The 71116-nt window shown below is 50.0% G+C and overlaps 2 protein-coding genes across 2 annotated transcripts; both read right to left on the bottom strand.

Moving 5' to 3' along the window:
• Positions 1-3125: 3125 nt before the first annotated feature.
• Positions 3126-13931, bottom strand: Rasd2 (RASD family member 2). The gene is made up of 3 exons (XM_050123212.1): positions 13477-13931; positions 8690-8969; positions 3126-5455 (listed from the first exon to the last, which is right to left on the bottom strand). Exons 2-3 carry the CDS (start codon positions 8958-8960, stop codon positions 4926-4928), a joined length of 801 nt encoding a protein of 266 aa, XP_049979169.1. The 5' UTR covers positions 8961-8969; positions 13477-13931; the 3' UTR covers positions 3126-4925.
• On the bottom strand, positions 12347-14636 carry LOC126489133 (basic salivary proline-rich protein 1-like). Its single transcript, XM_050123187.1, has 3 exons — positions 14209-14636; positions 13477-14068; positions 12347-12400 (listed from the first exon to the last, which is right to left on the bottom strand). Exons 1-3 carry the CDS (start codon positions 14634-14636, stop codon positions 12347-12349), a joined length of 1074 nt encoding a protein of 357 aa, XP_049979144.1.
• Between the last annotated feature and the right edge of the window lie 56480 nt (positions 14637-71116).

Raw genomic sequence — 71116 nt, forward strand, 5'->3', positions numbered from 1 at the left:
TAAAAACAAGGAGGATGTGCCAGGCAGTGGCTAACATGGATTAGGCTGGCTGGACAGTGAACCCAGTACTTGGGAGGCAGAGGCAGGCGGATCTCTGTGAGTTCAAGGCCAGCCTGGTCCACAAGAGCTAGTTCCAGGACAGGCACCAAAGCTACAGAGAAACCTTATCAAAAAATAAAATAAAATAAGGAGGATGATGCCCGTGGTAATTCAAATACATTTGGCCCACGTAAGTTCAATGAAAGCAGCACCGTTAGGAGGCATGGCCTTGTTGGAGGAAGCGTGGTCTTGGAGGAGGCTGGATGACCCATGCCTTTAATCCAGGCCAAAATGTGGGGCAGCCTTTGAGGTCTTTTTCTCAAGGTTCTCCCACTGTGATAGTCCACTTCCTGTTGCCTCTGTCTAGATGTAAGTACTCTCTCAGCCCCAGCACCACATCTGCCTGCATGCCAGCATGCTCCCCACCATGAGGGACTAAATTTCTGTGAGCCACCCCAATTAAATGTTTTCCTCATAAGAGTTGCTGTGGTCATAGTGTCTCTTCGCAGCAATAAAAACCCTAACTAAGACAATGCCCGACAGCCTATGTTGCCTTCTGGCCTACACACATACATCACATATACACACACAGGTGGTTCAGCAGGTAGAGGTGCTTACCGCACATGCCTTATGGTTTGCATTCAATCTCCAGAACCCACACGAAGGCAGCAGGAAAGAACCAGTTCCACCAGGTTGCTGTGTCCTCCGATCCCCCACACACTGGCTGTGGCACGCATTCACACATACATGCTAGTAGTAAAGCTCTTTTAGGTCACAGAGGACGGGGTCTACTGTGTGACTGTGGAGCTGAGATCTTGTTGGAATTCGGACTATGTACAGTATCCTGTGTCTGGGTCTATGACATTGAGCAACGGCAGACAGGCCACCCAGGGTGCTTTCCTCCTCCACAGTGAATGTCACCAGAGTTTGGAGCTTTTGACAAAGACCTTCCCAACCAGGGGCTTGTGATGATGTATGAGTCCACATGTGATATGCAGGCATGTGACTCCTGTGTTCATCTTCCCTGACACGCCAGTGGAACCTGAATGTGGCTTCTGCCTCACAAGGTCCTGGACATGGAAGAAGCCTGGGCATTGCCTGGCCAGATGGATCGCCTCGACAGCAGTCACCCAGTTACAAAAGTCCTGAAACACAAAATGCTTTGAAATCAGTTGCTATGGACCCAGTTTTCCTGGGTATTTGCTGGGTAACATCAAGCAAACAACCCTACCTCTCTGCATCTGTTCAACCATCAGGAAGGGATCCAGTCCTAAGTTGCTTTACCGGGAAGATCCAATGAGAGAACAGGTCAAAGGTCAGCATGCGCTTAGTGAAGATCCCTTCCCCCTCTACTCCCAGCAGCCTTTGCTGCTGAGCTGCTGTCAGGCACCCATCAGTCCTCCAGGCAGTGACGCAGGCTGATGATTGTTTCCTGAGTGACAGATTCAAGGAGGCGGAACAAGTACTTGCTGTTCAGGGTGCAGGCTTCTCTGAAACCTGATTCTCAGGGCTCATGTTAGAAGTCAGGGGACTTAACTGGCATGAGGTTCTCAGGCTAGCCTCAGTCTCTCCAGGAGGGGCAGCCTCCTAACAGCTCGTTCTACCCTGCCCGAGGTTGCAGGTGTCTTCTTTGCTGTCAACCTCATTCTAGTGCCAGAACTGTGGGAGCAGGGAGGAGTGGAGAGAATGGGGAGGAGGGAGCATGGGGCGGGCAGGGGGGAGGAGGGAAGCAGGGCATGGAGCTAGCAGGTTCTGGGTTATGCAAGGGGAGCTGTCAAGGCTTAGAGGGTTGTTCTGTGCACATCTGGCCAGCTGGTCCCTGCCCACCCTGTTTATAGACGGTGTTTGTTGAGATGGGATTTACCCAGAGTCCCACATGGAGGATAAGCAATGGTGGTGATGGGCTAGGATATAACGGGGATACACTGGGCAGGACACCCAAGGTGCAACACAGCTAGACAGTTTTTCTTATCTCGCTCTCCCTGTGGGACAGCCAAGGCAGTGACTATAACAACAGGGAGTGGTTACTTCCACGTCTCATTCTACAAGACCCAGAACGTGCTCAAGCCACACCCAGAACCATATAAAGGGTAGCCAAGGCTTAGAGGAGCTAGATCTAGACAAGTAGGCAAGGTTCTCTCCACACCCCAACGGGGCCTAACCTACTTGTAAGTGTCCATCTAGGGATTGTGGCTCCCCACTGGGTTCCCAGCCCTGTGGGCAGGGTCCTTCTCCTATTCTTCCATCTCCACCTGCAGGCCCTGGCACCCTGCAGTGCTCACAGCCACTTGCCAAGCTGAAAACTGTTCGCCCAGACTCAAAATCCTGTCCTCACCCATGCAGGGGTCAGGCACCCATGATCCAGAACCTTCATTTACGTGCCTATTGGGCAAGCAGTTGAGCTCTGTGCCCAATAGTTACAGAAGAAAACGGGCCCCTGGAAGTGGGAACGGCCCAGAATGTTCTTAGGGTGGGCTAGCAACCATCACCTCCCTGCCCTTCCCTCTGCCCAGGAGGGGAACTCAGCCACATAAACACCACTCATGAGGTCATTCAGGGTTGGACATTTGTGCCTCCAGGTGCTGTCCCCAACCACATCCCATTCCTTCACACTTCACAATGACTTACTGTTGCCATTCAGAAAGGCATACATCCCCCACTGCCCTTCTGCGGGCTCTGCCCACCACCCCTATGGACTGCGTCCTGTGTCTCAGAAGGCTGAACAGCATCTCTGCCCCCGCTCCCAGCAGAGACCTGGAGCAATCCCATCTTTTTCGTTATTTAGAGACAGGAGCCTCCCATTGCCAGGCTGATCACTCTGGCAATGCTCCAGCCACAGCCTCTCAAGTAGCCAGGACAGTAGGCATATGCTCATCAGCCAGCCTCGATCATCAACAATTCTTGCAGACACTGGTGACATCACTGCGAATGACCACTCAGAGCACACACCGTAGCAGGTCCAGGCCCAGTTCCCTTCACTGGGTTTCATTCTCCCAAATTAGAACTTGAAGACTGTGATCTACAGGCAGACCTTGGCCCAGGGAGAAGCCCCTTCCACGGAAACACAGAAAACAAGCATCAAGGGCACAGCTGCTAACAAACCAACTTTAATTGATAGTGTACACAAAGGTCCAGGCAGTGGAGCTTGGCCGGATGGGACCAGGCCGTACACCTGCCTGGAAAAGTGCCTGCTACACTCTCAGGTTTGGGGCTAGCGAGGAGTGGGGGCGTTTGCTGCAGGACAGAAGCAGGTGCTGAGGCAGCTGTGCTGAGCAGCAGGTGTTGCGGCGAGGACACAGGACCAGGTCTGGGGTTTACTGTGCAGAGCTGGAGCCGAGGTGCATTAAGGACAACGTACACAGCATCTATGGGTAACCTCAGTGATCACTGGGAGTCCAAACCCCTGCCACCGGGAGCTCTGGGAGGAGAGGGTACCACGCGGTGTGTGTGGACTCACACTTTCCGGGCCTGGATCCCTAGGGTTTGGGATAACTGTCGGCCTCATTACTTTGTGTGTATGCAGGTACCATGGTGCTTGTGTGGAAGTCAAAGGATGACTTACAGAAGTTAGGTCTCTCCCCACACCACCATGTGATGTCAAACTCAGGTTGAACAGCTTGGCAGCAGCGCCTTTACCCACTGAGCCATCTCAATGGGCCGGCCACGGTGGTATTAAAGGGACCAAAGACCACACATATTAAGAACTGAACAGGGCCTTTGGTTTTCAGGGTCACGGTCATCCCTCGCCTTACTCCTGCGTGGGGGAGAGCAGTGCCCAGCACAGCCTGAGCACCAGGAAAAGACCCACCTTGAGTCTTCCTGCCAACCTATCCTGGGCTCAGGCTCTCGGCTGCTTCCTCTCCTCCAGGAACGGTGTTGCGGAAGGCACCGCAGTGGGCAGAGGCCAGAGCTGGGAACACACAGGACCTCTCGCTCTGTTGCCTAGCGCACAGGAAGCCCCGTATCCAGTGGGTGCTCGGCAGAGGCTTGAGGAGCTATGGCAGAAGAAAGTTGGGTCCAGAGCTCGGTCCTGATCTAGCTAGGCATGCGGAGGGGTCTAGAGAGCCCGGTCATCCTCTCCTGAGGGCAGAAGAGACACCCTGGCCTTCTGTGACTCTGCTGTTGTGGGTTCACTTGTAAGCTGCTGAACACAGCATAGGATCCAGCTGCACAGCCTGCCTGGGAGCAGGGAGGAAGGGGACCCCAGCTAAAGTAATGGATTTGAACTGGCCAAAGACAGGTCACTGGGCTCTTACCATACAAGGACTTCATGACTACTGCAAACAGAACAGGAAACAACTTCAAAACAAGAACAATGCCATATGGCAAAACCTGGGAGGAGCCAGGAGGCAGTGGACTGAGGGACATGGACCCATCGCTCCCCCCCACACACACACACACACACTCTGTTGGCTCAATGTCGGGGTGGCCAGCGGCTAAGTTGGAGGGGTGGGTGTACACAGCTGGGCCAGAGGGCTGGGGCTGAAGACCCAGGAGGTTGATTTCTCCAGAAGCATAGAGACCAGACTGATCCACGCAGAGGGAGCAGAGGCCACCAGGGAATCGGGCTGTGACATCTGGCTATGATGTTTTCATCCTGTGACTTGTACTGCACATCTTGCTTTGACGCAGGACTCCTGGTCTCTCTGCGTTCCTCCTACTCTAAGGACACTGAAAGCTTGTCTCAGCTTGAGTTCTGACATGTCCCCAAACGTGTCTCTGTCCTACCACAAAGGAGCCACAGACATAAGAACTCACAGGTGGCTAGGAATCAGGAGAACGGGCACAGTGTACATGCCTAGGGCCCTCATGGGATGTGAGCAGTGGGAATCCTCGGCCACCTCCCTTAAGGCACTGCCCAAGCCCCCTCCCGATGTCCCTGCCTCTCACTGGATGCTGCATTTGTCCCTCTCGCGGGCCTGACCCTCCCGTAGGACCTTGGCTTTGATGTACTTGAGGTCACTGTTGACACTGGGACGGCGGGCAAAGGGTGAGACCATGCCATAGGCACCTGCGACCTTGGTGCGGCGCATGCAGAAGGGTCGGGGACGGAAGGCCTCACCGTACTGCACAGAGATCTTATGGTGTAGTGCGGGGCTCATTTCGTGGGGCAGCTTGGCCATGCTGAACAGCACATAGAACATCTCGTTCACGTTCGTGTTCTTCTTAGCTGACACCTCAAAGTAGGCGCAGTTCTCATCCCCAGACACCAGCAGCTCAGCCTCCATGGCGGTGACCTGGCGGCAGAGCTCGCTGTGGTCATTCTTGTTCCCGCAGATCACCATGGGCAGCTCTGCTGCCTCCTTGGTCTTATTCTTCAGGCAGGACTTGACCTCTAGAATCTGCTTCTGGAGGCGCTTGACCTCATCGAAGGACTCGCGGCTATCTAGGCTGAACACCAGGATGAAGACATCTCCTGTGGAGGAAACAAGGCAACACTTGTGACACTCAGCACAAGTCCCATCAGCTGCCTTTAGGAAGCTGGCAAAACCCTGACCTGGAGGCATCTGCTATCACTGTCTCCGCTTGCCAGAGAAGGAAGTCAAGGCTCAGAGGGGCTTCTAGGGAGAGTGCAGCACACCTAGCTGGGCTCAGATGTGGCCAGTCCTCCCTGCTTCATCAGAGGACTGTGGAGGACCCGTCATCTCTATGGGGTTATACAGTGACTCTTAGAAAACTCCTGACCCATGAAGGTATGACTGGCCTTAGCCACACCCAGAGCAGGCATCAGCATTTTGGTAGGAATTCAGCAAGCACTGGTGTCTCTGTGTGGCAGAGGACGGTGGTAAAAGGGGGCCCGGGTTTGCATCTTACCTCAGCTTAGCAACTGTGTGACCTTGAAGGGTCCGTATAACCTCCGAGTGCCTCAATTTCCCTCCCACATCATGAAAAGAAGCTGCCTGCGGGAGGGCATCTGAGCTAATGCATACAGAGCAGCACACACTCCGCCATGCCAGGCATCAATAATGCTCACGGGAATGGGCACCTGCTAGGAGCAGAGCACTGTGTGTGCCTGCTGTTCCTCGGCACCTCACAAAAACTCCATGGGGAAGCTTTTATTACTTTTCTGTTATGGGCGAGCCAGCTAGGGCTCGGAAAAGGCAAACAACCTTCCTAAAGTTACACAACTAAATGTGATCCTCACCTGGCCTATGGCTGACAAACAGAATGTGCTCTCTGATTCTAGAAGAGCCAGGCGATAAGTAAGAGATCATGGCCCGTACTGCGGTCACCACAACACACTAACGGGGCCCTGAGTCTGACACAGTGACGAGGGCACACCCTGGGAGGGTCCAGGTGTGTGAACCTGCCCCCAGCTGAGTCTGAGGTCACCTCAGAGTAACAATTTCATCCTCCAAGACCCTTCCCATCTTTACTTTCCCCTCTGCTCTGCAGCCCTGAGTGTGGGTCTGAGGCCCCTGACTTGCAGACAGTGGCCCAGCCACTGGGTCCATCAGAGCATCACACATCCTCATCTTCCTCCTCCTCCTCCTCCCTGGCCTCTACAAACCTGTTTTGATCCCTAGAGTGACACATACCCAGCGTGAGCTAGTGGGTGAGGCTCAGAAGCACAGCAGCCCATTCTAGCCCAGCCACCTGCCCCTGGGCCTGCGCACACTGGCCTCCAGTGAGCTCAGAAAAGGGCTGGATGATGAACTGTCAACTGCTCTGGCTCCTGCTGCCAAGCCTCACTCTGTCCCGTTAGACTAATCCTTGCCCCTGAGGACTCGTAGCCTCCAAGTGTCCAAATCTGAGACTGCGAATGCCAGACATCTGAGCCTGGCCCGGCCAACCAGCAGCTGCAGGAAAAGCTGGTGGGAATGAGCAGCCCCGGGCAGCTTTGAGGCCTGGCCTGGGCTGGTGAGCAAGCAAAGCAATAGACAGATGTGCTCAGAATGCAGTATGCAGGAAGCAGACCAAAGTGCATGCCTTCAGAGGGCGCAGAATGAATGCCAATACACTGGTGCTGGCAAGGGATTAGGCGGCCACCTATACGGCAGGCCTGCGGTGGAGGATGTATGCCTAATAAGCACTGTCTGATGGAAAGCTTGTCTCTCCATCTCTTGCATAACTGAATATTAACACTAAAGTATGCATATTTCTACCAGTGGGCATCCAGTCCCCTCACAGATAGGAAGAGCTCACCCACCACCTTTTGCAGGGAGCTGTCCTACACCCTCCTGTCCTCATAGCCACGTGAGGAGCAAGGTCACGAACACACTGACAATGACACCACTAAGCTATAGAGACAGGCTCAGGATCTGAACCCAGGCCCACCTGGGGTTCCTTAAGCAAGATGCTCCCTCTCGGAATCTGGGGTGAAAGGGGTCCCAAGAGCAGTCTGGGACAGAAAAAGCTGTAGAAGGAGGGCCTGCTTGTTTGCCCTGACCACCCAGAACCGAAATAACCACACAGAAATTGTATTAATTAAACCACTGCTTGGCCCTTATTAGCTCTAACTTCTTATTGGTTAACTCTTACATCTTAATTTAATCCATTTCTATTAATCTGTGTATCACCACAAGGTTGTGGCCTACCAGCAAAGTTCCAGCACGTCTATCTCTGGCGGAGGATCCATGGCATCTCCCTCCGACTCCGCCCTTATGTCTCCCAGCATTCAGTTCCGTCTTTCCCGCCTACCTAAGTTCTACCCTATCAACAGGCCAAGGCAGTTTCTTTATTCGTTATCCAAGAAAAGCAACACACAGACAGAAGGATTTCCTACACCAAAAAGTGACCAGGAAGAGGGAGCTCCATGGCCAGAAGGGAGTCTGCCACGGGGCTCTAAATTAACCTGAGAGGAAAGAAGAAGGGGAATGTCTTGACGTGGGACTGCTTTATAAACTGTCATTTTGTATTTGCGTCTGTGTGTGTGCTGTGTTGACCACCACTGCATGTGTTCCTGTGCACCAGCCACCTTGTTTTTTAAGAGTCTTCCACTGATCTAGAAATTCCTGATTAGGCTAGGATGGCTGGCCAATAAGCCCCAGGGATCCCGCCGTTTCTGCCTCCCCAGTGCTGGGATAGCAGGCGCTCACCACATACTCCGCTTTGGGGTGAGCACTAGGGACCAAATGCTGGTCCTTGTTCTCAAACAGTAACTTTCCTGAGCTATCACCCCGGTCCCTGAGGGGTGCTTTCATGATGCTCCCTCCTCCCATCTCTGTCCAGGGATGTGGTTCAAGGCACCACTTAGCCCACAGTGGTCACACTAGAGACGTGGATCAATTCAAGACTGACGTCAAGGAATGACCAGGACAGCCAATGCCACATCACCAGGGGCCCCTGGTGGCCCACAATCCTGTCCTTCTTCAGATGCTGCTCCCGGCAGAGAAGTCAGGCCACAGGGTAGGTCCCTCAACAGCCATCATAAGCTGTGCTTCCACCTGGATACAGGCACTTAACCCCTCTGCCTTGGCTTCCCCCTTGTAAATTTACAGCAAGCACTTGTCTCATAGGCTAGCTGTAAAGGTTAAACACACACCAAGCTCTAAGTTAAAAGAGTGTCGATCACCAAGGGCCCCGATCTAGCAGCAGTGGGCAGCTGCAGGGCAGATGCTGCTGTGGACCCCACCACCACTTGCCTGGCATGAAGCAGCTTCCCTATACAGAAGTGCAGAGCAGCTGTCCTGTCCCTTCATCGCCTCACCTGTGAGGATGGACAGCCTACGCATGGCAGGGAACGGGTGGTTGCCAGAGGTGTCCAGGATGTCCAGCTGGTACATGTCCCCGTGGATGTTGTACACCTTTCGATGAAAGTCCTCGATGGTGGGCGTGTACTGGTCCTCAAAGCGGCCGTTGAGGAAGCGGGAAACAATAGAGCTCTTGCCCACACGGGAGGCACCCAGCACCACCATCCGGTAGGAGTTCTTGGCAGGCACGCTGAGAGTGCAGTTCCCGCTGGACAAGGTCTTCATCATGGCTCGGGGCTGCAGCAGAAGTGAGGAGGAAGGTGTCAGGGAGCCTCCTGGTCTCCCCCAGGTGGCCCTGTCTAGTTCTCTGTTTTCTAGTGTAAAACAGAAGCCATTGACCAGGGTTCTCGAGGGACCTCAGAATTCGAGCCACTCCCTCGTTCGTTCAGTCATACATGACCTCCGATCTTTTTGCTCCTCTTCCCAACTTGCTCACTTATCCATCCCCACACGCTTGAGCACAGGACAAACCATAGGGTCCCAGCCTTGCTGCTCACTGGGAGGAAGCTCTCCCTACACAACTCAACTGTGGCAGCTGAAATTCCCAAAGCAGCAACTTCCACTAGGGGGCAGCCTTCTCTTACAGCGTCCACTTCCTTAGTCCACAACTGCCGGGATCCAGAGTCTGGTATACGGCTCAGTAGTCAGTCTACATTTCTTAACCAAAGGGGTCCTATGGCTCTGCAGTTCTAACGGGAAGAAGGGAAATGCGGCAGTCCAGGCCTCTACCCTGCCAAACCCGGTCACCTCCCTGGATACACCCTGGACTCAAGGTTTGCAACAAGGTGGGCTCCTTCTCTCATACAGCCTACCACTGGCTCAGTAACTTATGTCTCTGGACTACCTGAACCTGAGTGAGGGGGAAAGGGACTCAAGCCTCATGACTCCAAGGACTGGGGTTCTGGAGGGAAACCCAGACTTCTTTGGGGGGGGGGGGAAAGCCTCAAGGGAAAAAAAAAGGCTCATGAGCTCTTGATCCAGGTGGACCTATGCAGATTTCTACTGCTTCAACAGGTTACCACGGGGCCATGCGCTGTTGTCTCAGCACCCTAGGGTCCTCCAGACTGAGATGCGCCTCCACACCTTCGCTACCATCAACTTCTCCCCAGAAGACCCTTCTCCTCTAGTCACGGAGTCCACCCTAAATGCCACCTCTCTAAAGGCTGTCGGCCTTCTCCTCCCAGAAGAACCACCTCCACGCATAAAAAGGACAGCTTGCTAACTCCAGAACTGTGTGTGTGTTCACAGGCCTGCAGAAACACGGGTGCTCCTGGCTGGCCAGCACAGGTTGTGCAGGCTGAGAACCGCACAGAACACACCTTGAGAAGGCAAGGAGGGGGCGTCTTCTTGAGATGTATCTGTTCAGAGCAAGCTCTGCTGCACAAGCGTACTGTGCACACCGAGACTTCTTCATCGTCATGATCAGACTATCATGGGGCCGGAGTCTGAGATGGCCACCAGGGCTGAGTGACAGCCTCCTGAGTGCAAGTCTCCAGGCATGCACCCACTCTGATCATGTCTGCTAGCCTGCCCGCCTGAAGGCCCTTCACCTTCCCTAAAAGCCCTGCTTGGAGGTGGATCTCTGTGAGCTCCAACTAGTCTGGTCTGGTCTACAGAGGTAGTTCCAAGACACCTAGGGCTACACGAAGAAACCCAGTCTCCTAAAACAAAAACAGAAAAGCTTACTTGGTATCATTTGTCAATTTCTACGGTGTAAATGATCCCAGCTCCCAGCCGGCAACACGACCTCCAAGAATGAACGGCAGAGACAAACACAATGGGCCAGCACACGGTGGCGGACCCAGGCCTCCCATCGGAACCATCACTCCTGGGCCAAGCCCAGGTGTGTGCCAAGTCTAGGCTAAGTATAGAATAATAACACCGCTGACATTTATTTTGCAGTTAATATATGTCACAGTGTTGTGAGCACCAGGCATACACCTGCTCCACTCCTCAGTGACCCAGAAGGGAGATGATGAGGACACTGAGACACGGAGACGCCAAGGTGCTGGCAAGGAGGGTCTGCTCTGCGGTGTCTGTCCTGCACTTCAGGGACCACTTCCCATCATAACACGAGCTTTTCTGCCCAGGCCACTAAGGGCCATGGCAGCTGCCCACTGGTAAAGTGCTGATCCTAAGGTCCTTATGTCCCCCGCTGAATGCGTACCAAAAGCAGGCTGAGCCTATACTTTGGGGATGCAGCACTATGTACACAGAAGGTGCTCAATAAATGATCCCTGAGAGAAATTGCAGATGACTGTACCATCGGGCTCACCCAACCCTCTCACTCCCATCTCCCGCCCCATTCTGGCTATGAGACCTCCTCCCTTCATCCACTCCACCTGCCTGGCCCCTGGCTGCAATGAGAAGAATCCCACCCCACCCCCAGTACTGCTGCAGGTCCCCAAGCATGGCTTTGCCCCCCAGAGGTACCCACCCAGTCCCGCAGAGAGAAAGGAGCCAGCAGGCACCAGGGACACTGCCAGCCTCCATTGTAGTCCAGACCTCCCAATACACAGTGACTGAAAGGGGGGAGGCAGAGAGCAAGGCAGGCAGCAACCAGACTGGACGGAGTGAGAGGGAGCAGACATGAAGGTGGCGAAAGGCAGTTCGAAGGAGGAAGCACCAAGGGATAGGGCAGGGCAGAGAGTCAGAAATTAGAGACAGTGGATCAGAGAGGGGTGGAGACAGAGGAACCCAAAGCTATCTGTGACAGCTGTGCCTCGGCCACGTGGGGCTGTGCGAGGCTCGCAGATACCTGGAAGCCAGGTGACAGGGCCTCTGACTCCACCCCACAGGAGGCTCTGAAAAGGCCCTGTGGGCAGAGTCTCCCCTGCTGCCTGCCCCCTTGGCTCTGTCTCTAGCATGGCTGATCCAGTCGGAATGGACAGATCCCAAACCCCCAGCATGGGGCTGCGGGATGGGAGTGAGAGGGTTGGGGGAGCCCGATGGTTCAGTCATCTGCAATTTCTCTCTCCCGGGGATCATTTACTGAGCACCTTCTGTGTACACAGTACAAAATAGAGGCTCACAGCCTGCTTTAGGTACGCATTCAGCGGGGACATAAGGACCTTAGGATCAGCACTTCACTAGTGGGCAGACGCCATGGTCCATAGAGACCTGGGCAGAAAAGCTCGTGTATGATGAGGTGGTCCCTAAAGTGCAGGACAGACACCGCAGAGCAGGCCCTCCTTGCCAGCATCCAAACCTGGTGGCCTAGAGAGGTGGGAAACTGTGTCAGCAGAGGGTGGCAGGCGTGGAGCTGTCCCCACAGACAGTACCCACCATCAGCAGGCATCCGTCATGCGGGGGCTGCCTTGCTCCTATGAGGAGCCTTCCAGGGGACAGGTGGGAACTCTGGTTCTCAGAAAGGTTGAGTCCACACAGCAGATGCCTGGCTGGGATGACAAGCAGGCTCCTCAGCTGTAGAGCCTGACCTCTCACCTCTACAAAAAGCCACCCCTACCTAAGTGGCCTAAACTGGAGTCTTCTCCAAACAGCTCTGACTCAGTGCAGCCCCAGGTGGGACTCCTGCTACGGTCCCTTTTCCTCTCTCCCCCTAGGCAGTGGGGATGGGCTCCTTGCCCAGGACTCTGCATACCCTGTCGGGCAGTTCACGAGCGGTCATTCACTTTCTTCCCCTGTATTCTCCATCTCCTTGATGGAAGCTAGACAGGTCAGACGAGTAAGGAAAAGCGGGTGAGAGTCTGAGTGAGTTCCCTGGGTGCAATCCAGAGCCGGGGTCAGCACACCAGCCCACCGCACACTCCCCAAGAGCCAGGGTGGCAATACCACCCCACTGTCTCTTAGGACACACACTCTGGGGAGTCCCAGAGCTTCACGAAGCCACCCTTTCCATCTTGGGGAGCTCAGGAGGGCAGAGAGCAGGGACGATCTGCTTCTGGCTAACAAGTTCTGCTTTGTGCCAGCCCAGCAAATTGGAGTGAACTGGTCTGCTCACTCAGCTCGCCCCTCTGTTAAAATCAGGTAGAACCAAACCCATTACGGTCAGGTACCCAGAAGCTTTCCCTTCAGTACAGGGCTTTTTCCTTTGAGGCAGTCTCTCTGAGCAGCTGTGGGCCACCTGGTTGCTCCCAGTAGTGAAGGACCTATAAGGACCCCATCCTGTCTCTCTGAGGCTTAGGGGGAACCTGAATTAGAGGCTTCAGGCCCTGTCCTAGCTCCCAGGAGTTCCCTTCCTCATTCTCCTCCATCCAGTGGCCCGGGGTGGGCAGGAGACTAAGGCCTGTCAGAGGCCCATACACACTGGCCAGCTGAATACAGGAAACCCTTTTGGTAAGGGAATCTTACAGGAAATGCTCCGAAGCTCAAGGGACTCCAGGCAGGCAAAGGACCCCTGATCTTTCTTCCTCTGGAGAAGCCCTGCAGAGGAGGTTAAGTCTAGGGAGGGTAGGTGCCTCTTCCTCTTTGAGCCTCAGTTGCCTTTTTTTAAAAATGGACTAGCTCTTGACCTAAACGAAAGTACCCAGAGACAAACGAAGCCCACAGGGGCTCAATAAAGCCTCTTACCTGGGCTACGCAAGAGGCTAGAAACCACCTAAAGCAGGCGAGGTGCCTCGTGAGCTTAATTCTCTACGTGGGCAAAGCATCTGGACACGTAGTGGGTTCCGTAAGTTTCCCTCGTCATGAAAAGCCAGCGTCACTCAGCTTGCGTTCCTCCGGCCAGTCGGCAGCCCCACTCCACCTAGCTAGCTCCCCCCGTTCCACTGGGTGTCTCCCTTACCTGGGAACAGCGGGCCGGGCCCCGAGCACGGCTTGAAGGGCTGCCTGAAATCTCCTGGAGATGAGAGGAACCGCCTGCCGCTCCGGCCCCCGAGTCTCCCGGTGTCTGCGGGGGCTCCAGGGTCACTGAGTACGGATCCTCCTGCGCGCGGCGCTCCGAACTGGACTGAGCGTCGGGCGAGGAGATGCGCGGAGCCGGAGCCCCATGGATGGGCTCCGAGAGCTCAGCGGGGCCAGGGCGCTGGGCTGGCTCCGGCTCGCCGCCGGCGGCCCTGCCCTGCCCCGACACCGGTGACTCCGGTTGAGCCAGGTGCACGGAGGTTTGGGGACGACCAATGAGGGGTGCCCCCGTCTGGGGCTCCGCGCTGGGGGGAAAGGGGGAGGGTTGAGGGGAGGACGACTCCGGGAATGAAGGAACGGACCCCGGAGACTCAGGGGGTCCTTTGGAGGTGACGACCGGTGCGTGTCTCCAGCCTGGGAACCCGCCTGGCCGCCTACGTTGCCTTCTCCTCAAGCGGTGGCCGTGGGCAGGATAGAGGGGCTGCGCTCCGGGCCGCGGCCTTCCCGGCTGCTTGCCGTCCTGCAGTTCGACCCTCGTGGAAAGGATCGCAGCTTGCTCCTCACCAGGCGCTGCTAGCTCAGCTCAGCGTGCGTGTAGGAGGGGGCCCTGAACGCCGCCCCAAGGCTCAGCAGCTCCAAGTTCTCCCGAAGCCGGCGCCACTCGGCACCTCACCGCCTCTCCTCTCCCCAAGGGAGGAGAAGTTTCTTGGAGCTGGCTCCTCCCTCGCCCTCTCCAGCAGGCGAACGCGGCTGTTCGCCTCGGGGCGAGGTCTCCGAGTACTCCCCTGGTGGCCCAGGCTCTGGCTCGGGTTGCTGCCTCCTGCGCCTGCCACGGGGCTTCTCGTGCGACGCGTCCTGAGCCCACCTGCCCGGCGCGGGCGAGTGGCCTCCTGCACCCCGCCCCCGCCACGAGCGTCCAATCAGCGGAGGGTCCCGCGGCCAGGCCCCCGCCCCCGCCCCGCCCGGGTCTCTGGGCAGCGCCAATCTGGGGCTACGCGTGCCCGGGTGCGTGGGGCTGGGGCCGCGGGGAGATGTCCCGAGGCTTCCGCTGTGCTCACCGTGACCGGAAGAACGCCTGGCACGGACCCAGGAGGCTGACATGCGTACGCACTCGTTCGCACGCCAGTCCGGGCCGTGGGAACCAGCCCCTGACCTGGGCCCCAGCCTCGCCCTCAGCGAACCACCCCCATTCACCCTCAGATGCCCACCTAGGTTCGCCCGGAGCCCAGGCCAGACGGACGCTTCCTTTGCTAGCCCTTGGCCTTCGGAGCACATGGGCGGCACACGTGCAGCCACGAGGGGCCCTAAATCACTTGGGCCAATGGATGCAGCTCAGAGGGCACTTGTCCAGGGATACGTCCCCTGGCCACCAGTATCGTGGGACACTGGACCTGCCTGTCCGGGACAGAGCCAGGGCATGCTATGCTAGGGAGCGCTTTGACCCAGGCCGGACACCAGGCGTTCTTGTTTCCACAGACCACATGCTTCTTAATGTTTTCTTTAATCCAAGACCTGCCACCCCCAAAACATTTTTCAGTCTCATTAATGTCATTGCCTTACATGGGAAGTCCATGTCCCAGACCAGGAAGCCCGTGTCCCAGGCCATAAATAGAAGGTTAGTATAAAACGAGCCCGAAAACAAAGCAAGGCTTTTGAACTACGGCTGGAGCCTGCCTCCATGCAGGGAGGGTGAAGCCTGGAAGAGGTGGGAGTTCATTCGGCCAAAGTGAAGACTTTCTTCTGCCAACTTCTATCTACTAACTCAAGAAGGGGTGGGTACTATGTGCCCTTCAATTCCAGGGCCTGGGTCTGGGAGTGGCTCCGTTGGGACAGCCTCCTCCAGGGACTTCTTGTTTGCTAGTCAGGGAGACTAGGCAAGAGATCTCTGCTCCAGGCCTAACTCTCTGCATCCAAATGCTCCATCCTGGACTAATCGTGGAAATCTCTGGAGCATGCATGTGCCATTTTTAAAATGGGCATCAATATTGCCAAATCCATAGAGTTTGATAAAACTGTTTACCTGGTCTTGGACTTTAAAGCAGGAATTGGCTTGTTCCATCCGACCTTAAACCACCTTGACATTCCCCAGAGGGAAGATGCAACAGGTCTGGGGAAAGGGAAACTGGGAGAGGTGGGTGGTCAGCCCTATTGGGGCCCAAGGTCACCAGTAGCAGAAAAGTGGCCAGATCCGAGCCCTGTGCCTTTTCCCAAACCAGGCTTGACTTCAGGGAGCTGGCTTCAGCCCGGAGGGTTTGCACTGGCTTCACGCACTCACGGAGCCCATCAGCTTGGCACTGGGAGGCAGGTAGAGCGGCATGGTTCCCCTGGGAGGAGGAGCCAGGAGATGTCAGGCCACCAGGCCAGCTCTCCACCCTCATCAGAGCTGGCACAGGAACACAATATTTGGGCTTCCAGCCAAGTCCTCCATGAGCCGGTCGTACCCTCACTGACCAGATCCAAGGGTGCTGGCAGTGCACGTGTTTCTGGCTAGCATCGGTGGACCCATGCTGTTTGGGCCTAATTAAAAATAATAGCTCAGTCATCAGTCAGGGGCACAGAAGTGCTCCACATCCAGGGATACTTCATGGAGCCGTGGAACCCGACCCACATGTGCCGACTTTCTTGTCCTTCCCTGCACACAGACATCTTCAGGTGAACCACTTGCCCAAGCTTCCTCCCTCCCTACAGCTAGCTCCCTCTCTCCCGTAAACCATGACCCTAAAACCTTTTCGCTCTCTTTCTTTCTTTTTTGAACACATAGCTTATTTGTTATTTATTTATTTATTTATTTATTCTTCTCTCATACAATACGTTCTGGCCACAGTCTTCCCTCCCTCCACTTCTCCAGTCCCCACATGCATGCTTCCCCTCCCCCACCCCCCAGATCCACTGTTCCTCTGTTTCCCTTCAGAAAGCAGCTGTCCTCCCAGGGATATCAAACGAACATGAATTTAATAAGATGCAACAGACAAGGCACAAACCCTCATATCAAGGCTGGACGAGGCAACCTGGTAGCAGGAAAAAGGGTCCCAAGAGCAAGCAAAAGAGTCAGACACCTCCTCTCCCACTATTAGGAATCCCACAAACACCCCAAGCTTAACAACCACAGCATGCAGAGGACCTAGCACAGACTTAGGCAAGCTCCGTGACTGTCTCTTCCATCTGTACAAGCCCCTATGAGCCCTGCTTAGTTGATTCCATGCGCACTGCTAAAACCTTTTTTTTCTTTCTTCCGTCCTTTCTTTTTATTTTTCTTTCTTTTTTATTTTTTGCAAGACAGAGTTTCCCCTTGTATGTCTGACTGTCCTGGAACTCACACTGTAGACCAGGTTGGCCTCAAACTCACAGAGATCTGCCTGCCTCTGCCTCCCAAGTGCTGGGATTAAAGGTGTGTGCCACCACTGCCCGACTTTTCTAATCTGTTTGTTTGTTTGTTTGTTTGTCAACACAGATTTTCTCTGCGTTACAACTCTCCCTGTCCTGGAACTAGCACTGTAGACCAGACTGGCCTCATAGAGATCCTCCTGCCTCTGTCTCCCAAGTTCTGGGATTAAAGGCATGTGCCACCACTACCCAGCGCTAAAACGTTTTCTTAAAATGCCACCCTTGCTCAAAGATTTTCAAGAGCTCCCTATTACCAGATATATAAAATCTAAGTCTCTCAACCTGGCCCACAGGGCAAATCACATCACTTCCAGGTTCCTGAGGAAGCAGGTGGTCACCTGTAGCAATACTTTCTCAAGGTTAAACTGTACACATACTTCACAGCAGACTTCTGAATTGTTTCTCTTGTACAGCTTTCTCCTAGTATTTCTGATAGGGAGAAACTACTGGTCTGCCTAGTCTCTTCCATCAATGCCTGATGCTTTTCTTCAGGGGGAGGTCTTTGGTTTCTTAGAGACAAAGGTTCTCCATGAAGTCCTAGTTAGCCTAGAACTCACAAATATTTGTCTGCCTCTGTCTCATGAGTGCTAAGACTAAAGGCATGTGCCACCACACTCGGTGAAGCCTATTCTTTAAGTCTTACTTCTTTGTCTGTGGAGTGGGTACTAGAATAGTAGTGACCTCATGGGATTGGATTAAAATAAACGGCAGCGTGGACTGCACCATGATGACTTCCTTATAGACCTTGTCTCATCTGAGCCCACGTTTTGGACATATGCCTCATCCCCCACTCACATAAACACACATGCACACCATATGCGTGTGAGTGCCTTGGAGTGAGGATAGAGCCTGAATCGTCTCTGGGGCAGCTCTTACCATTTTGCTACCATGGGTTTTTTGTTGGTGGTGGTTTGGTTTGGTTTGGTTTGGTTGGTTTTGGTTTTGTTTTCAAGACAGGGTTTCTCTATGTAGCCCTGGTTGTCCTAGAACTCTCTCTGTAGACCCTGCAGGCCTCAAACTCACAGAGATCCTCCTGTCTCTGTCTCCTGAGTACATGCACCACCCGGCCTGGTAGCACTGTGGTTTGTTTGTTTGTTTTTTAATACTTACTGAATTGTACTCAACTGAACACACAAGTTCTTGGAGACAGAGGGAGGAGAACACAGAGAGGTAGTTCCATCCTGTCGTCCCAATGGCCTCAGAAAGGGAAACTAGGGGGAAGCTGTTCTAACCTAGTAGCCAGCAAGAGACTGAGCTGGGAGATAAATGTCCCCAAGAGAAACAACTCATTGACCAAATGCGCACCCACACACACGGGCCCTGGCACTTTTTCTAGAACACTGGTTCCTAACCCCAGGAACTTAAAAATGGAGCCGATCTGGGTGCCAGCTCCACAGCTAATTTAAATGCTCCAGTGTTGGTCAGTACCCCAGTGATCCCAGCACACAGCCAGCACAATTAGGCTTTCCGAAGCAGCCTTTCTCAAGAGACAGACACTGGACCAGCTGGGGCTGGCTAGAGAAGCAGAATCCAGCCCCACCCACCTGCCTGGTATGAGGTTCCTGCCCTCCCGGGGTCTTGGATATGCCCCAGCCTGAGACCCTCCGCACAGGAAGAACTGTGGTGCTTTGGAAGTCACCCGACCCAGTCTTCTGGTTCTGCAAAGACTGAGTTCATCACGCGCTGTTGAGAGCCAACGTCAGCCAGCACAGTGCTCCTTCCCATTGAATGCATAGTATTCCTGCTGGACAGTTTTGGAATATAGGTCAGTTTTGAACTTAATGACTGGGTCAGACACTGTCAAGGCACAGAGCAGCTGGTTGGACCGACTGTGCTTGGTCTCATAGGTCCTTCACAACCGAAAATCAGCAGGAAAACTGTGTGCATAAAAAACTCAGTCCCCAAAAGCCTCATGGTCCCTTGTCAGGAGCCAGGCAAGACAGCATTGCTATGTATCTCTTGAGTCAGCTACTTAACCCCTCTGCCCTTCATTTCCCTGTATGCTGCATGTTGTCTGTGCTGCTGATTTGTGGTTCCTGGGGTTTTCTGTGCTCTCTATCCCTTTCCTTTTGCACACAGAGCTGCTGAGAGAGGCCAGTGTGCTGAGCTCTGGTTATGGTATCCCAAGGGGCACACCTTGGCTATCTAAACTCCTTTCAATCCTGTTACACATGGAAACAGTGCAGTGTCCTCCCCACACTTCCTGTCAGATCGCCTGGTATCTGGAGCCACTGTCCACACAGATCTGTCACACACCTCTGTAGACGGAGGCTGCTCCTTCGTTCCCAGTCACACTGACTCGATATATTCATACAGAAACTGTATTAATTACAACACTGGTTGGCCAATGACTCTGGTGTATTCCTAGCAAGCTCTTACATATTAACCCATTCCTATTATTTTACATTTTGCCACATGGCTCGTGGCGGCTAGCAGCTCACATCTTTCTCCTCTGGCAACTACATGGTTTCTCTCTGACTCTGCCTACTCTCTCTATATATCTTTTCCAGCCTGCCTATATTCTGTTAAGCACTTTCTTTATTAACCAATGGCAATAAAACATATTTATAGCATACAGAGGGAAACCCCACTTCATGCCTCAAGAGCGGAATGTACACATTATTCGTAAATGTGAGTAAGTGGACAGCTGTAAGCTCCCTCTTCCAACCAGCAGGCATGCTGGACCACAGGCAGCGAGGCCCCATCCCCCATCCCAGTCTTCATGAGTGGATTGCACTACACATGACGTAGGCATTTTCCAGCCCCTGTTTAACTTCTGTGCAAGGCAGAGAAAGTCCCCGTCTTGGACACTGAGGTTCCACGCTTTGAGGGAGACACAAGTCAATTCCTCAGCCGAGTGTCCTTGAGCAGTAAGCAACCTACACTACCATATGGGGCAACTCTTTGCAACCTTATCTTTTCCTCAACACGCATCAGGTCAAGCGTGTGAGGTCTGGAGGTTTGATCATTACATCAGGAAGGGCCAAGATGAGTGAGTAACTGAAGTGGCCTAGAGACTTTAAATCACCACAAGGACAGTGCATGGAGCTTCTTCTCTTTTTGGACACCAGGTTGGTCGCTACAACTACATGAATATGTGTGTGTGTGTGTATGTATGTGTGGGGGGGTGTTATATGAATCTGTGTGCGTGAATGTGTATGGTTACATGCATTTGTGATGTCAGGAGCCTAAGTCAGCCTCTACCTTAAATTTCTACTGTGTCTGTGGGTAGAGTACCAGTGTAGCCCAACAACAGATCTGGGTTTGATTTCCCAGCACCTTCCAAACCAGGGCACTAGCATACAAGCCTATCACTAGTTCAAGGTTATCCGTGGCCTCAACCAGCTCCTGGACCACTTGGGTTATGTGATACCCTGTCTCAAATTCACCATCATCATAGAAAAAAATAGGTCTTTGTGCCTTTCATTGAACCTGGAGCTCACCAAATGACTAAAAGACTGACCAGCAAACCCCAGGATCCAACTGTCTGCACCTCCCTCCCAGTGCTAGGGTTACAGGCTCACACCACACCACCATGCCTGGCTTTCTGTGTGGATGTTGAGCATCCAAATTTAGATCCTCCTGTTTATGCAGCAGGCACTCTACCCATGAAGCCGTCTTCTCAGCCCCTACATGAACCTGTTCCAATCAGGCCACAGCTCTATGTGGGAAGGGGTATTACTAGCTACACTTGTAGATGGGGAAGCTGAGGCTGAGAGACAGCCCCAAGGAGCCAACAGTCCGCACTGAACTGTCTGCTTTGCCGAGCTCTGAAAACAGCTACTGTAAAGAGGCCTATGCAGGACCCCTGTGGGTGCTCTGTGTAGCTGGCTGGGCAGAGTTTGTTACATCTCTCAAGTGAGAGAACCGATGCTCAGGGATGTGCGACTAATACGTGACCTGGCTAATAAGACCAAGCCTGAAGTATAAAAAGAAAAGATCTGAGTAAATTGGGAGCATGGGGACCATGGGAGACGGGAGAAGGAGAGGGGAGAGAAAGGGAAGGGAGCAGAGAAAATGTATAGCTCATTAAAATCAGTTTAAAAAGAAAAGAATTCCTTGTCCTCTGGGGGAGGGGGGAAAGTCCAAGTCTTTGAACTAGTTCCTGGATCTTTTTCTGACACTGTTTGCAGCTGAGGTCTGTCTGAACATGCTTTAAGGGGACTCTCATTCTCCCTCCCTTTCATGAATCCACCCACATCACCATCCTCACAAGATCATCCTCTCAATCATCATCACCTCTGTTCTCTCTTCCATTCCCATTTGTATAATCATCACCTTCATCATCTCCATTTTCTTCTCCATCAGCATCTCTATAATCATCAGCATATTCTCCTTCATTAGCATCTTTATAATCTTCACCATCTCCATCTTTCTCCATTATCACCTTCATTATCTATATCTTATTCTTTGTCGTCATTTCTATAATCACTACCTTCATCTCATTCATCATCATCTCCTACCAACACCTCCATCATCCTTATCACCACCACCAGCATCACCACCATTCTCATCATCCCCATCATCATCTCCACCATCCCCACCATCACCACCATTCTCATCATCCCCATCATCATCTCCACCATCTCCATCATTGGCATCATTGTATTCCTAGCCTTTGGCACTTCTGATCCTTTCTTGGCATTTTTCAGATTCCCAGACTTGACCTGGAATGGTCCAGATGGACACACAAAGGAAACATGATTTACTTAGTCGTTGCCCTTTGGGAAAGGCGTCCTGTGTGTCTCCTTCCTTCCAACAGCCCTGGGATACAAGCAGATTGAAGCTGAGGCAAGTATGACTTGATACAGGGAGGAACATGAAGCTTCTAGCTTGATATTTGCTGATTGCTTCCCTCGTGCTGAACTCAAAGCTAAGAGCGCCTTTGTTCTAAACACAGATGCACAGTACTTGCTCATGAGGAGAGTCTTCGAATCCCCCAAGGAGACTGAAGCTCCAAGAAGTAAAGTAAGCAGCCTGCAATCCCTGAACAATATCTGGTAGAACTCAGTCTTGGCTTCTCTCTGAGACTCTGAACCAGCACTCTGTCACAGGTGCTGGTGTCCATGTGAATCTTGGGGGCCACATGGCCTGTTTCTCTCACAGAATCTTTCCCAGACCCCAGTCCCCAGACATTGCTTATGACCTGAAAACTAGCTAAGTTCTGCAAACTCTGCTAGCCTTCTGGGCTATTGGTCTGCCCCTCTTGTCTTCAGACCAGGCATCCATAAGCCCTCAGTTCCAAACACACTGGGACATCTCAGTCACTGAGTGCCTCAGTGGCCAGCGCCAGGCTCACCCCACCTCCAGCATCACTGCCTCTGAGTAATGGGACAAAAGAGAGTCTTGGACTCCCCATCATCATTTCCAGCCCTTGCTTTTACCCTTGAGAGTCAGGTATGGTAGGGAAGATATAAACTAGACAACCAAACATCCCTGGGTTCAAATTCCTCCTCTGCCTCTCATCCTGCTTTACCCTAGGTAAGCTAGTTCTCTACGAGGCTCAATGATTTCATCTGTACAATGGGCTGGGATGAGAATCACTCATTCATTCCATCATTCAGTAAGTCAACAAACAAAGGCCCCTTGGCTAGCAACCAAGCAGTAACTCAAGAGATGTATTCCAGCTCTAGGAGTCCAGTCTAGCAAAGAGTATAGAGCCTGGGAGCTAAATGAGGTCAGAGAAGCCCTGGGGTTCACAAGACTAGAGACAGAGGACAGAACACACAAAGGTTGGGAAACAAAGAGAAAAATTCTTTTTGGAAAAGCAAAAGTCCTCCAATATTGACTAGGAAACAGAGACCAGAAGATGAGGCTCCAAGGAAAACAAGGGCCCATGTGCCCAGCACACAGTAGATACTCAATACAAGTAATACAGTGCTGACCACACTGACAAACCTGATCCTGGGGCTGAACCCCAGCCCAGCCTAGGCAAAGCCTCGCTGCCACTCAGGAAGCTGTTCCTCTCTCATTGGCACTAGGCTCCCTGTGGTGTACTGCATACAGAGGTTTCTCTGCCCCAGGTACTGGCTGCAGAGTGGGGATGGGGAAAACAACCTCATATCCACCAAAAGTAGAAGCCAGTGTTCTGGGAAGCTAATGCCTGTGGCCTCGGTGTGATTCCTTCCCTTTTAGTGGTCTCCTGCTGTGGAGAACAGGAAGGATGTGCTGTAGAAGCCAGGTGGAGGGAGTGGAGCCCCGCAGAGCCCCACATAGGAGCAGTGCTGACCACACTGACTAAGCATGCTGTTCTTGGACTGAACCTACTTGACTTCAGGGCAAATTCATCTCTGTCCCCATCCCAGTCCCCAAATCCCATCACTTCCTGTGGAAATTCATCTGTAAATATGGCCACCAATGGCTCCTCTGCCTGGAGCCCTGGAAGCTCCTGGAATTGCATTGACCAGTAGATATGAGAGAAAGAAGGTTGAGGTTCCCTGAATCCAACCACTATGGTGAAGGCAAGCAGAGACTGTCCTACTGGAAGGAAAGACCACATCGGGAGAAATGACCCAGCGAGAAGACCTTCCAGAACCTTCCAGCCAGTAGTTGAATGTACTTACATGTATGCTCAGTCATGATGATGTGTGTGGAAGAGTAGCTCCCCTTCGCCACCACAGAAAGCAGGAACCTCATAAAACACTCGTGCTTGAAGCTGCCAAGTCAAGGAGATGCTATGTATTTAACTGTTGAAGGCTTGGTTCCCAGGGTAGCACTACCAGGATATGGTATGGCTGTGAGAGGTGGGACATGACAGGAAGTCCTTAGATTATTCTCAGTGTGGCCCTGGAGAGGACCGTATTCATGGCTAGAACTGGTTCTATGCTTTTTGGATTGTGTTGCGGGTGCTGAGTTCTGTTGGGCATTCCCGTCCCTGTACCCTGCCTTTGCTGGCGAATCCATCCACAAAGCCACCAGTCTTTGAGCTAAATAAGCCTTCCCCTCTCATAAGCTGGTGGCCCCAGGCATTTAACTAGAGCATGGCTGACTTACAGTGATCTAGTGCTGGCTGGTGGGCTCCTGCTGGGACCACGGGATCTGTAACAGGGACATTCTCACCTGTGGAGAGAGGGATGGAGCTGAGTGTCTCTGTGTGGGTCCTAGAAGCTATCACATGTTGCTCTGTAGCGCTCTTTCGGCACCAAACACAAACACCAGAGACCTTATGTTTGGCACCAAGTTGCTAAAGTTTTGTGTCGGTTCTGCCTTAAGTCTGCTGTGCCCTCAGCCTCTTGACTCATCCCTGCAATCCTCCTTGGCCATATGCGCTCAATATCCTGCCTGGACTTCGGTGAAGTTGCACAAGGCCCATGGGGGTCTGCTTTTCTTCTAGAATATTCTTAGCATGTGTTCTGAAGAGATATGTGAGGCCTGCTCAAAGCTGCAAGAGCCTGGAGTGGTTCTTTTGTCAGTTCTCACCACCTTGCATGGCACAGCAAGAGAGCAGCCCCATATAGAGTAGGGGACACATGATGGGAGCAACAGGGGGCACGCTGTCACAGAAACAGCTGCCAGGTCCCTTGAAGCTGGATGCGTCCACCTTGCCCCTAAAAGTGGTACATCTCTGCAATGGTGATGAGACCAGTTTGTAAATGTTGCTCACTAGGGTGAGATGAATCCATTAGGCCTGCACAGCATCAGAGGTGAGGGGATGTCTGAGGCCTGTGCAACCTCAGAGGAGCTCAAGGCCCAGGACCCTGCTCCTAGCTCCTCCCCAGCCCCACAGCACCTACCAGCTTGATGGGTGAGCAACTGGGTGAATGAGCTTGGTGAGAAAATGAGAAGAGAATTAATAAAAGGTAGATGATGAGAGCATGAATGGATTTGTGGTTAAGTCACTGTACCTCCATAGACCTCGGCTTCCCTATGTATAAAACAGGGCTCTGGGGCAGAGGCTCGGGGGCCTGAGCCGGCACGCTGGTCCTAGGCCCTGCCTTCTCCCTGGTCTCACAGAGAGGACTCCCCTAGTCCCCACTGTTGTAGAATCCTGTATCAATCTCTAAAGCCCTGGGAAGCCACCTGGTCCTCTTTGTCTTGAAATGAGTCCAGTGCCTGTTCTCCCGCAGAGCCAGCCCCAAGCCCTGGAGGCGCCCCCTGGCTTCTCTTGCTTTTCCATTCCTCCTTTCCATTGGGAGCCCTTAATTTCTCCCTGTGTCCTAAACACAAAACAAGTGTTCAAACGTCTGCTTGAAGGCAAGCTGGGAATCGGGGCGACACATAAAGACCAGATGAAGCCCACACCTGCCAGGGGCCATCTGGATGCTGGCAACGCCACCTTCCTCCTTCTGCGCAGAAACTGCTGTTACTTCATAATTAAGAATTATCATGGAGCTGCAGTCAGCACAGCCGCAGGTAGCCTAACACAGATGAAGAGTCCACCAACTTGGTGTGGGCTGCCCACATGCGCAGCTCACCTGCCCTCCCGTTAACCTTGCAAGTGCATGGTCCTGACAGTGGAACAGGAGCCTGAGCGGCAGAACTGAGGGCTGCTCTCCCAGGCGCTGGGGACGGACCACCTGGCAGTGGATCTCGGCACCAACACTTCCTGCTGATACTACACTAAGTATACACACACATACACAGAGCCCCTCTGCACTGTTTCCTTGCCTGCTAAATGAAAATAATGCTGATCTCATAGTTTGTTGTTACTGTTTGTTGAGATCCTGCCCAAAAACAGCCTTGGCTCAGGACTTGCACTTCCCCACAAAAAAAAAAAAAAAAAGGAAAAAGTATGGACGTGGCTCTGTTGGTAAATTGCTTGCTTGTCTTCCAAGCATAAGGACCTGTGCTTTGATTTATTGAAACCATGTAGAGAAAATGCTGTGATGATACTAGGCTAGCAGAGTCAGTGAACCCCAGCTTTGAGGGAGAGACTCTGCCTCAAAAAAATAAGATGGAAAGCAGTTGACGAAGACACCTGATGTTGGCCTTTATATGTCCATGCACACGTGTATGTGTGTGTGTGTGTGTGTGTGTGCGCGCGCGTGCTCGAGAGTGCACAAACTTTGTTATCATTAGGAAGACCAGAGCAGCTGAACAAGGGGGGAGATGCCACACAAGCAAAGGGAGCCGAATGTGGTGAGGGAAGCACATCAGGTTCTACTGTGTCAAATGCTGCCCAGGGCAGCCTGAGTGTGCAGTCGGACCTGTTGCTCTCGTGTCCAAAGAAACCTGTGCTCTCCTAACTACCATAGAGGCATGGGGTGGCTTCTCTCACTTAGTCCCCAACGCTGGAAAACCTCCTCTGGGCCACTAATAACCAGAGTGTTAATGCTGAGCAGCTGAAGAGGTGGCTTATGATATCCTCAGATCCCAGCTGTGTTCTTCAGACATATTACTCAGTGGATCTGATCGTCATTTAGATTGCAGTAGTCTCCCAACCCCGGCACGTTCTGCAGATGCAGGTGTGCAGATTCAGCATGAACGGGTACGTCAAGGGTCTGTGGCATGAGTCTGTCCTGAGACCACTGGAAGGCATGCAGAGAAGATTTCCTGCGGCAGTTCAGGTGATGGATCTGAGGCCACTAGGTCACTACTGTCCCCTCTGCAGGAGGCAGTGCATGCTGGGCTATGCTGGTGTGCCTGGGGCTCAAGCCAGAATCCCCCTTCCAACCTTCGCCCAAGCAGCTCAAATTAGGGTAAGGTCCCCTCTCTGAATGGCCCTTGTCCCACATCCCACGATCAGATAAACAGACAGGTATGTGCATCCACACCTGAGTTCTGGCTAATGGCCAAGGCCAGCGCCAGCTCCAAGGTACGGGTGTCTAAGACTGTTGAATAAATTATGACTGAGTCCAGCCAAGCATCTCCCAGAGGACTTAGCCTGTATCCCAGATGCTTACACACACACACACACACACCACCCGGAAGCCAGGTGGTGTGTCTCTGACCCTTCTTCAGCAGATGGCAAGCACGGGCAAGCCTTCCAATTGGTTGGGCTTACATTTCCCAAGTTGGGGCCAGCTTCTGCAGCTTTGCATGAAACCCAGCCTGTTGGTCCCTGCACAGTACCCTGCACACTCCACTCTAACCGCCATGCTGCCTCAGGAAGACAGAGCTAACTCCCACACTAACCAAGACCTGTCTCTATAGTTCTTGAACTACCAGACCTATAAGAATATGAACCCCAGGCCCAAATGAAAGAAAAAACGGATGATGTTTGGGAGTGTGGCTCATTGGGTGGAATGTCTGCCCAGCATGCTGAGCGCCATCCCCAGCACCACATTAATTGGATATGGAGGCACACACCAGTAATTCCAGAACTTGGGAGATGGAGGCAGGAAGATCCGAAGATCAAGGGTAACAATGGCTACATAATCAAATTTGAGGCCAGCTTGGACTATAGGAAACCCTGCCTCAAAAAGCAATCAAAAAGCAAACACTAATGACCTACAAACCCCTCTAATTATCTCCAAGAAACCCTCAAGCCGCCCATCTTCCCACATGGTTCTTGCTTAGACAGACTGCCGTGAGTGCAGTCTTCACTAAACCCACAAAAGACTCATGACCTGCCCCCTAGCAAAGTCCTGCCAGTTCTGTGTATCGAGTCAGCAATCAAGCAGACGTGGCAGTGCATTGGTCCAACGGTTTCTTTTATGAGATGACCTTTAGAATGCAACACACTTCCGAGTGAAGGAATCGGTCTGAGTGTAACCTACCCTGGATGTCAACGCCTTCAATGTTCCTGGGCCAAAAGTAACAAAACCTGAGAAGGCTGAGAAGAAGGACAGGGCTGGAAGATTAGTTACTCTTCATAGTTGAGCTGGGATTGGAGAAGCCAAATTTATTCAGCAGAGGGAGGGGGTGAGAGTTGGGTCAGGTGGCAGTCATGGAGAGGAGACAGTCAGTGTGCTCTGTGCTGCGTGCGCGCGTGTGTGTGTGTGTGTGTGTGTGTGTGTGTGTGTACACGTGCTCCCTGCCCCTTGTAAACAGAAACCTAGACTTCCAGCTCCAGCTGGGGATTAACAAGGACAGCCCCAGCAATCCCACACACAGGCCCCTTGAATTTTTACTTCTCAAAGGCTGAGCACAATTCCACTGTATCCTGAGCCCTCAGGGCTGCAAACAAGTCGGAAGGCCTAGTCTCAGCTCCTCTACCCCAGGCAGTCTACCTGCCCTGGGTGTCAACCATGGTCTGGTCAGGGTAGAGCGGTGGAAAGCAAACCTAGGGTTTGGAGTCAGCCCAAATTGTCTCACAGCGCTGTGCCATCGAGTAAGAATTTATCCTTTCGGCTGTGGACTAGAGGCGTGGTGGAGGGTGATGTGAGCGTCTCTCAGTGAGCAGCAGCAGATGCTGCTGGCCGGGAAGGCAGCAGAACCAAATTCCGCTCTGATTGTTGACACTCTGGGCACAATCAGAAAGACAACAGCACCTCTTCTAGGCTTAGTGTGAAGATGAAGAGACTCCAAGCAGCTCAAGGCCAAGAGATTACACTCCTCTAACACGTGTGAACTGTCAGGATTTACCCAGGAAATGCTTGCTGTTAGCCCAGGCTCTGGGCTAGGGCTGTTTGCAGCACACGTGGACACAGGGGAATTCTGGGCCAAGGACGTTCACAGAGACAACAAGGAACCAGGATCACACAGCTGCTAGGAGTGGAACTGAGATCCAAGGCTGCCCTCGGTCCTCTTGCTGTCTTTATCAGCTCAGCAAAGGGCAAACACACATTTCAGTATTTCCATTTAGACCCTCAGAGAAAACGGAAATCTGTCTTCATGTCTACTCATTTATCCCCAGGAACTGCCTCTAATCACCAACCCCAGAGACTTTCCAGAGCCACTCTGCTGCCTAGAGATCAATTAGCTGATTTCCCATGGTCCTCCCAGGCTAATTTTTCCCAGACTCCCAGTGGGAGCTGTGCTGATGGGCCATTCATAAATGAGTGTGAACAGTCCCCCATGGAGCAGGCACTGTGGTGCCCAAAACAGATCTAGAGCCTCATATTCACTATGTAGCTGAGAGTGGCCTTGAACTCCTGATCCTCTGGTCTTCACCAACCAGATGCAAGGAGCAAAAGTATGTGCCACCAAACTGGGCTTGAAGCCCAGTCTCTTGCTTTTCCTTATCAGGTAGGCAAGATGAGAGCCCCTTTAACCACTCTTGGTGGACCCTTTCCTGCTTTGCTACATCTAGAGAGTCCTCTGGCATGTTTGAAGTCTCTGTGAAAAGAAGGCAAGGATCTGGCCGTCACCCTGGAACAGCTGTAGCAGCAGAGGCCCAGAGACAGACATGACTTACTTAAGGGCACGCAGCAAATCTTTGAGCTGGTCTGGAAAGCAGACAGGCCTCCATTGCTCAGATTCCATCTGCTTATGCTGCTAGCCCAGTCTCCCACCCTCAAGAGGATCCTTCTCTAGATCTGAGGGGGAAGACACAGAGTTTTCCTGAGAGAAGACTGACAACTGCATCCTTCTTGGCATCCTGGCCTGTCTGGGATATGCAAGGGCTGCCTGGTGGAGGCAGCACTACTCCCAGCCACGCTCTGTCCTGACAGAGTGGACCAAGGAATACCTGACACCCTCCCCCTGGCCAGGAAAACATACAAGCTAAAAAAAAATCCCTGGCAAGTTAAAATTAGTCTTCCTCCTTCTGCCCCAGAAAGAGCTCTCAAGTCGCCTGGGAGGGCTGGGTGCTGGGGTGTCACCCATGCGGCTAAGGGCTGCGCGCTTCTCCCCGCCCTCATCTCTCCCCCGGAGGAAGTGAAGCGCTTCGTGCTGATTTGATGCTAAACACAGCAAGAGTCATCTCTTACCACAAGCCTGACCACTAATGAGTGTGGAGTGGCATTTTGGCTCAGCACGCGGCCAGAAGGCAGCAAGACCTGTGGTCACGTTGCTTAAGGATCAAGGGCCTCACCTGCAACAATGATAAGAGGAAGGGGCCCTGAGCAGGACTGAGGGCCAATCCCGGCCAGCAGGCTTTGAGCCCCTTCCTCCTTCCCATCCTTCGCCCTTCATCCGTGGAGTGCACTCAGCTGCCTACCTGCAGGTCAGGGGATGAGGAGGAAGGAGAAAGAACCCCTTGATTGGTTGCTATAGAGACGCCAGGCAAAGCCAGAAATATAAAAGTCATGGTTTCAGGCACCTGAGAGGTTACTGTCACTGGGCATGCTCACATGCCCAACTGGAAGAAACAAAGGCTGGGGCAGGCGCCCCGATCTGGTTCAAGCCTGGGGCCTCAGCCAATTTAAGACCCAAGCTTTCCCTAGCAGCCCATCAGACCACATTTGCTTTTCTGGATATGTGATCACACGGATTCTTCCAGAGAAAAAGCCCAAGCCAGGGCTGCATCTGGCCCCACCTGCCCTTGGCTGCAAATTCTACAACCTCTCCCAGGATCAGAGCCTCATACCAATGCCCTCTGCATACCAACATCCAGCAGGCAGGAGAGGCCCCAGCCCCATGCTCACACAGGAACTTCTCAGAGAATGGTAAACGGAGCAGGGGATGGCAGTTTCCATAGCAACACTGAGTTTTACATTCCCCACACATAAATCATGAAACCCGATTGGAGAGGTACAGCCCCTCTCATTAGACATGGTTCCTTCTGCCCCCACCAGCTCCGCTTTACTTTATCCCAAACAAGGACACTGCAGAAGGTGCTAGGGACCCTCACCCCAACCAGGCAGCTATAATGGACTCTGTCAGAGGTACACCGAGGGCTCTCTCAAGCAGTCTGTGGTGTCCCTGTCTACATATGGCTTCATACAGGAGAGGAGAGGAAAGGGGGGAGTGGAGGGACATGTAAGAGAGGAAGTGGACAGTGTTGTCACAATACCCTCCCCAACCCCAAAGAAGGACATCCATAAAGACCAACTCTCAGTCCGGGCATGGTAGCACATTCCTTTTAATCTCAGTACTCAGGAGACAAAGGCAGATGAGTCTCTTTGAGTTAAAGGCCAGACTAGTCTACATAATGAATTCCAGGACATCAGGATGCTACAGAGAGACCCTGTCTAAAAATAATAATAATAATAATAATAATAATAACAATAATAATAAATAAATACTAATTTCTGTAGATGCTCAGTGATGTTAGGCGCTTGGAGATACTGGTTGTCACTAAGTTTAAGGGCAGAGTATCAGCCCAACCCCTGGTATGTGGTTTCTACTCTCAGAGCCTCTGCTCCTTCATCTGAGGAATATGAGAAAAGAAAGGCTCCACCTAGGAGAGTGTGGTGGAGGGCCAGAGATGCTGCTACTCACTATCATCATCATCATCACCATCATCATCATCACCACCATCAGTCATCAGCAGCAGCAGCATTGTCATCATCAGCATCATTACTATCATTGTCACCATCAATCACTATCATCATCATCATCACCACCGCCACCATCATCCTCATCAGTCAGCAGCAGCAGCAGCATCACTGTCATCATCAGCACCATCAATCATTATCATCATCAACAGCATCAGTATCATGATCAGCAGCAGCAGGATGCTGCATCACCACCATCATCACCATCAATCATTATCATCATCAACAGCATCAGTATCATGATCAGCAGCAGCAACAGCAGCAGCAGCATCACTGTCATCATCATCACCATCATCATCACCATCATCACCATCATCATCACCATCATCACCATCATCATCACCATCATCACCATCATCATCACCATCATCTTCACCATCATCACCATCATCAAGTTACTTGTGTTTCTGTGATGCGAAAGGCCTCCTTTCTGCTCCCTTTCTCCTCCCTGAGCACATGCCCCTTCGTGGGGTCTGGGTATGAAAAAAGAAGGGAAGACCACAAGTAGATAAAGAAAAAAACATCAGAAAGAAGGCTGGTGGAGGGACCAGGTGTAAAAACTTACTAAGATTGGCTGCTCTTGACATGCACACAAAGGCAGGTCAAGCTTAGTATAGGCCCTTTGTGGCCTTTTGTAATTAAAAAAATTTAAAATAAAAGTGGCCTATGGGGCTGAAGAAATGGTTCATCGGTTAAAAGTACATATTGTTCTTCCCAAGGACCTGAATGGATTCCCAGTACCTAGGTTGCACAGCTAACAACCGCCTGTAACTCTAGTTGCAGGGGATTCAATGCTTCTGGACATCACAGACATACACACTCATGCATGCATACCCACACACAGGCATACACACTCACACATGTACCCACATCACTTTAAAAATACTGTTTTGAAAAATGGTCTAAGATATAATTTATTTGGCGGCGTGTTTGTCTGAAGCACCAGGTTAAATCCCGAGCACTGGGAAAAGTCAAGTGCCCAAGAGTGGTCATACACTCCTGTGATCCCAGCATTTAGGAGATGCAGGCAAGAGGATCAGGAGGACTTATCCTTGGCAACACAGCAAGTTCAAGGACAGCCTGAGCTCAACATGAGAGATGGTTGGAAGAAAGAAAAGAAAGAAAGAAAGAAAGAGAGAGAGAGAGAGAGAGAGAGAAAGAAAGAAAGAAAGAAAGAAAGAAAGAAAGAAAGAAAGAAAGAAGGAAAGAAAGAAAGAAAGTTTACAATAAAAGTGGCCTACGTGGCTGCAGTTCCACAATGTCATCCTCAGCAACCTGAGAAGTTCTCCTAACTCTATAGAGGCCTCCACCCAGGCAAATGAAGATCTGTGCCTTTAACGAGAAGAATTTCAGGACTAGGCAGTGAGAGGCAGAACTGGAGATTTTATTGAAGCTATTTTCCATAGGCTTAAGCATGAGAGTTAGGAGAGGGACACTCAAACGTGGGTGCGGGTTCTTCAAGGAGGGGCCTCAATTGAAACATCTTAGCTGTCAGTTCTGTGTCCTCGTCAGGATTACTACTGCTGTGATGAACGCCACAACCAACAGCAAGTTGTGGAGGAAAGGGTTTATTTGACTTACACTTCACAACATAGCTCATCAATGAAGAAGTCAGGGTGGGAACTGATACAGAGGCAATGGAGGGGTGCTGCTTACTGACTCGCTCTTCATGGCTTGCTCAGTCTATTTTCTTATCACCAGTCTGGGAGTGGCCCCACCCACAATGGGCTGGACCTCCCCCATCAATCACTAATTAAGAAAATGCCCTATAGGCTTGCCTACAACTCAATCTAATGGAGGCATTTTCTCAATTGAGGCTCCGTCTCCAGTGACTCTAGCTTGTGTCAAGGTGACAGAAAACTAGCCAGTACACTTTTGGGGATTCTAGTCTGTTTGGATGCACACCTTCCTAGGGCTGGATGGAGTGGGGAGGGCCTTGGACTTCCCACAGGGCAGGGTACCCTGCCCTCTCTTAGGACTGGAGGGGGAGGAGGGAGGGTGAGTGGGGGAGCAGGAAGGAAATGGGAGGAGGGGAGGAGGTGGAAATTTTGAACGGTATTATTTATAAAGCAATAAAAATAAAAAAGAAAAGAAACTAGCCAGTGCACTATATATACTATTTCATGGGGCTGGAGAGATGGCCCAGGCAGCTCTTCCAGAGGTCCTGAGTTCAATTCCCAGCAACCACATGGTGGCTCACAACCATCTGTAATGAGATCTGGCGCCCTCTTCTTGCATTCAGGCATACATGGAGGCAGAATGTTGTATACATAATAAATAAATAAAATCTTTTAAAAAAATAAAAAAGCTATATACTATTTCATGGCTCTCAAGATATATCTCAAAAGGTTACTGAGAAAACCTTTTCCCCCTCCCCCTATCATTCATTCAGTCAGTCAGTCATTTATTTTTTGGGGGGTGCCTATGTGTGGAAGTCAAAGGACAACTTGCAGGGGTTGATTCTTGCCTTCCATGATGTGGAATCCCTAAATTCCAACTCTGGGCATCACACTTGATTGGCATCTTTACCCACTGGACCATCCTGCCGGCCCTTCTTTTGATAAGCGCGATTATAGGATGGCTCTGGAGATGCCTTGGATAGAATTATAGTTTATCAGAGAAAGCCAGGAGACTTCAGGGTTACACAGGAAGTTAGCATATGACCCTTCTTTATAAATGGGGCTCTGGTGACAGTCCTAGAGCTACAGGCTTACAGGTGTGTAAGGAGGAAAGCCTCAAACAGTTGATAACTGTGCTTCTCCGCTAGCCTGGGTGAGGAGCCCCCCTCCCTTCTGTGTCCCCATAACTTTTCCTTTTCTATGCCACATCAAGGGGCATCAGAGTCAGTGGGACTGTGAACAAGAACTGGCAAGCAGTTTGGGGACCTCTCCCAGTGACAGGTGGTGGGTGGAGGCTCTCTTTGGTTGGATGTGAGGGATAAGAGATGAAAATGAAATAGTTCTAGTTAACTTTTCCTACCACATAGCTAAAGTACAATTCCACCCAAAACCGGACCACACCAGCCCTTGCTAATGGTATGAAGGATATGTGGTTGGTTGGCATCTACTGTCTTGGTATGAGAAAAGGCCAATGATAGGGAAGCCGCCAGAGGCATCTCTGGCTATACTGATGGCAGGAGTGCCACTCTGCCTCCTAAACATTGCGGAACGCCCATGTGTGCTGCAGGGCTGGAGAGTGGGCTGTGCACGAGAACTTTTGAAGCTCTCATGGGCAGGGAGTTTGCTGCTTACTGGAAATAGGAATTGCTAACTGTTTATTGGTCATTAGGAAAGATACCAAGAAAATCAAAGACACCTGCCTGCCCACACCTTATCAGCCAGTCAGTCACTCAAGACTAAAACTTGAAGGAAGAGACATTTCCTTCATTGATATGTTAGCTGATAATATATATATACATATATATATATATATATATAGTAGCCCAGGCTACTGTAAATAACCTCCCACTCATGCAACCCATTGTGTCTCACACACACACACACATGCACACGCATGCACGCATGTGCACAAGTAATTTAGCTTCAAAGAGAAAAGATACCTGTTGGTGTGGAGGAACAAGAGAGTAATAGGGGTGAATATAATGAATACATTATACATGTATGAACATGTTATATGCATTGTGCACATGTATGAACATGTTATAATGAAACCCATTACTTGTGTAACTACTATATACTACTAGTAGTGGATATAGTCATTACTTTGGGTGTAGGACTTTTCAAAAAAAAAATGCAGACTGAACCTCCGCAGCTGCTGCTTCAGGTAGGAGGGCCTTGCGGGTCTGTGGAAGCAGTGACACCCATGTATGGCACCTATGACGGGCGGATTGTAATCCACCCTTCTTGTGTGTAAGGTCCATCACCAATGCTGTTTTGAGTCTCCCCAACTAATTCTTTTGGCTCTTTCTAGTTGGGGCGGTTTGTAAGACACCCATCTCTAACCTGCAGGGATGCCCAAGCTCCCTGCGTGCCAGACACCTGCTGCCAAGGGCAGTCCCACGGGATCTCCCTGAGGGGATCAGCTGACAGAGTTAGGGTTCCCCTGCTCAGGGAGCTATCTTGCCGTCTCGTTTCACTCCACCAGTATTTGCTGATTGTTCTCAGCCACTATGTTCTGGAGACGTCGAGCTTGGCCTTGTCACCTTCCCAACAAGCCCAGCACTGTGAGTGACTGACCCCAAGATGCAGGCTGGGAATCCAGAATTGATCTCGACTCTGATATCATCCTTGCTCTATTTATTCAAGTCACCAGCGAATCCTATGAAGCCTGTCCATCTGTCACCACTTGGCCACTTTGTTTCCCAGTCCTGTGACAATTTCTAGAAGGGTACTCCAGGTGGAAAGGGCAACCAGGAGTTGCCCTTTTGGGTAGTCTTAACTGGTGAGATAGAGTCCCAAGTCTCTTAGACAGGAGTTGGTGTGCCCCTTTGAAAATAGAAACCAGGAGGGGTCATCCCCCAAGTGCTCCTCCAGGCGCCTTGGTCGACCCACCCATGCCTTACCTCCCCCTGCACTCTTTGCTTCCCTCAATCCTGTCTGCTGTGCCCTGGTCCACCACATGTCCCCCATGCTCAGGCCTTCTCCTGGTCGCCCTTTACACCTGGAGTACTTGGCTCTACTCACATCCTCACTGTGCCCTTTCCAACAGTCACCCTCTCTGAAGTAGCATTACCCTCTTTTCTCTGCTCCCCCCATGCTTTATGTTCCTCCTTGTACTTCCTGTCCTTTTCCTGTCTGCTTTGTTTTGGGTTTTTTTTTTTTTTTTTTTTTTTTTTTTTTTTTTTTTTTTGAGACAGGGTTTTCTGTAGCCCAGGCTGACCTGAACTCTCTATGTTGACCATAATGACTTTGAGCTTCAGATACCTATGCCACTACTTCCAGCGTGCTGGGGTAGCAGGTGTATGCCACCACACCCTGTTTATTCAGTGCTGGGGGTCGCTGTGCCTTCTGAGTGAGCACTCTACCCACAAAGCTACGTTCCCAGCCCTGTACTGCATTGTCAACCCGGGATCATCGAGTGCTGTGACGTCAGCCACGCACTGGACGTCAGGACTGAAGTAATTGACTTGAGCACACAGCAGTTGCTCCGAAATTCTCAAATAAATGTATATCCAGGAAGATGTGTGGCTTTTTAATGATTAATGGGGAAAAATTAAAATAAGACACACGCTGGAGATGTGGTTCAGTGGTGAAGAGCACCTGCTGCTCTTTCAGAGGGCAGAAGTTTGGGTCTATGACCTACATCAGGTAGCTCAAAACTACGTGTAACTAATTCCAGTTCCAGGGCATCTGATATCCTCTTCTGGCCACAGATACTGCACCTAGGAGCACAGGACCCCCCCCCCCCGGTATATACAGACTCTAGAATAAAATAAATCTTACAAAGCATAAATAGATAAGTAAATAAGTGTTGTATGATTGTAAAGAAGACAAAGTTGTCTCAGGCTAGCAGCATCCGCTTTAACTCAGAAAATTCCTGAAAAGATGTGGAGCCTGAAGGATCTGCCACCCGCAAAACCTCCATGCTCCTGCCAAGAGCTAAGTGGGCACTTGACACCACGTGCCCTGTCCGCCCCCAAATCAGTGGCTGAAGGTCTCCTTTCTGGAGAAAGGCCCACCCCCAGTGCTAATGAGAAGTTGTTTCCCTGTAAGACATCACAAGGCCCTGACAGAGTGGATGCAGTTGCTCTGAGCAGGGAGGGCTCGCTGGCTCTTCTCAACATGTGCTCTGAATATTTTAAGAATTTGTGGAGAATGTTGAAAACCAAATAGTGTAAAAACTGACAAGCAACCAGTGCAAATTAGCCCTTGGGCAAGTAAAACAAACATTTCCTGCCTCCTTGCTTGTGTGGGTGATGACAGGCAGGCCCAAGTGAGGTAGAATGAGGCACTTACCTCTAGGGACAAGAACAGAGCCACAGAGGTGCTGATCATCCACCCCGTGTCACTTCGGAGCGTGAGCCCCAGATACAGGGCCCTCTGTGCCTTCTCCAGCCAAGGATAATTCAAACTGTGGGAGGACCTTTCAGCTGCTAGCTGTACAGTGGGGCAGGAATGTTGCTGGTGTTTAGTTATAGGGAGAGGTGGACTGAACCCTGTGTCTGCAGAGAAGACTCACGTGCTCCGGATCTTGGACCATGGTGCTCTCTTTTGAGATTGTAGCTGGTGAAATAGGGCTTTCTAGAAAGGTGAACCATTTCCCTAGTGGGCCCATCTGCCTACCCTTCTGGGTCAGTAGGCTTACTAACTGCCAGGGGGTTGGCGAGGGGAATGCTCTCCACGTGCCTGCTTGGCAGCTCACTCCCTTAGCAGGTGATGCCAAGCTCCTGGAGGAATTGTGTAATTCTGGGCTGTGAGAGTTTATTTCCTCTAAAAATATACCCTGAAACTGGGGCACGATGAAGGATGGCTGACAAACGGGGAAGAGGAGCTAACAAAGGCGCTGGGAGCATCTCATCAGGGCTGAGTCATCTGCGCTCAGCTCCAGTTCAGTGTGGACCTCTCCACCGGTTCCTGTCTCCAATCAAAGTTCAAAAAGTCTCCAGGGCTTTAGGGGCTTGTGAGTCACTGTTGTAATGTCCCTGATGTCCCACAACCTTTCATGAATAGGGAGGAAATGGACAGCAACAATGGAAGCGGCTTTGATCTGACTGTCCCCTGGTCAGTAATGAAGGGGCACAGCATCCACCTCTGGTCTGCAGTGGAAGGGACACGGCATCCACATCTGTCTGCAGTAGAAGGGACACGGCATCCACATCTGTCTGCAGTGGAAGGACACGGCATCCACATCTGTCTGCAGTGGAAGGACACGGCATCCACATCTGTCTGCAATAGAAGGGACACGGCACCCACATCTGTCTGCAGTAAAGAGACACGACATCCACATCTGTCTGCAGTAGAGAGACACGGCATCCACATCTGTCTGCAGTAGAAGGACACGGCATCCACATCTGCAGTATGCTATCTATCTGACCATCCTGACTCACCAACTGTAAGGACCCAGCTCTCTCTACCCTGCCATTCTGTCTTTTGACTTCTCAAGGTCTTTGCCTCACATCACAAAACGGCTGTCACAGATCTGGATATCAAGTCCTCGTTTCCACATAAAGGCTACATTCTTCAAGAGCATCCTTCTCTTCAATGAAGAAGGAAATGTGTTGTTTCTATCTCAATGTCCAGAGCCAGGTCGCATACTCATTCCTCTATCAATCACTGACACAGGGCAATTATGTCACCAGAAATATATATTTTTTTAAATTATTTATTTATTATGTATACAGTTTTCTGCCTGTGTGTATCCCTGCAGGCCAGAAGAGGGCACCAAATCTCACTGCCTATGATTGTGAGCCACCATGTGGTTGCTGAGAATTGAACTCAGGACCTCTGGAAGAGCAGGCAAAGCTCTTAACCACTGAGCCATCTCTCCAGCCCCAGAAATGATATTTCATAGATAAGCGACGGTCCCCTCAGATAGGCTGGACACTAAGGCTGCTCCAGTACCTCTCCTGTAGCACAGGGACAATCAATCCCACACATAGGCTGAGCAAACTAACTGTATTGGTGTGAGGCAGGGGCGTGAGTGAGGCAAGAGCATGGCTGTAACTGTGCCAGTGTGAGGCAGGAACATGAGTGTAGCTGTGCCAGTGTGAGGCAGGAACGTTAGTGTAGCTGTGCCAGTGTGAGGCAGGGGCAAGAGGAGTGAGGCAGGGGCATGACTGTCACTGTGCCAGTGTGAGGCAGGAACGTGAGTGTAGCTGTGCCAGTGTGAGGCAGGAGCATGAGGAGTGAGGCAGGGGCATGACTGTCACTCTGCCAGTGTGAGGCAGGAACGTGAGTGTAGCTGTGCCAGTGTGAGGCAGGGGCATGACTGTAACTGTGCCCATGTGAGGCAGGGGCATGACTGTAACTGTGCCCATGTGAGGCAGGGGCATGAGTGTAAACATGCCCGTGTAAAGCAAGGGGCGTGAGTGAGGCAGGGGCATGACTGTCACTGTGCCCGTGTGAGGCGTGGGCGTGAGTGACGCAGGGGCATGAGTGTAGCTCGTCAGAGAGGGAGCGTCTGTAGAGGAGCGCCTACTATCCTTAGAGAACTGCCTCGTGCAGAAGAGACGCTGGGCAGTGATGAGAGACACTTGTGCTCCCACAGCCATCAGAGATCCTGATTTCAGGGAATCAGAGAGGAACTCCCAGCAGCACACAGAGGCCCTGTGTTGAAGAGAGACCAGTAGAAGTGGAAAGGGAGGGAAGGGGGACATGGCTTGACTCATTGGGGCTGGCTGGGGAGCCTGGGACCAGAAGTCAGGGGCTATGAATGGAGGAAGCTTCCGGCGGGGGCCATGGAGAGGTGCCCGGGGGGCCAGGTTTTAGAAAAGTTGTAGGGAAGATGAGAGGAATCCTAGAGATTGGAAGAAAAACCAAGGAGCTGTGCTGCTCATTCCAAGGGCTTCCTCCCAAGCAAAGGCTGTTTGGGATGCCCAGGCTCCCTAACAGGATTTTAGTCACGCAGTGAGACACTGCTGTGTTCCTCCCCGCAACAATGGTCTGGGCAAGGGGCTCCTCTCCAGAGAGGCCTTGGCACTCCTGTTTGTGGATGGGAACCTCTGCTGTGAAAGAGAACAGGCTTTAAGACATGTTAACTACTGCAAAGCTATGTATGTGCGTGCGTGCATGGATGTGTCTGTCTGTGTGTGTCTGTCTCTCCATGTGTGTGCCTGTCTATGTGTGTCTGTCTCCGTGTGTGTATGTGTGTCTGTCTGTCTCTGTGTGTGTCTGTCTCTCCATGTGTGTGCCTGTCTATGTGTGTCTCTCTGTGTGTGTCTGTCTATGCGTGTCTGTCTCTGTGTGTGTGTCTGTCTGTCTCTGTGTGTGTCTGTCTGTCTCTGTGTGTGTCTGTCTCCTGTGTGTGTGTGTCTGTCTCTCAATGTGTGTGTCTGTCTATGCATGTCGGTCTCCTATGTGTGTCTGTCTGTCTGTCTCCCGTGTGTGTATGTCTGTGTGTGTGTGTGTGTGTGTGTGTGTGTGTGACTGAATCTGAGCTCATCGTTTCAGCTAGCCTGGCCAGCAACCCTCAGCCGTCTTCTGTGTCCACTGCCCCTGCGCTGAAGTCAGAGGTGTATATGTCTGGGTGCTGGGGATCCAAACCCAGGCCCATCCATGCTCTGCATATGTTTGTCCTCACCCGTCATCTCAACCGCAAATGGAGTTCCTATTGGCCACTGCTCAAGTTTACACTGGGAATGTCCTCTCAAAGGTCATGAGTTGAAGGCTGGATCCCCAACTTGTGATGTTGTGAGGAAGCCATGGACCTTGAAGAGGCAGGGCCTACAGGAAGCCTTGGGTCATTAAAAGTGCATAATCGGAGGAATAATAGGATCGTGATCTCTTCTCACTCTTATTTCCAGCCATGGATGCATCAGGCTCAACTCCACCACACTCTCCCACTGTGATGGGCCGCCACACCACAAACTCTAAGGCCCAAGGTCATTGACCTTAAAATCATCAGCCCCCAAAGTCGCCCACTGGTCTCTCCTTTTCTGTGTTTATCTTTATTCTTGTTTCTTACATTGTTTTGGAGACAATGTAGCGCAGCCCAGGCTGGTCTGCGCTCCCTCTTCCTGCCTTGGCCTCCCCAGCTCTGAGAGCCTTTCTCCTTACAAATCCTGTCAGGAACTGGTTACAGCTAACCATCTGGAACGTTCTAGAACACCTGGAAAGGAGAGCAGCCATATATCTGCATACAGTACCCCTCCTAGAGGGAAGCTGGGGAAGAACGTGGGAAGGGGATTTTCCTCTGGTCACCCTCTTGTACCTATTAAATTCAAAACCCTGTATTTGTCAGTTTCAATACATAAGCGAGACAGCAGCTCCTTGAGCTGCAGTGGGGAGCAGCTGATAGGCTGAGTGGAATCAGCAGGGCGGGAGTCATCCCCAGGAGAGAGGAGCCTGGACCTCGGGGAGGTGGGGGGAGTTGGAGAGGCGAGGGAGTGGAAGGCAGCCAGGATGGAAAGCTGAGCTCTCGGATCAGCACCTGTCGACTAGAGGGGTTGAGATGAGATATTCCCTGGAGAGCTGTCCTCCAAAATGCATGATGATAGCAAGACAGAGACCCAGGGCCAAAAATGCCATCAGTGAGGACAGTCTGGCAATTCCTCCTTTGCCTGGCCTTCTCCCAATGCCTACTGCTTTGCAGGGTTCTGGCTATTCGATGCCTCAGTGGACCCATCTCCCTGAGGCTGCAGGCAAATACCACCCCTGGCAATCCAGCTCACCTGGCCTGAGGAAAGCGCTCCCTACCGGCTGGCGATGGGGACCATTCCCGCAAAAACAAAGCTGAAGGCTCTGACCTGAAGCTTGGACCTGAGGCTTCTAATCAAAATGCGAGCAGCCACAGCTGAGACTGCCTGGGAGAAGCTGTAGTTCATGCCACAGCTTGACTCTGGAGCGTCCCAGAGGTGTGCTGTCCAAGGCCTGATCCCCTGCCCTGTGCTTAGGGGAGGGGGTGGGACTTTTAAGAGGCGGGGCCTGGTGGGAAGATGTGAAGTCATGGGGATGTGAGGAGACCGAGATGGTAGACTCTTCCATTTCCTGTTTCCCAGCCATCTAACCATCAACAAACCTCCATGGGCTTCTGCCATGATGTGCCACCATCAGCCCAAAGCAAGAAGGTTGACCTGCTTCAGACTGAAACCGACAACACTGTGAGTTGACACAAACCTTCTCTCTTTGCAAGCTCATCATCCTGGGTGTCTATTGTAGCAATAGAGACATGGCTGGCATGGTCCATTCAGTGCAAGGGCAGAGCATAATCAAAACATGAGCCCTGTGGCACAGCCCCCCAAAATCAGCACTGGCCAGATGGTGAGCATCTCAGTACAGGACAGAGGGGCCTTCTCCACCGTGGTGGCTACATGACTATGTGAAATCCTGAAAATCCATGAATTCGGGAGCTGAGAGGTTACTCAGTGGGTAAAATGCCTGCCACACAAACGTGAGAGTGTTTTATATTCCCCACACCAATATAAGACACAGACACAACACACATCTGCTCCCCCAGTGTCTTAATTAAGGTTTCTGTTGCTGTGAAGAGACACCATGACCATGACAACTCTTATAAGGAAACATTTAGTTGAGGAGGTGGCTTACAGTTTCAGAGTTTTAGTTCATTATCATCATGGCAAATTGTATAGCGGAGTGTAGGCAGATATGATGCAGGAGCTGCTACACATTGATATGCTGACAACAGGAAATAGTCTGTGTCACACTGAAGGAAGCTTGAGCAAAAGAAACCTCAAGGCCTGCCCCACAATGACACACTTCCTCCAACAAGGCCACACCTACTTCAATAAGGCCATGCCTCCAAATAGTGCCACTCCTTATGGGGGCCATTTTCTTTCAAACCACCACATCCAGTAACCCCAGCACTGAGGAGGTAGAGACAAGGGTCCTTGAGGCTTGATGGCTGCCTAGCTAAACCACTGAGCTCCAGGTTCAGTGAGAGACCCCAGCTCAGAAAACCAAGCAAGGAACAAAAGAGGAAGACACCTGACCTCAAACCTCCACATACATGTTCACATGTGTATGTGTACGTGTGCGTTGACACATATACACACATACAAAGCATTGATTCGTATGCCCACAAACATGAAACTGGCTGTATGTGAACAACACCACAACAAACTAGACAGAGACACCCAGCACTCCAGGCTCTTTGCTTGGTGATCTCAGACTGGAAGGCTATCAGCGTCTGTGACCACACTTCCCAGTTGCTGCTCATTGCATTTCACCCCAACCCCCAGTGGGGTTCACTCCTTTCTTCTTCTCTGGCCCCATCTCTGCAGCTCTAAGTCCAAAGCCGAGGCACATCTCCTCAGCCTGTCAACTATTTGGGAACAGCTCAATACAGTGTGGAAGGTCCTGGCTCCTTAAATTCCCTTTCAGGAGCATAGTGTAGTAATTTAGGCCTGTAATCCCAGTACCAGGGAAGTGGAGGCAGGAGCATTGTGAGTTCCAGTCCAGCCTGGAATACAGAGTGAGATTGTTTCAGTTCTGACATCTTTACATCCCCTGGAGCCATATCAGGCTGGAGAAATGGATCTTAACCAGCCAGCCAAGTCATTTCATTACATCAAGTAAAGATTCTAATACAGTTCTAACACCCAGGAAATGTAGTTCGGAGAGATGAAACCACTTGCGTGAGACACACAGCCCCTGCGGGTCTGCCTAGACCTGGTCAGACCAACGTTCCCGTGCTTCCAGGACAATCTGCTTTAGGAGCTGGGGAAAGCTCGAGGGGTGGGCAGTGAGTAGAAAGGTGGCTTCCTTTCTCCAGACCTGACCTCCAGGCTGAGCAGGAAGGCCTATAGGAGCAGGGCCAGTGGAGGCTGTACATGAGAGGGGAGCCCTGAAATCCCAGCAGGAAGGGGCCAGTCTAAAGAAGCCTCAGAGAAGCTTAGATCAACCTTGATGGATAGAGCTTACAGATGCTTTACAGAGGAGGGAGGAGAGAGAGAGAGAGAGAGAGAGAGAGAGAGAGAGAGAGAGAGAGAGAGAGAGAAGGAGGAGGGGGGGGAGGAGGAGGAGGAGGAGGAGGAGGAGGAGGAGGAGGAGGAGGAGGGAGGGAGGGAGCAGTCTGGGTTACCTGTCCTGGGCATGTCCAGACAGGCAGTCTCCAATCCCCAAAGCAGGAAGGGATGGGGGTGAGCGGATGAATTGATGGATGAATTAGCCAGTGATCACTTACCTCTGCTCAGCCCAGTGAGCACTTACCTCCGCTCAGCCCAGTGAGCACTTACCTCCGCTCAGCCCCAGTGAGCACTTACCTCTGCTCACCCCCAGGTTCTATGCCAGATGCCTTTGCTCATAGTCACTTATTTAATTTTCATAATGAGCCCATCAGATAAGTGTGGTTATTCTCCATCTCTCACTCAGCAAGCTGGCAGAGCACTATCGTGCTCCAGGCCGAGACTGAGCCTTGGAGAGAAAGATGAATGAAGTCCATGGAACTCAAAGCCAGGGCTTGAATCAAGACTCTGCACTTATACCATCTCTGTACCTCAGTTCCCTCACCTATAAAATGGGCATTAGAGTACTGCCTACTCAGGACCTTTCCAAAGCCTGGCTGCGTGAAAGCCACCTGAACCCTCCTCCTAGCTGACTGGTGGGGAGGAGGCCATGCACCAAGCAGTCAGTGCTCTCTGTCTTGGTTCCCTTGGCCAACAGAGGGCTTACTACCCTCTTACAACAGAAGTTACTACCCAGTAAGTAACTCAGAAACTGGGCGGTCTTGGAGCTCTGACTACCATACAAGGGTCTTTTTCAGCCTGCTTGCTGAAAAGATAAGCTGATTTCTCTCCTGGAATAGGGGAGTGTGTAACAAAGAATGTCATTGGCTCACCCAACCCCAGGTAGGTTGCAGAGAGATGAGCAATACCACCTTGTTCACTATTGGAACTGTGACTTCAAAGTATCCAAGATCCTTCAGTATGCAAAGTGTTCTCACACCCCACAGCCCACCATCACCTTGGGAGGCGCCTGAGGAAATGAGCATAGGTCCTCTGTTTCATTGAACATGGGGAAACAGAGGCTTACAGAGCAAAGTGACCAAGGTATGACAGGATGGTGGCCCACACCAACCCACCAGACCCACGGCAGGCTTCTAGTCTCAAGAGTACGGGAGGGAGGAAAGCTTGTTCACTTTGTAGCTGAGCAAAACATTGCTAAACTTAAAAACATATGATTATCACCCTTGAGATGTGCTCGATACTGGAAATGAATGTTCCCTTCCATTCTAGCTCTTGATGGAGGCCATGCACCAAGCAGCCAGGGCTTTGTCTTTGTTCCCTTTGTCAACAGAGGGCTGTGAGTAACTCAGACGCTGGGTGGTCTTGGAGCTCTGGCTACTGTGCAAGGGTCTTTTTCAGCCCATTATCTAGTTTCAGATTCCTTTTCCAATCGCTTATCTTCTGTTCTTCAGGACGTGCTTGTCATGGTGTTGGAGGGCTGATCTAAATTGTTAAATTTGGCTTCTAAATTCTACACCCAAGCACTTCCTCTTTAGTCTTCTCTTCCACAATCCGAGGGCTGGCCATATCCCAGCCAGAAGCGTGTGTTCACATATCCAAATGTATTCAACATTTATTGTGCACTATGAGGTGCCAGATGAGCGTTTGTGGGCACCCAGAAGTTGCTAGAGTGACAAATAAATATTTGTTGAGCACCCTGGCGTACCAGCATACCAGATGAATATTTACTGAGCACATTGAACACCAATGAGATTCCAGGGTACCAGATGCTGAGGAGTCCATGACAGCCCCAGTAGTCACCATGATGTGCCCGAGCCTGATGCCTGGTACTGACTGCGGAGTTGTACTTGTTAATACAAATCTGTAAACTGCTGTGAGTGGCTGGAAAGTAGGTGAATGCTACTTAGGGACTTGGCCTGGCAAGGGGTGAGGCAATGCAGAAAGATGCTCAGAGAAGGCCTGACTCCCATGTGGCTCAAGAGCCATCATCCTCCTGCCACCCTTCACTGACCCCCGCTTGCCTCCTGACCCCCATCAGTCCCCAGCCAACCCTTCCTGGGGCCAATGTGTAGATTTTTCTTTTCTTTTTTTAATGTTTAAAATTGTTTTAATTGTCTGGCAGTGGTGGCACACGCCTTTAATCCCAGCACTAGAGAGGTAGACAGGCAGATCTCTGAGTTCGAGGCCAGCTTGATCTGCAGAGCCATCTTCAGGACAGAAACAAAACAAAACAAAAAGAATTGTTCTTATTCTTTCTTTCTAAGATAGGGCTCCTTTGCGTGGCTTTGGCTGTCCTGGAACTCACTCTGTAAACCAGATTGGCCTCAAATTCAGAGATCTGCCTCTTGAGTGGTAGGATGTGACTTTACCTAAGATGTCCAGATCCGGTAAGTACGGGAAGCCTTGTCCTTTGTAAGACCAACTCGGTTGGTTTGGTGTACTCGTCCCCAGCTCCACTCATTTTCCTGCAAATACTATAACTTTGACTTCATTCTTGCTGCTGAGACAATCCCACTGTGCTTACACACCACATGTTCCTTCTCCACTCCTCCACCACTGGACACCTAGCTAACACCATGTTCCTTCACTTAGCTATTGTGAATAGGGCTACAGTAGACATTAACGTGCAAGTATCTCCATAACATGTCGAGGCTGGTGTTTCTAACATTCACCCCCTGGCCCCCTCTTGAGAATCAGTTAAAATCCCTCCACCCAACCTTCCAAGCTGAGCAGCAAGGGTAACAGAGCCAGAAGACAGTCTCTGGAGGAAGAAGGGACATCCTCTCTAAAGGGGTAAACTCCATCTCACCCCCGGACCATAGATGGGCTCAGTCCTGACCCATAGTCTGTGAGCTACCACCTTGGTTCCAACCCTGTAAGACCCAGGACCCCTCACTCAGCACGCCATCTCCTCTCCCATCATCTTCATCTCCCAATTCTCTGTGCTCACATCTGTCCTCTACTGAAAAGCTTTTGGCAACTCCCATGGTCACTCGCTTCCAGGCCTTGACCTCCCTCCAGCTTCCTCTTTATTCTGCAGGGTCTCTCTGGCTGCACAGCCTCCGCTCCACCCGATGGTGTCCCAAAGTGAGAGCCTGACCTCCGCCAGGCATGGTCATAGGACCACGGTGCTCCTTCAGTTCCTAGAATGGGTGGGAAGGGAAGGACTCCCTGGGAAGCAGGGATGAGAGGGGGGACAGAAAGTGGGACAGAAGGGAATACTGGGGTAGCCTACTCTTTAGCCAGCAGTTTCTGAGCTGGAAGAGGCTTGGGAGCGTGTGTGGTGCCAGTGTGAGGGAAGCAAGGAGCCTCCAGGGACAATGTGATAGATCCATCCCTTCATAAAGTGTGAGGTAGAATCCAGTGTCCACTAAAGGGCTGCTCAGAAAGCCAGGGAGATAAGTCTTTCCTCCAAAATCCTTGCAAATAGGTTAACCCTTCGCAGTGACCTTAGTCCTCTGTCCTCTCCACGAGCCGGTTAAAGGGTCCATCCACAGCTTCACGTCGTGTCCTGTATGAGGACAAAATTAGGGCTCAGGAGAGTTTAGCCATAGGCTCTGGGGGAGCAAGCAGAGGCCTGGCTATCACGTTCTTCCACAATAGCCTCCATGTTCCTTAACTGAGAAGACCCCAGCCCACGGTGCCAGCACCTGTGAATAAATACAACCCCCAACTGCAGGGAGGAACTACAAGGCCTCATGGGAACTGAATCACTGTGGAGGTAGAAGGGTCACATGTACAAAGGCTCAGCAGCCATACGATGCTGAGTAGTGATTAGAACAGATGTCACCTAGAACAGAGGTCACACCTGGGGCAGAGGTCACCTGGAGCAGACAACACACCAGGGGCAGACATCACACCTGGGGCAAGAGATACACCTGGGGCAGATAACACGCCTGGAGCAGAGGTCACACCTGGGCAAAGGTCACCTGGGGCAGACAACACACTTGGGGCAAGAGATACACCTGGGGCACACAACACACCTAGGGCAGAAGTCACACAGAACAATGATCTGATCTTTGAGAAAGATCACACTCAGGACAGGTACCAAACCTTAGACAGAGTTCATATCCAGGCAGGGATCACACCTGGACAGAAACTCCACCTGGACAGAAATCACACCTGGTCAGAAACCACACCTGATCAGGGATCACATCTGAGAAGGAATCACACGCGATGAATCAGGGATCACACCTGAAGCAGGGTCACATCTGGGTAAGGATCACACCTTAGCATTGAGGGGAGAGAGTACATCCTCTATCTGGCAAGGATGCTGAGCTATAGTCTGGGGTCTGGAGGTGGGAGAATGCAGGGATGGGAGGGGTGCAGACACTCTGAATCCTTGGAATAGGGACAGAAGAGCAGCCCCTGACTTAAGCAGGTGCCTTTACCTTCTTAGCTGCTTCCCTTGTCAGAGAATGGAAACCTGCCAGAGCTAAAATGCCCAGAAGTTCAGGGCCAGGGATGAACTGACCTCTACTCCTGAGTTCACAGCTTGGTAGGAAGCCGCTGGTGCAGGATGGCTTAGACAGCCCGGCAAGCCTGAGGCCACAGCCCCTGTGGAAGAAGGGAACAGCTGGCTGGGAAGACTCAAGATGTCACTGTCCCAGGCTGATAGACTGCAAGACAGCACCCTTTCCAACATGCACGAAAGTCCTCGCTCAGTGGTGTTTAAGCTTCCCAATGCTTTAATAAAGTTTAATACAGACCCTTTAATACAGTTCTTCATGTTATGGTGACCCCCAACCATAAAATCATTTCCATTGTTACTTCATAACTGTAATTTTGCTGCTATGAATCATAATGTAAATATCTGATATACAGTATAGCTGATATGCTTCCCCCAAAGGGGTCGAGACCCACAGGTTGAGAACCTCTGTTTCTGGGGCTTAGCTACACTTCCAACTTCCTAGATTGCCTTGTTGGGCCAGCCCTGACAGCTGACCCTCAGTCCTGGTCCTTTTGCCTCTAAGAAGTCCCTGCAAGGGGAACAAAGCCTCCATCAAGGATCCATCCCCCAAAAAGACGTGACGTGTGCTCTAGACTGGGAACACTTAAAGCAAATAAGCAGGAATCCTGCTTGTCACTCCCCTGTGTGCAGGCAGAGGCAGAGGTGACCCTACGGGGAGCTGAAGAGGCCATGTGACATGAAGCAGGATAGGGGATGTGGTGACTGCAATTTTAAGTAGGGCTTGAAGGCTGGTGACATTTGAGCCTGCCCCGGCTCCTGGCAGTGCTGTAGAGCAGCTAGTTACTGTCCAGAGGGGGAAACCGAGATAGTATAGCCTCAGGTTGCTCAGCTAACAAGTGAAGGATCTTGGATCCATACCCAAGTCTGATTGAGGACAATGGGTCTGAGAGATGATTGTCATCTCAGCCACACCCTTCCTGTGCCACTCTGTGCCTCTATTTCCTACTCTATAGAGTGGGGAAGAGCCGGGCCCTGCTGGGCCACTGAGACGGTGAGGTTGCCTCTTAGTGCGCACGGTGTCAGGAGTGAGGCAGAGACATCACCACTGTCACTGCCATCTTCTGAGCCCACCGCCAGGCCCTTGCTCCAGAGCCTCCAAGGACACCAGACTGGCAACCGTCTGGCAAGGCTGGTGGCCGTCTCTTCTGGCTCCGTCCCCTCTCTTGGCTGATGAAATATAGATGATGTTGTGAGTCTGCAGTGGCCTTGCTGCCAGCAGTCAGCTGTCCCCAGGGAGTGTGATGGATGAACCCGATTACAACAGCAGGAAGGAGACTCCACAAGCTACCTGAGGACCCTGGGTGTCTCTGGACCCCCTGCTCATGACCTTGGAGGTAAGGTTCCACCAGTGCTTCCGCCCTAGAAGACTTAAGAGCCAAGATCCAGTTTAAGTCTCTCTGCCTGTTGCTATGGAGTCTGGCAACTGCCTGGCCAGAGCAGGGCTCGCTTGGGATACAGAGCTAGCAAAGGCTCCAGGAATCCCACTTCCCAGAGGTGTCTGACGTTCCCCCAGGTCAGCCATGGTGGAGCTTCGGTGTGAGGAGAAGTTCAGGCTTGCTAGCTCCAGGAAAACCACATCCATCCTGCTAACGATGACCTTGTCCTCTGGACATAAATCCAACTGTTCCCATAGGATGGGGACAATCTAGACCCTGGTGCCTGTGGTTCCAGCTCCATCATTTCTGAATCTCATTGACTTCAGAGTCCTCACTCCCCACCCCGCACACCCCCGCCTTTGCTACAAGAGTTTAAATTTCTTCCCCAGGGCCTTTACTCAGACTCTTTCCTGGGCAGTGCCCCTTCTCTGACTCTACCTGGTTCACATCTTCTCACCCTGAGTCTCCATGAGACATCACTCCTCGAAGATGCCTCCCTCTGGCTCCTCTCTGCCCCTAGAACCCCTAAAACCTAGTCCATGACATCCCGATCTATAGTTGCACACTCAACGCCCTTTACATTTTTATTACATTTCTTTTCCCATTGTGGGCTCCTGTGCAGACCCTGTAGAAATCTGCACAGGGCACGCGTGGAGGGCAGAGGACTTGCAAGAGACTATACCCTCCATCGTTGGATCTCAGTGATCCAATGGAGGTCATGAGGTTTGGAGGCAAACATCTACATGCTAAGCGATCCTGCCAGCTCTAAAACACTTAATCATCGTCCTGCTTGCATCCTAAGAGCTGAGGTCAGAAGCATAGACTCTACCTGCACTGCCCGACGCACAACACCTTCCTCTGCCAGCTCTGTGGCCTGGGCCAGGAATATTGCATCTCTGTGCTCCAGGCACCTGACCTGTGGAGCACGTTCAGGAAAGTACCCACACAGTTCAACACACTCTACAGGGAAGCTCTCAGAATAGCATGTCCTGTCTCCTGTATCAGAGGTCAGCCCCAGTGGGCAAGCACTGCCCAGGATTCATGCAGTTTTATTCCTCACTCCCACTGTAGGACCCTCACCCCTTATTCTCAAAGGGGTGAGAAGAAATTTCCTAGCAGAATGTTTCCCCAGAAGATAGTGGCCTTCCCCTCTCCCACCCGGGAGATTCCGAGCACAAGGTTGCTTAGCTCAACCCAGCCAGCCACCTGGTACAGGCTGACAAAGATGGCCTAACTCAGAAACACTGGCCTTGCTCTAAGAACAAGGAAAAAGCTGACTTAGCAAAATGGGAGAGAGCAAAAGTGCTTGCACCCGTGCCAAAGCAGCTTCAAAGGGTCTCTTTGTAGTTGTGCCTTTAAAAGCTCACCCCACAGAGGATGTACAACTCCTCTCTGCCTCACTACAACGGGGATGGAGAGGAGTTCCAAACATGTTTGTATTATGCTGATTAAACCTTGCTTATTACAGTCTGGGCCTCTCTGGTGGTCCCTCTCTGGGGGTCGTAATCTGGGCACAACACCATCCTGGTACCTTGCAGGAAACTGTAAACAGTGCTATAAGTAAGGGAATGAATGAGCTGTGTAATGAAATGTTTCCAGTTGTTTTGGCTTCACAACTTAATCATTTTAAGGGACTTTAAGCCCTGTATAATCCTGATTTCAGTAATGCTGGCTTCACTGAATTTTCCTCAATGAGAACTGGAGTTAGGTTTCCAGCAGTTCTAGAGTGCTCCTAATTTCGTGTGATTTTTTTTTCTTTTTAAGAAGATTGATGTTACTATTTTCATTTATGTATATGTGGCTATGAGCATCTGAGTGCAGGATCCCAATGAAGCCAGAAGAGGGCATCGATCCCCTAGAGCTAGAGTTGCAGGCAGTTGTGAGTGGCCCAGCGTGGATGCTGGAAAACAAACTTGGAGTCCCCTGCAAGAGCAGCAAGCGCTTGTAACTGTTGAGCTGTTAACTGCCCGGCTCTGTCATCTTGATTTCTCCCAAAAGCATATTTGCAAAAAAGCCTCCTTGGGGGTGACAGGCTTTGTGGATTCAAAGAACAGCAGGATCTACATCTGTGCCTGCCAGACTCAAGGGGCCATATGGGACCAAGAGGACTGGGTCAGTGCGGGAAACATGGGACACACTGGCTCCTGAGCATTGGCAGGGAAAGGCAGGGAGGAAGTCACCAAGGCAGGGTGGGAAGGATGGGATAAGGAGGGGCTGCAGTGTCACTAAAACTTGTTTTTTAGTGTCACCCAGGGTAACACAGGCCCAGTCACAGGTGGAAGAGGGCAAAGATGGGCCATGCAGCTTGAAGCACGTCACTAAGAGGCAGGGCACTGATGGGGCCAGCTCCAAAGGAGCAGGAGGACATAGTATTCTCTCTGTCCTGATTGATAGGCCTGCTTCTCAGTCTTTCGGTCTCTCTCCCATTGGGGTGACCAGAGTCCCTTTGTATCCTTTTGAAACCAGCTGAAAGAGAGAGAGAGAGAGAGAGAGAGAGAGAGAGAGAGAGAGAGAGAAATAGAGAGAGAGCACACAACAAGGAGGCAATGTTTACCACTTAACGTGGTGGGGTCTGGGAGAATGGAGTCAATAAATGAGGCAGACTAAAGTCTCATGCAATAGCCAACTTTATTCAGAGCATCAGATAATCTATACTCTGAGGGTTAAGAGGACTCACATGGCACTGGAGAGATGACTCAGAGGTTAAGAGCACTGGCTGCTCTTCCAGAGGACCTGAGTTCAATTCCCAGCAACCACATGGTGGCTCACAACCATGTATGGTGGGATCTGATGCCCTCTTCAGGCATAAAAGTGGCATGCATGCAGAGAAAGTCCTGGTATACAAAATAAACAAATCTCTAGGGGAAAAAGGACAACACATGAATAAAGTGTACAACCACAAAAGCAAGCCCACGTGGTGAGCAAGCCTCACATGATGGACAAGTCACAGGCAGCAAAAACATGTTTCTCCATAGAGTTATATAAACAAATAGCAACAGCCAGTAAACTTACTCCTATACGATACCCGGGGAAGAGCACGGAAGCACAATCCAAGAACAACTCTGCGCTTTTGAAGAAACTGAGGTCACAAGACTCCTGCCTTTGGTTTCTTGAAGTTTTCTCACAAGCTTCCAGACATTTCCTCACATGACTCCATTCTTGAACTATGTTCTGACAAGGTAGGACTGTGCTGATGTCTTGGGACGGCAAGTCAGGGCAACAACCACACACACAGAGTGAGCCCAGCTGCTTTGGAGATGGTAAAAAAAAACGTGCCCTCCTTGAGACAGGATGATGGTGTTAACACCTCATCCACAAATCAGCCACTACCATGGTGGCCACAGAAGGATCCTGAAGCTCCACGCTCCTGTTTGCTTTCTGGGAGCCCAGAGCAGCCTCTCAGCAGAAGCCTGGGGTGGTGACAACACCTGCAGGCCAGCGATGATCTGGGAACAGAATATGGGGCTGAGGGCACCATGTGCACCTCCCACCATCCTTCCCTCCCTGCTTATTCTAGGCTCTCTCCTCCCACACCGCTCATCAGCAGAGCAGCTGGCCTCCACCCACATTGGCCACCGAGAGTGGAGAGCCCACGGGGAGCTCCCTGCTCCCCAGGGGGGCAGCTCAGAAGGAACTGGGCAGAACCTTTAGAAGGCAAGTGTTTCCCCAGATGTAACTCGCTGAGAGTGGCGCCGGGATGGGTGACCAGCCTACAGTGGAGAGACAGGCCTGAACAAAAACAAGAGATTAAAACATTTGGGGAAGTTTTAATTAAGCCGAGTTTAACACAGATTACAAGGGCCAGGCTGGCTTGTCGCCAATAAAGGTGACATCAAATGCTTTGGGAGTCACAGCATGAGCATCATGGCATCCCCAAGCCAGGTCTGAGTTAGAACTTGAGAGAAAAGACCTAGGCAAAACTAGAATCAAAATGCCCAGTCACAGAGTCTTCCACCTCCAAGGGACTAGAAAATAGAAAAGCCAGTGTGATCTCAGGGTAGAGAGAAAAGCCTCCGGTCCTCGTGTCTGTACTGAAAGCCAACCCTAACCATCAACTCAGCGTGTGACCCATGGGCAAGCGGCTTTCTTTCTCTGTGACTCCATTTCTCCAGTTATGGGAACCAGAAACCCTGTGGGTGCTGTTAGTTAGTGCTCTTACAACAGTTATTAGAAGCAGAATCTGCCAGGGTCTTTGATTCCAGGGACTGGTGGTTTGTGATGCTCACATCTGAGCACACTCCACTGCTGGGGCAGCAGTGGGAGCAACTTGCCGTTCCCAAAGCAGCCAATTCACTTCCAGACAGCTCTGAATGAGAGATGGGGTATCTTCACAGGGTCTCTGCCCTGGGGCTGCCCATACCCCCTTTCCATCTGTTCCTCAGTTTGTGGTTATACCCATATCCAGCTGACCGTCATTACTGTTGACCTTAACCAACAGAGGTACCCCAGGACTTCAGATTCATAGTAACAGGTGGCTAGACCAGGGCAAGGCTGTGTCTGTTACACACCTTGAGGCCTATTCTCATTCACTCAATAGTACCAGGCTCTACCCTGGGTGCTTAAAAGAGACTGGTGGGTAAGCAACTGGTCCCTCTCCTCGGAGAGTAGAATGTCCTGTGGGAAGAATGCCACAAAGCATGAAAGATGAGAGGGGCTAAAGTCACATAGGGTGCCCCAGGGCAGCCCCAGTTTCTGAACTGAGAAAGTGTTTCCTACGTGACCTTGAGCTTCGCTTAGCTTCCCTGCTGTGTGAATGACTTGGAACAGGTGGTCCTGCCCTGCTACCTTGCCTCTTCTTAACTATCAAATTCTTCTAGAGTAGAATTTGCCTCCAACCCAAAACATGACTGTCAATTGGTCCAAGGTAATCATGGCTGCCTCTGTCCTTGGCCTTTCATTGATCTTCAGTGAACATATCTCTAGATTTACAATAATACAAAACAAACTTCGTTGGTGGGTAACAACATACAATAATACAAAAAGGGATCTCATTGGGAGGTATACTTCATAGTCAAGGCCTTCCTGGAATGCAGTGTACTCAAAGGGCTTCGAAAGAGGTTCCTTTTGCTTCCTTACCTCTCTTCCTGTCGTAGACACTGTTATGTGACTGTGACAGCTGAAGCTGTACGAACCATCTTGTGACCATGGTGTCAAGCTTGAAGACAAATGACAACATGCTGAAGGTTTGCAAGGCACTAAGTACATTGCTAAACTGCATAATCTACAGTGTACATCCAGAAACATCGCTAAGTAAACAGCAGATCCACAAGCTACTGGTGGCTAGCTTTCGTTGCTGTAGTCAAGCATTTTAACTCAACCTTCCAAGGCCAAGTCAGCCATCATCACCTTAACATAGTCACTCAATAAACGTTTGCTGACAGCCAAAACTATCTATTGATATCATATGGCTCCTGCTGGGTGACAAGCTAATGGAAGAGAGCAACAGAAGTTACATGGACACCTGAAGCCCAGTTGATATTCTGTAATGATAAACTATAAAAAAATAAAGATAAAAAATGTTCCCAGTCTTCCTTTGGGCTGTTTTATGGGTTAGTTTACTGTATTGATGGCATAAAGTTTTATTTTGATGATAAAAGATTATCAATTAAATCTTCAACCACACCTTGGAGCAGTCATGTCTTCCATTTTTTTCCATTCAAATGCAGCATGATAAGCCAGCTAAAGCCAGAAGCCCTGTGGCTGAGTGAATATCAACAGCGGAGACAGAGGTGCATCCATCCTGGAAATTCATGTCTGTGGTCCGTGGTGTCTGCTCTGGAACTCAGTTCATGTCAATTCCTAGATGTCTCCTCGCCCTTCTGGGAGCTGCCGCCTGGAAATGCCAAACTCAGGCTTCTCTGAGGCCACTGGGTGGTATCCCTCACCTTATCCCCACTTCTGTGCTCCAGTCCAGCAGAGGGAGACCCGAAAGAGACCCATGTGTGGCCCACTCCAAAGACGGGAGAGACTCATGTGTGGTAAAGATTCCACATGCTGGACTCGGAAATAACCCCATGGGGTAACATCCACTTCTCCACTTTGCAAATAAGGAAACTGAGGCCTAGAGAGGCTAAACCACTTTCCAAGGATGCCCAGCTGGTATGTGGCAAAGCTAGGACTCTGGTGACTCTGGGGAAGACTGCTGAACAGACGGGCACCAGAAAGTGACCAAACAGCCTGGAATGTGAGCTATCATCTTAGCCCTCAGGAGGCTAAGGCAGAAGGACTGCCTGAGTCCAAGGCCAGACTGGGCTACGTAGTAAAACTCCATCTTAAAAAAATAAAACAAACAAAAGTGTCACGAGCCATTTCCCCCCTAAAAATCATTACAGGAACCATCACCCTGGGGAGTCTGCAGGGAACCTCACACCCATAATTATGTTCTATTAAGAGAACCTGCCCCACACCCAATTAACTTATCTGTTAGCGGAACGCACCTCACACTCCAGCTATCCAGGGAACCAGGTGTGGCAACTTGTGACTTCTTGGCCTACCTGTCCGAATGTAACCTCTTGGCCTACGTGATGAACCTGGCCTACGTGACCTGGAACACGCGGCAAGAGTCCAGTTTCCCTACCCTTCAGGGGCTATATAAGCAGCAACCATGATCCTAATAAACGGGGGCTTTGACAAATCTGCTTGGCCGCCTTCTTCTGTCCTAGCTCATTCCCTTCCAGGTAGCGCCCCTCCATGACCCTGGAATAACTGATTGCAGGGTGGGTTACAAACCCCTAGACTGAGTAACCCACCCAAACGCAATCGACACAAAAGGAATGATGAAATGTCCCACTGGATCCATAAGTAAGCATAGTATGCTAATAAGAAGTGTTAAGAGCACTGGCTGCTTTTACAGAGGACCCGGGTTCAATTACCAGCACTCACATAGCAGCTTACAATGATCTATAACTCCAGGCCCAGGAACTCCAACACCCTCTTCTAGCTGCCGTGGGTATAGGCAGAGGCTGCTTGTTCGTTTCCTCGCTGCCCAGACCTAAAATAATTACACAGAAGCTATATTAATTGCAGTACTGCTTGGCCAATAGCTTAAGCATATTTCTAGCTAGTTCTTACATCTTCAATTAACCCATTTCTATTATTTTATATTTCACCATGAGGCTCATGGTTTGCTACCTCTTGCTTCTTGGGTAGCTACATGGTGTCTCTCTGATGCCACCTACTTTCTCTCTATATCTCTGTTCAGAGTTCCTGCCTAGCTTTACTCTGTTAAGCCATTGGCCAAGAGCAGTTTCTTTATTGGCAACAAAACATATTCACAGCATACTGAGGGGAATCCCACAACACATGGGGACTGTATACACATGGTGCATAGACATGCATGCAGGCAAAACACCCATTCATATGCATAAAGATAAAATGAAAACAACTTTAAAAGATTTATTCTTATTTTTATGTATGGTTGTTTGACCTGCATGTATGTCTACACACATGCATACAGTGCCTGCAGAGGCCAGAGGAGGGTTAACAAGGCTGCTAGGCAGCGACATCTGACTCAAGACCACTCAGCACTTGCCAGCACCGCAGCAGCTTCTCCTCAGAGAGGATGCCCAAGCCCTGTTTGACGCTAAGCTTGTGGCCTGAGAACCCTGGAGAAACAACGAGATTGAAGACCTTAAGGTCATGGGTCCACTGAGGCCTGGGAGAGCCCTTCTATGGCTGAGGGTCATTAGCCTCCCTGACACTGGTGACTTTGTCCTCACTGACAGAACTCCTATGTATGACAGTATACCACAGTGCCCAGCACATGGATTAGAAATAATTGAAACCGGGGACTGAGAGATGGCTCAGCAGTTAAGAGCATTGCCTGCTCTTCCAAAGGTCCTGAGTTCATTTCCCAGCAACCACATGGTGACTCACAACCATCTGTAATGAGATCTGGTGCCCTCTTCTGGCCTGCAGACATACACACAGACAGAATATTGTATACATAATAAATAAATAAATATTAAAAAAAATAATTGAAACCATTTACCATTATTTTACTTTCCCAGATCCTTTTCCAGTCTGCCCAAGAGCAGCAACCCTGTGCCCCACTTCCCATGCCCGCCTTGTAGCTTCTTTCCGAAGGTCTTACGTACTCCTCACGCACCTGATGCTGTTGGGCCCCAGCCATGCTTCCTTATGAGGATGATAGTTTAAGAGCTTGATGCCTGGAAGCCACTTTGAGATTAGAAGTGACAGAGCACCCGTTGAAGGTAAGCACACAACACAGCTAATCTAAAATGTACCATCTGTCCATGGCTGGACACCTTCAGAAACAAGATATCCCTTACAGGGATCACTGTATGTCAGAGTATGTGTGGAGGGAGATCGGTGTGGGTGGGTCTGTGTGTGTATGCACGCTTGCTCATGTTCATGTGCAAGGATGTTTTTGTGTTTATGTGAGTGGGTGTGTGCATGTTTACGTGAAAGTCAGAGGTCTAGCTCAGATGTCTTCCTTAATCTCTATCTCGTAGGTTTGTTTATTTGGTTTTGGTTTTTTTGTTATTGTTGTTTTGTTTTGGTTTGATTTTGGGGGTGGTTTTTTTTTGTTTGTTTGTTTGTTTTTTCAAGATGGTGTTTCTCTGTAGCTTTGGAGCCTGGAAGTAGCTCTATAGACCAGATTACCTCAAACTCACAGAGATCCGCCTGCCTCTGCCTCCCAAGTGCTGGGATTAAAGGCGTGTGCCGCCACTGCTCTGCTTGTGTGTTTTCAAGACAGGGCCTCACTTTGCAGCCCTGGCTGTCCTGTAACTCAAGATGTAGATCAGGCTGGCCCTGAACTACTGTGCCACCAAGGCTGGCTTGCTACTTGTGTTTTTGAGATTGGGTTTATCACTTTGCCTGGAACTAACCGATTCAATGAGGCTGGCTGGCCAGTGAGCCCAAGGGACAGCCTGACTCTGCCTCCCCAGCACCTGGTTTATAGGCACATGCCACCAGGCCCTGATTTTAACCAAGACCTAGAGATTTAAACTTGGGTTTCCACGTCCTGTCTGAGCTGTCTCCCAACTCCACTTTGATGGTTTTAATCAGTGACTAGGTGTGGCACACTGCTTATAGTCCCAGCACATGAAAGATTCAGTCAGGAGGATCCAGAGTGTAGGATCAGCCTGGGATTCAAAGTGAGTCTGTGTCAAAAAAAATAAAATCAATCCAGAGATCCACGGGCACACAGTGCAGCTTGAGGACCACCTGAACTGTAACATAGTGGACTGAGAGTTCTCCACTTGGGAGACCTAGGGAGCCAGAGAAATGAGCTCCTGCTAGGAAGGCACTTCTGCCGTCCCCTCTCCTATACCTCTCCTGGCCCTACCTTCACTTACTGCCACAACAGTCAACAGGAGGAACAGGGTTTGAACTGGATGCAGCCACTTCCTCTGCCTGGGCTGCATAGAACCTGCCCCACGGTTAAAGGTCTCCACATGGACCACAGCATCATCTCTGTACATCAAACCCATGATTTCATCCTGACTACATCTCTCCACTCCTCCCCAAGCCCTTAAGGAGCTGAGATGGTGCTGGTGATTCCATGAGGGATACAAGGCCCCTTGCTTATGAGAGGGAGTTTCACCACACCACACTGATGCTGAAGCCCCACAAGCATCTTAGGGTATGTGTCCAGGGACTGACCCAAGCCTCCCTCCTGCCAGGCTTCTTACTCCACTCCTCTTAGCCTCAGCCTGAAGACAGAATCCCAAATCCAAGCTTCCTCCTGACCTGTCACCTGCTAGCAGAGGTGAGAGCCGCAGAAGCTGAACTGACGCTGACGCTTCCAGCCCATGAAGCCTCATCTTAGCTTTAACCACGGGAGGCAAGTGACTTCCTCCCTCCCACCCGCAGAGTCTCAGGCTACAGGCACGCAGAGCATGCTAAGGCTCCGGGTCCCAACACCAGTTCCCCAAGTTACCTTACAGTCCTCTGAATACACACAGAACAAAAAACAGTCTAGCATCATGCTGGGGCAAAGGCTGGCTCTCACCATCACCATGGTAACCAGAGGAGCAAAGGCTCCAAGAGTGCATTGAGTTCCCCAAGTCTGAAGTCAAGTTTCTGCTCACCAATAACAACCACCATGAAATACTGCTATGAGGGCTGGTGAGATGGCTCAGTGGGTAAAGTTCACACACCACAAGCAAGGAGACCAGAACCCACCTCAAAGCCAAGCAGGCATAGCCCCCACCCATAACCATAAACTCAGGATTTACCTAACTCTCATCCTCCAGAGCCAGTGAAAGACAACACCCTGTCTGGCTCTGCCACCCACCTGCGGTGCAAGCTTAGGCATCTTCCTTTAAGCCATGTGGAGCCCTGTGCACAAGATCCCATGTTGATTCCCATGATATTTCCTCCTTCCAAACCTTGCTTTTTCTGTGATCTGGGGTTTCACCGCAGCATTGAGAAGTTGGGGCCAGGACATTAATATGGCCTTTCTCCTTGAAGGGAGTTTCTCCACAAGGTTCAGAGGGTAAATTCCCAGGAGGTCTGCGGTAGGGTACTCCCTGATCCTATGAGGCTCAGGGACGCCTAGGAAAAGGAGTTGTCCTGCTGGCTGTGGCCAGTGCTCCTCATTTGGGTCTGCAGTGCCTCCCCTCCCCTCTATACGTTTGACCCTCGGGGACTCTGGTCTCCACCACAGCTGTGTTCCTGCAGTGCGGCACGGGATGTGCCAAGCTTGGGGAGCACACAGACCCACTTCTCCTCGCTGTGTGACTCCAAACCAGTTGCCTACCTCACTGAGTGCCCTGTGCCTCTCCCTAAGTTACTGCTGAGCGGAGAGGGAAAGTATCTGGCTATATAGGCCAGGGGACTCCAGGGGACTCCAAGGGATCTCTGTGGGGACATTCCTGAAGTTCCCTGGAAGCTGCTAATTGAATCCCACTCTCTGCACCCTGGGAGGCTGACAGCTGACGGCAGGCAGTTCCGTGCAGAGATAACTTGAGGAGGCCTTGGAAGCTGCAGCTTTCATTGCATGCAGAGCGCCCAGCATCCAGCCTGCACTTCTTCAGCTCCTGAAAGCTGGGGCCTGGCAGCTATGCCCTGGGGACGGTGGGGGGGGGGGGTGGGGGGGAATCTGTCTGCTCTCTTCTCGGTCCAGGAAGGACAGTGATCTGGGGAACTGTGCATACCGATGCACATCTCCTAGGAGCCGCCCCCGCTGGTACCCAGCACCCACCCAGCAGCCCACTCACATACAGTGACAAGCTGGGCGGAGGGGGCAGAGAGGAAATGTCAGCATGACTGACATGCTACATGCCATGTGAGCCTTGGGGTGCCACTCACCTGGGAGACCAAAGAGCGAGCTGGAGCTATTGCCCTGCCAGAGGGAACAGGTACGGCATGTCCTGCAAGATCCTTGCTCTCACTGCTTCAGTTCTCAGAGGGAAAGTGGGGCTCAAAAGAAGAAGATCAGTGTGCCCGGGCTGGGGACACACATTCACATCCACTCCTCTGCAGTTCATCATTGAATAATCTCAGTACTCGGGAGCAGGGCAAAAGAATGAGGAGCAGAAGGTAATCCTCGGCTACATAGCAAGTTACAAGCCAGCCTGGGGCCAGTTGTGGTGGCGCACACTGGTAGGATTTGCTGAAGGAGGCAGAGGCAGGAGGATCACAAGTTCGAGGCCAGCCTGGGCTACACATAATAAATAAATAAATTAAGTAATTAAAAAAAAGAATAAAAAAAAAGAAATTAAAAAAAAAAAAAACAAGCCAGCCTGGGCAACAGGTAGACTGTCGAAAACAAGCAACAAAGCAGGGCAACTGGGGCTGAGTGAGTGGCTGGTGACAGAGTGCTTGCCTAGTGTCCTGAAACCCTGAATTTGATCCCTATCACACATCACAGGACTAAAAGAACTTGCTGGCATATTCAGAGGGCCCAGTGTCATCACAAGGTTCTGCAGCATAAGAGGAGGAAGAAGAGGTCTGAGGAAGATGGTGTGAGACTCCTGCCAGCCAGTGACTCTGAACATAGAAGAGGCCACCAGGCAAGGAGTGCAGGCCACTGGGAGGGCCTGGAAGCAGGCTCTGAAAACCTGGAGCGGATGCCCACCACAACACATTTGTGAGATTTTTCTTTTCTATTCTTTATTTTTTTTGGTTTCTCAAGACAGGGTTTGGTTTCTCTATGTAGACCTGTAGACTAGGCTGGGCTCGAACTCAAAGAGATCCGCCTGCCTCTGCCTCCCCCAAGGGCTGGGATAAAAGGTGTGGCTGCCACCGCCCAGGTTGTAGGAGATTCTGATCACAGTGTAAAGCAGTAAGTGTGTATCACTGGAGCCACTGCTGGGTGGAGAGCAGAAACTGGGGGCCTTCAAGCCCAACCTGGGAATGCTTGCTGACCCACCCAAACACGCAGTGTCTTCCGGGTGTCCTCAACCCAAGTCCCTGGTGTTATCTATCCTGCCCTGCATTGCCAGCTATTTTGTAGGAAGGACATGCTCTTTGAACGTAGCTGGTCAGCTTCCCAACACCATGACCATCTTCTCAGAGGCCTTATAAAAACATTCTAGACCTGAGGAGATGGCTCAGTCATTAAAGTGCTTGCCTTGCAAACACAGGACCTGAGTTCAAATGCTCAGCACTCACTCAAACAGCTGGGTATTGTGCCACCTGCCTGTAATTCCAGCACCGAGAAGGGGAGATGGGAGAATGCTAGAGTATCTAACCCGCCAAATCAGTGAGCCGCAAACTCAGTGAGAGACACTGTCTCAAAATATAAGACGGAGACCTGACATTAACTCTGACTCCACACACATGCACATAGATGTGCACATACATAAACATGTATCTAGTTATTGATGATAGTTACAGTCATGTACTTCCCAGCTAGTGATAATTTGCCAATATCCAGTGTCACTTTTGACTTTCACAACTGGAGGATGCTACTTACACTTCCTGGTGCAGAGGCTGAAAACACAGTGGTTACTGGAAGTCAGTCTTAGACACTCCATCCATGACCTGAAAACCACCCAACTTGGCACACTGCAAAAAATGACTTAGTCTCAGAGAGGCCAACGAACTTGTCCAAATTCACACTGTTCTAAAGAGGGACTTTTCTGTGACTCCACTGTGTGCCCTCAGAGCCAGGAGGGTCCTCCAAACTGTACACACACACACACACACACACACACATACACACCACATACACACATTAGGATGTGTTCTAGCCAGGCTCAGTGTCTAAGGGAGCACCTTGCTGATGACGTCATCAGCAGGCAGCCTCACCCACTGGATGAGAGCTCCTCCGAGAGGTCCTCACACACTACACACTACTCTTTCCTGTGTCCTGCCCCTGGCCAGGGCGGTGGAGGAGAGACAGCGCAGGAGGCACTGAGGGCCCTTTCTCAACATTCCCCAGGACACCCTTGTGGGGTAAATATTTATTCATCAACAGCAGAGGGCTGAGAGGAACTCTGAGATTGTCCCACAGTTGGAAGGTGTGACAGGGTGGGAGGCACAGAGACAACATAGAAGTCTTCTCTGGAATCTACCCCCCAACAACCTGATGCACTTAGGCCCACAGTGTCCCACTTTAGAGAAGAGGGCATTGAGCCCTTAAAAAGGGATGTCTCATGGTCAAGAGCTCAGGGCCCTCCCTTCCTTTCCAACCCTGTGCAGCCTCCCAGCCTCAGGCAGGTGTTTCTGGTTCTGGGATGTAATGGGTGACAGTGAGACCATGAGGAAGAGGTGGGGGCAGCTTTCCCCGCTTTCTGTGTGTCTGTCTGCATCCATCTCTGAGTCTGCCCTTCTATCGCCATATCCCTCCCTCCCTGTGCCTCTTTCTCATCTAATCTTTAAGTCACACCTTTTCCATCTCTCTCGTTCTAATTCTCCGTGTTCAGCTCTGCCTCTGTCTCTGGTGGCCTTTGTCTGTCTGTCATCTGTGTCTTCACTGTCCTGCCTGAAGGGACAGCACTGAAACAGCAAGGGAAGAGACCTCTGATCGTGGGCCCATGGGCCCTGTTCTCCATAACTGGACTATCTGAAACCTGCAGGGAGGCTGCCCAGCTGGGATCTGCTCAGGATGTGGACAATAAGCAGAGGGTCCAGGGAGGAAAAGACTGGGCAGGGAGCTGTGAGGCTGAAGTGGTGCAGGGAGAGCCCTTGCCAAGTGTAGGGAGCTACCATGCATGTTTCTACCTTGTATCCAACCAGAAGCTTGGTGGAGGGAGTCCTTCTGTATATGTGTTGCTTTTATTGGTTAATAAATAAAGCTGTTATGGTCAGTGGCTTAGAAGAATAGAGCTATGCAGAAAAACTAAACTGAATGCTGGGAGAAAGAAGGCGGAGTCAAAGAGAAGCCATGTAGCCCCACCAGAGACAGACCCGGGACATCTGACGGAACTTTACCCAGTAAGCCACAGTCACACAGCGATACACAGATTAATGGAGATGGGTTAATTTATGATATAAGAGCTAGCTAAAAATGTGCTTAAGTTAATAGGCCAAGCAGTGATGTAATCAATACAGTTTCTGTGTGGTTATTTCTGGTCTGGGTGGCCGGGAAACAAACGAACTGCCTCCGACAACAGTAGCTTCACCTCCACCCTCAATTTACTTGGAGTAGCCCTCATAGTGTCTCTCTGCCTCAGTTTCCTCATCTGCAAAGGGACAATAGCTGTGACTCCCTGTAGGACATAGGGAAGATTCCGAGGATGGTGACATGTAAGCAAAGCAGCCAGGCCACGTGAGCACACCCTCCCTCTCTGCATATAAATATTTGCTGAGCAGGAACAAGTCCTGCATGAGGTAAACTTATTTCAACTTCCTTCTGTTTGCACAAGAATTAGCCATCTGGGACAGGTTGGGTGGGACGGAGGTCTGTTCCTAACATGTACTGGAATCTCAGGGAAGCTGGAATGTCTTCAGAGGCAAGTCCTATCCTGATGCTTCCTCTTAGCCCTACACCCCATGGGGATACACAGTCCTTCCTCAAATGCCCTTGAGATGTTTTATTTAACCGAGGCACCTTGAGCACAGCCAAGCCTGAGGCAGTCACTCAGTGTGGTGTCACTTGGTACCTACTCTGTATCAGGCACAACAGCAACACCATCTCAGAGAGGAACACCAGCAATAAATCTGGTGAACACAGGTAGGTAGCCAAGGCCAGCAGCAAGGCAGTCTGCAGTTTAGCTGGTGGTACAAAGGCCAGGAGGTAAACCCGAGCCGAGGACATTGCCAGACCAAAAGGATAGTTGCTGGCATGTAAGAGGAGCACGGTGGAGTGGGGCCAGGATACGCAGTACAAGTCTGCCTGCAAATGACAGTGGGTGTCCCACTGTCTAGTGTCTACTTGTCACACAAGGTAAAAGGAGAAAGGATCAAAGCCTGTGCTTCAGCAGCCGTGGTGCAGAACCAGACTCCCAGAAAGGGAGTGCTGCCCCACCTGGTGGGGGGCTCTTTGATAGTTCCCTGCACGACACAGGCTGGCCCACTTCTTACCCTGGGTCCCACTCTCGCTGCCCCTTCTCTCTGCTGGAGGGCAGCTCTATTCTCACCTTCTCAGCAGTCACTGCCAACAAATCTGAGCCGTGGGAAATCACTGTATCACTGTCTTCTAATGCAAGGCTGGGGTACAGTGATGCCAGGGTTTCTGTTGTTTCAAAGTGATACCATGATTATGGCAACTCATGTAAATGACGGCATTTAACTGGGGTTTATTTACAGGTTCAGAGGTTTAGTTCATTGGCATCATGGTGGGAAGCATGCTGACACAGGCAGACATCCTTCTGGTGGGGTAGCGGAGGGTTCTAAATCCGGACTGGTAGGCAGCAAGAAGAGAGGAGTGGGTTGGGACCTTTCACGGGGAATGGAAATGCCCGCAATCGGAGGGTGGGGGTGATTGGGGGAGGCTCGGCCCGGCCATTCGGCCTGCGCAGCAGCCTGAGGATGACTTCTGAACTGGAGAGCAGCCTAATATATGGACTGGTTACCATGAGAGCAGCAATCAAAAAATGTGATGCTATGTAAAATGTACACGGAACAGGAATTTCTAAGAATGCATTCCTTGACCCAAACACAGTGCTGGACCAAGATGGAAAGCCTCTGCACAGTTATGCCAGCCTCATCACATTCGCAATTAATAGCTCACCCAAAAAGAAAATAACTTTGAGATTTACCAGTGGATTTGTGATAACTTCCTGTATTACAGAGAGTCTGGCAGTGGAAGAATTCCATATGGTATAATCTGTCACTGAACAAATGTTTCCTTAAAGTGCTTCAGCCCAAGGATGATCCTGTAAAAGGCAATAGACACCACTCCAAAGGAAGATAGGCTTCCTCCTCAGCCAAAGAAGAGGGCATGATCTGAAGAACGGCGAACCATGAGCACGCCTAACAGTGACCTTTGAAGTCTCCAAAAGGAGGAGAGAGCCCCGCAAGGGTGATTCCACCAGGACGATGATAGCACCACTAAGCTAAAAGACAGAACCTAAACTACAAACTGCTCAGAACAATTTCGGGGTGGCTAGCTGAGATGATCCAGCCTAACAGACTGCTCTAGCCAGGACTTGAGACAGCCCTGCACTTTCCCATTATAGAGAGACTGGAAAACAAATGATACAGCTTCCTCTCCCAGGGCTTGACAATTAACCCCAATTTTTCTTTTCAGGATTCCCTAAAGATACCATCACCTCCAGAAAGCAGAAAGTAAATTTAAGAATACAACACCCATATTCTCAAGAGGTGGGGTGGGTGGGTTTTGATCATTCAGTAGGTTATGGATATTTGTCATTGTTTAGTGTAGTTGGTTATAAGCTGTTATTGATTATGTCTAGGAGGAAAGTTGAACAAAGGAGATTAGATTCAGAGTTCTTGTTTTGAAAAGAAAAAAGGGGGATACACGTATGATAGAATTAAAGGGTAGAATATTGAATTTACTCTGAAAACAAGAAAGGAGGATATAGATACAAGATAAAGAGGTAGACTATTGAATCTACTTTTAAAAAGCAACTGCTAGTTTTAAATGTTTTACATTGAATTGAACTTTTGTATATTGTATACAGATTTTGTATATTGATACAAATTTGAGGTTAATTTTGTTAGAACATGCTGTACATACATTTCTACTCTTGTTCAAGGTATTGTATCTATACAACTCATTTAATAATATAATGCAAATTTCTAGTCCTTGAAAATTATTACTACCAACTGTTTAGAATAATAAGGTATTGCAGCTTAGTAGTTAATCACCTATTACAATCAAACTTGTAGTCACATTAGGCATGTTTTCAAGATCAAACAAAGATATAACTTAGACAGGTCATCTCAAACACTGCAGAGATCTACAGAATATGGCATTTAGGATTATTTAATAGCATAGGCTCTTTTATGACAATAAGACAAATATGCTCCTGGCAGCACCAATCTACTTTAGAGAAGATGATGGGCACTGAAGAAACTCTGCATGGAGTTTACTTTCTCTGTGGTAAATGTAAACCATCGAGCAAGAAAATGTCCTTGAACTGCTCACAGAAGGCTGTTCTAATTGGACAAGCAAGACACAAAAGAGAGTGACTGCCAAATATTGTCAAGACAAGGAAGGACAGCACTTCAGAATATCATGCTTCACAGAAAAGACTGTCAGATATACTAGGACTGTAAGCCAATAATGGATGCCCCAACGTTGCAGAGGAACTTGGGGTGACTGTCCAGGCAGCCAGGTATTTCTGTCATTTCTCACATTTTTTTGAACTCGCTTGCTTGTGTTTCCTGCTCACTCAGTTAATATTATTTCCTTCTTGGGTCTCTGAGGGAGTTGAAGACTAGGTAGCTATAGGTACAGTTTTTCTTGTTTCCTAGATGTAGAAAACAAGATAAAAAGTAAATTAAGTGCAAGACTTTGGACTCACCAACGTAGGATAGGTAATTGAATATTTTCTCTGAATTTGTCAAATGCAAATGAACTAGACATTGTTGATGTATTTATTGTCTGTATACATTGTATATAGTTATTGTACTTATTGTGTATAGTTTTTCTAAAAAAGGAGAAGGAGGGGGAAGATGAGAAGAAGAGGAGGAGGAGGAAGAGGAAGAAGAAAAAGAAGGAGGAGAAGGAGAAAGAAGTGACAGCGGCCTGAGCACTAGAAGCCTCAAAGCCATCCCCAGTAACATGCTTCCTCGAGCAAGACCACATATACTCCAACAACTCCTGATTGTGCCAGTCACTGTGAACCTATGGAGGCCATTTTCGTCCAGGCTATCATAGGTACTGTCTCCACACTGAGACCCACTAAGTTTGACTTCTGTTGCTCTGGCAACCTTCTCAGCTGGTTCTTGCTGTCATTCTCCATCTCAAACAGTGATGGATAGTTTTTGCTTCAATTGAAAACTTATGGGTTTTCAAGCCCCCCCCCCTTATGGCATCCTGGGAACACAAGTGGGCTTTAGATGAAGGGAAAGTGGGTTTGTCTATTGTTAGTCCAAAATGGACAATGATTGGGCCAGGCGAACTTCTGGAATATAGTTGGGGGGAGGGGCTGGGGAAAAGGATAATGACTTCTAAAACCTCATTCAACTCTCCTTCATGGGGATGTCATTCATTTAATCTCTTTCTTTCTTTCTTCTTCTTCTTTTTTTTTTTTTTTTTTTTTTTTTTTTTTTTTNACTCCTCCCACCTATGTTTTAACCTATCAGGGCCAAGGAGTTTCTTTATTGCTTAACCAATGAAATCAACAGATTGATATGACACTCCCACATCACCTGTTCCCATTCCCACCCACTCCCAGTCCACCAACAAAGTCTATCTTATTTCCCCTTGTCAGAGAAATCCATGTATCCCCTTAGACCTCTCCTCTTTATTTAACTTCTCTGGGTCTATTGGTTGTAGCGTGATTATCCTTTACTTAGCATTTAATATTCACTTAAAAGGGAGTACATATGTTTGTCCCTCGAGGTCTGGGTTGCCTTGCTCAATTTGTTGCTTTCTAGATCCATCCAGCTGCCCCAAATTTCATGATGCCATTTTTTTTTGTAATAGCGGAGTAATAGTCCATTGTGTAAATATATTTTATTTTCTTTAGCCATTCTTAGGTTGAATGGCATTTAAATTGTTTCCAGTTTCTGGATATTATGAATAAAATCATTATGAACATAGTTGAGCAGTCAATGTAATCCATTATATAAACAAACTGAGACAAAAAAACACATGGTAATCTTATTAGATGCCAAAAAAGCCTTTGACAAAATCCAACACTCTTCATGATAAAAATTTAGGAGCGATTAGGAATAAAGCAATCATATTAAAGATAATAAAGGCAATCTACAGCAATCCTATAGCAAATAAATTAAATGGAGAGAAATACAAAGCAATTTTACTAAAATCAGAACCAAGTCAAACTTGTTCAGTCTCTGCATACCTGTTCAATGTAGTACTTGAAGTTCTAGCTAGAGAAATAAGAGAAATGAAGGAGAGCAAGGGGATATAAAAGTCAAAGTATTGTTATTTGTAGATGATATAATAGTATCCAAAAATTCTATCATGGAACTCCTATAGCTGAGAAGCACCTTCATTGATGTGGCTGGGTACAAGATTAACTAAAAAAAATAAAGTAGCCCTCCTAAATACAAATATTGAATGTACTTTTAGAATATTTGAACTTTTTGAGAAAGAAAATAATAGAGCAAGCATAATTTCAAAGATGAAAATTAATTATGCTACATCCCTAGCCATGAGTTTCTCATTCACCTAACAGGATTGAAATCTTTATATAGAACTTATGTGGAACACAGAAAAATCTTGGATAGGAACAGAAGTATGTCAGGCCTATTCCTACCTCATAGATGAAATAATTGAGTATAAAATAAACCAAATAGCATTGAAAATACACATGAAAGTAATGATGAAGTAGAGATTCAGGCATCTGGCCTTGTTTTTATATCATTATGTTGCTAGGACAAGGCTGCCTATCTTCTGAGGCCCCGCCAGAATTCAACAGAAGCCTTGAACATGGAATCCTAAGTCTCTGAAGATTTGTGTCCTGTAGAACCTTAAGCAAGCTGTATCAAGTCTCTGAGCCTCAAACCTTTATCTTCCAGTTAATATCTTGGCAGCATTATCTCATTCCAATGCTGTATTCATGTCATGGAAGTCAATGTGCCTAGCAATCTTAGGTACTGTGGTGTAGTAACACTACATAAGTCTGTATATGTGAAACAGAGGGGTGGTCAAAATGATTGATATAGTAGAAATCAAAATATTATAACTTCTGAAGGGTTATGATTTCACTAAAAACCAGCACAGAGGCTTTGAGAATAAGGGAAATGCATATCAGCTGTCAAGGCTTAGTATATAAAACACTTGTGTGTGGGGGGGTATGTGTGTGTATCATTTATTACACATAAACACCTAAAAGTTGTGCAGTAAAATAAGATAATTATTTCCATTAAAGTTCAGTAATTCTTTATATTGATTGATCTTGGGAGTGAGTTGAGTTGCGTGTTCACAGTGGAAATCCCACACCATTCACCCCATCTGCTGTTAGTATTTTGGAGAAAGAGCTCCAAGTACAAATCAAAGTACACAAATTCTGATTTATAACAAATATCACTTTTTTATCCCCTTCCAAACTGAAAATACAAAGAACCACAAATTTCAGGTTTATGACTTGTGCATATAAATAAATTATGAAAACTCACTGTGCTTCATCTGTTTCGAAAGAGTTAAAAAATGTCTCATTGAAATGAATCAACCAGAGAGTAATATAAGAGATGTTCGTGAGGCATTCAATCCCTTGAAATCTAGAATAGCAGAAATTATTATCAAAGCAAGTATCATGTCCTCTGCTAAGGAAAATACTACCTTAGTTCATTTCTTACCGACAGGAGCAGTTTTTGCTCTCTTTGAAGTTTATGATTCTAACATAGCAACAGGTAAATATTTTTTTTTTCTTTAGTGCTACAGGCATTTGGCCTTTAGAATTAGCCAAGTGTTCAAATCATCCAAGTTTCCATTGTGTGTCTACCAGAAGCCTGGAAGAGCAGAGCTAAGAGTTTAGATAATTATCCAGATAATTACCCAGGCCTCAAAGTGACTTTTATTGGTTTACATAGATCATTTGGGCAGAGGAGGCTTTTCTCTTTTAATTGTCTGTAAAACAAAATCACTGTATTCAAACCAGCCTACTCCTTCAACAGATTAAATAAAAATTACTTGCAACAAATGTGAACAACCATGGCTGGGAAATTATTTTCTGCAAGCCTTCAGAACCTGATGAGAAATGTTTAGGCTGGGAGAAGATTGTCAAGGTTTGGAAACTTTATCATGGGCATCGATCACTGTTCACAGAGAAAGGATTCCCCATTGCCTGGACTTTAAGAAAATAGGAATTTCACTTCTAGTAACCACTGATGTGGATAAAACTGAGCACTGACACTCAGCAACCCAACATCTTATAAGATGTGCAGGTCAGTCCCCCGTCAGAAATTAGAATTTTTATCTGGATACCAGATCAAACTTCTTCTTTTTTTATTTTTTATTTATTTATTTTTTTGTTTTGTTTTTTGAGACAGGGTTTCTCTGTGGTTTTTGGTTTTTCAAGACGTGCTTTCTC

The sequence above is a fragment of the Alexandromys fortis genome, unplaced genomic scaffold, assembly GCF_014885135.2.
Source record: "Alexandromys fortis isolate MF-2015 unplaced genomic scaffold, M_Fortis_MF-2015_v1.1 scaffold_185, whole genome shotgun sequence".
In the NCBI taxonomy this organism is placed as follows: domain Eukaryota; kingdom Metazoa; phylum Chordata; class Mammalia; order Rodentia; family Cricetidae; genus Alexandromys; species Alexandromys fortis.

What these genes read in the sequence shown, in the direction of transcription:
- Rasd2 (XM_050123212.1), bottom strand. Translation starts at nt 8,960, where the DNA reads ATGATGAAGACCTTGTCCAGCGGGAACTGCACTCTCAGCGTGCCTGCC. An exon ending in TAGGCTGTCCATCCTCACAG is followed by an intron (nt 5,456 to 8,689) that starts GTGAGGCGATGA and finishes TTTCCTCCACAG; the next exon opens with GAGATGTCTTCATCCTGGTG.
- LOC126489133 (XM_050123187.1), bottom strand. Translation starts at nt 14,636, where the DNA reads ATGTCAGCCTCCTGGGTCCGTGCCAGGCGTTCTTCCGGTCACGGTGAG. An exon ending in CCTTGGGGAGAGGAGAGGCG is followed by an intron (nt 14,069 to 14,208) that starts GTGAGGTGCCGA and finishes CCTTTCCACGAG; the next exon opens with GGTCGAACTGCAGGACGGCA. An exon ending in GCCCGGCCCGCTGTTCCCAG is followed by an intron (nt 12,401 to 13,476) that starts GTAAGGGAGACA and finishes TGACCTGTCTAG; the next exon opens with CTTCCATCAAGGAGATGGAG.